A 72,089-nucleotide genomic window follows, 5' to 3' on the forward strand; every position below is an offset into this window, starting at 1 on the left:
CACGTGATCCAACTTCACTTTTCGGGTTCCAAAATGCCTGTGATGCTGGAATCGGCTCCTTCCATCCCTAGGTTGCTTTGCTCACCGGGACCTGATTTACTCATTAACCGGACAAACCCAAACGACACCCGCCCGATTTGAAGACACACACACACACACGCACCCCGACACACAAAGCACACACACACACACACACACACACACACACACACTCTCTCTCTCTCTCTCTCTCTTCTGGAATGGGTGGATTAAAAAAAAAAAAGGTTGGTACTTTGACCGCTTCTGTGCGCGCCCGTCACCGTTCCGGGACCCGCCGCGCTCCAGGAGGGCCGACACCTGGAGGAGGGCGCGCGGGCAGCGGGGCTGGGGGCCTCTCTCCTCTCTCTCTTTTTCTCTCTCTATCTCGCTAAGGCGCGCGCGCGCGTCCTCTCTCAGCCCTCCCGCACCCGCACGTCCACCCGAGCTGCAGCAACAGTTTGGTTGCTGAGCAGCGCGTCTCCCGGGCGTGCCAAGCCGGCCCGCACGGGGATGGGGGGTACGCGTCGCACGCCTTTCCGGGAATGGGGTGGGTGGGATCTCGGCTTCGCGCGGCGGGACGACGCCGTGGCCCGCCGGAGACCCCCCACCCTCGCCCCGCGCACCCCCACCCCTGGGTCGCGGCTCTTCTCCCGCCACCGCCCCTCGAGCCGCGCGCGGCCGCCGCCGCCGCGCCGCGCGTCGCGTCTCCACCGGCGGGGGGCCGCGGGCCGAGCGCATGCGCGCGGCGCTCCCGGGCGTGCCGGCCACACTCCCCCCCACCCACCCCGAGAGCTTGTCACTTCCTGCCCTCGCCCCATCTCCGTCCGGGGTCAGTCCGTCGCTCCCCGTCGCTGCTGCCGGAGAGAGGCGGCTTCCCCGCCACCCCCGGCTTTGCGGCGGTCGCTCGGGCGCGTCGGGGGAAGCGGAGCCCGCCGCGAGACCGACCTAATAAAAGTTTCCCGAAACAGCAACTCCTGCCCCCTCTTCCCCGCCCAAAGCCCGAGGTTGTGGGGGGGAAGAGCCCCCCTCCCTCCCCGCTTCCCCGCCCCTCTCCCACAGCCGGAGGGAACGGTTGCAGGTGGAGCGGCGCCGGGGGCGGGGGAGAGCCGGGCTCCGGCGGCCGCCGTAGCCCCGGCGAGCGGGGCGCTTCGGGTCCTGCTCGCCGCTCCGGTTCCGGCTCCTCGGCTGGCTGCGGCCGCGGCGGCGGCGGCGGCCGCTGCGGGGCGGTTCCTCCTGTCAACTGCCTGCGCCCGCGCGCCGCCCGCCCGCCCGCCCGCCCAGCGCCTCGGCGCGGAGGGACGCCGTGAGCTGCCGCTGCCGCCGCCGCCGCCGTCGCCGCGGGCCGCGGAGGGACGTGGTGAGCTGTGGCGCTTCCGCGTCGGCGCCGCCGGGGGGACTCTTTGGGAGCGCGTCGGGCCCGAAGCCCCGGTTCCCGTTCGCGCGGTCACACAGCCGCGGCTGCGCCAGGTGGGGCCGGAGCCGCCTCCCGCGCCGCGCCGCGCCGCGCTGTGCCCCCGCCGGCCTTCCTTCCTGCCGCCCGCCCGCCCTCGGAGTTAAGTAAGTTGGGCGCACTTGGGGGTGGGGACGGGGGAGGGGGCTCGGCCGGGCGAGACCCCCCCACCCCCCCACGCACGTGTGTGTTTGTGTGTGTGTGTGGCGGGAGGGCGCGCCGCGGGGGTGGGAGAGGCGGCCGGGCGGGCGCCGCGCCGCGCCCCCGACGCGGGCGGGACCCCCGCGGGGGGCCCCCCCGGCCCTGCTTGCCGCGCCCCGCGGCCCCCGGACCCCCGGCCCCGCGCGCGCGCCCGCCCGGGGCCGCCGAGGCCGCCGCCCGCCCGCTCGCTCGCCCGCTCGCCCGCGCCGCCGGCCAGGCCCTGGCCCCGCGCTGCTGCGCGCTCGGCGCGGCGTTTCCGGGTCGGCCGGCGAACCTGTGTGGGAGTCGGGGTCCCCGGGGCCGGCGTGCGGCGCGCCGGCTGGTCCTCAACCGGGGGCTCGAGGAGGTGCTGGAGTACCGCGGGGCGGGGGCGGCGGCCGCGGCGGGCGGGTGGGCGGCCCGGCGGGGTGGGGAGGACCCCCGGGAAGTTCGGGGTGGGTGACGGCTGTGCGCTTTTCTCTCCAGCAGCCCCGGCCGCGATGAAGAGCTGCTTACACTGAAAGGAAAAGTAGGTCGCGCCCACTGAAAATGCCTTTAAGGGACAAATACTGTCAGACTGACCACCATCACCACGGATGCTGTGAACCAGGTAGACCCCCTCCCCCCCATACACACACCTACCCCCCTCTCCCCACGCGCGCGCGCGCGCGCGCAAGTCTCCCCCCGCCCGGCTTCCTTCGCCCTCCAGCGGCGCCGCTCTCCGGCCTCGGGTGCCTTCGCGTTTTCTCGTCCTCTGGCCCGGGCCGTCCTTCCCGAGCTCGGAACCGACCCCGACCTGAAGCCGGCAAGCTTGGAAGGAGCAGGAAGGGGGTCCGCCCCTCCACCCCGCAACCCTTACCCCCTTGCCCCGCTACTCGCGATTCGCGGGAAACAAAGTCCTGCAAAGTGTCCCCTTAAATCATTTCCACGAGATCGATCCCTCAGTTCCCTTCTCCGCTTTCAAGGCAGCCTGCGAGCAAGTGCACCCTTACCCCTCCCCGTCTCCCCAACTCGGTGGATTTGCGTAAAACCGAGAAGGGGAAATTAGGGGGGGGGCGGGAATGCAAGCGAGACTCTCTAAAACTCTCTAGAAGTTTAGGCGTTCGAGCAAGCGTGAGAAAGGTTCTCCTCGTCGTTGTCGTTGTCTTTTTTTTTTTTTTTGGAATCAGAGAGGACGATCCTTGGTGGTAGTTGCCCACCGTCCCCGGCCCCTCTCCAAAAGGAGTGGTTCAGGGTCTTAAGAAAAAAGTGGAGCTCGTGAGAGTTCGGGTTTTGCTAAGGTCAGGCTTGGAAAGGAGGAAATTTCGTGGACAGAGCATATGACTTGCGAAAGAAACTTGTCTTAAGTTTAATTTGGGAAAGGAGATCTTTGGCTTTTTGGAATTTCATCACGGATCTTTGAGAAATTCAGGTTGACAGTGTGATTTGTAGCTACTGATTGGTTTTCCTGCCTCCTGGAACCTAGTCATAAACATTTAGGTACTTGTTAAAAGGGAATCGTTTTAAGGACGTGCCATCACTCAACTGAATTATTCTAAGTTCATTTCAAAGCAGGTCGTTATTTTGGGCCTAAAAGTTACTAGGAATTTGTATGCTTTGGTTTGTTGGAGTATTGTTAACTGTACTAAGGTGCTTAGTTTTATTTCTGTGCAGGTTTAAGTTTTTTTTTTTTAAAAAATTATTAGAAGCAATGACTGTGGGAAAGGGTGAAAGCTGTGGGTTTTTAGAAAGTTGGTTCACCTGAAAATGAAATTGATACTGTTTTACTATCCTTACTGATTGAATGAAAATCAGTAATAACTGACCTTTAATAACAAAATAGCAGTCCTAGAATATGATCGTTTTATTCCACCTCCTCACCTAACTTCCACACCCCCTTTCACAGCATAATTGCTGTGTTTGATGTGAAGGTTTATTTTCTATGATTTACCAAATATTGGCTAGTTTTGAAGTAGAAAACAATTTCTCTTTGCACTTATATTCCTCTTTTTTTTTCTAGTTCTTTTTCCTAAGAACACTTAAATTTAATTGGCAATTAAATCATCTTTAGGAATAAGATTCTTTGTTAATTCATCTCTTTATATCTTTGGCAAATTATTATTGGCCACCTATTACTAAATGCTAGGTACTGTCCTAGGTAATGGGGGACTGTAAGAGAAAAGCCCCCCAAAATTATGCAATTAAAATTTTTTTAGAAAGTTCTTTTTGGGCCACACCAGGCATTGCTCAGGGCTTATGCCTAGCTTTGTGCTCAGGGGTCACTCCTGGTGGGGCTTGGGGCTACCATATGGAGTGCTGGGATCAAATGTGGATTAGCCACCTGCAAGGCAAATACCTGGACTGCCATACTATTTCTTTTGCCCACATGGAACTTTTGACTGAGAAGATAAAAACATGATAATATAAGCAAATTAATTTATAATCATCCTTTCTTTGTCTGGCATCCTATTCAATTTCTATAAATTAATATATTTTAAAATGTTTTCCATAGTTGAACACTTAACGTGTGTGTTTGAACTTTTTTGCTTTTTCTCACCAATTAGCATGAAATCTTACTAGTTGAGTTAGTTTTAAATTTTCATCTTCTGTGAACTTTTTCAGGCCCAAAGTAGTGGTTATTTCCTTTCATAGGTAGAATTAAATACTCTCTGAGGGTTTAATTTAGTGGAAAGCGGAAAGTTATTTTTGAGGATGGTATGTGATAAGTGGGAGGATATTTGCAGTAGTGAGTGGAATATGTTATGGTAGAGTTTTAAAAGAGGATTCCCTTAGTAGGTAGGAAGAGGATGTGTTGGAGAAGTTGCTTTGATGGTCTCACTTCAGAAGTCTGTCCTGGTTTGGGTTATGCATAGTGAGTGATTCTGGATGAGGGCAGCGTATTCCTGAGGCCTTGGTAGAAAGGATCCAGAGACCATAAAACATAATGTTATAAGCTTGTTTGTGTGGATATATATATATAAATATATATATATTTAAGAATGTTTCATTACAGCAATAGAAAATTTTAAACTTTCAAAAGTAGAGGGGCTGGAGATAGTACAGAGACTAGGGTATGTGCCTGATCCGAGTTCAGTCCTCCTCATCACACACTCTCCAGAGCATCCCTAGGTGCAGCCCTGTGGCTCCCCAGCACCACCAGGCTTACCCTGTAATTACTAGCACTTTAGGGCCGAAGCAGCACTGCAACCTCAACATTGCACCTTTGCGTTGAACTGCCTGCCTAGATGGCCAAGAATTGTTGGTGGGGGCCCCTGCCTGTTGAGCACCGCACCACTGCTTGGTGGGCTCCCTTGCCCCCCGCAAAGTATAGTAAAAAGAATGATAGAAGGAATCTAATAACTATCATGCAGCCTCATGAGTTATCAACATGTGGACCTCCCCACAAATCACTTCTGTACCCTTCAAACACTTGCTACTACTCTCTATTATAAGCAGAAGCATCAGAAGTAGAGGAATCTTTTAAGGGATTTGTTTTAAGGTAAAAGAAACTTTTACAAAGATAGGTATTTTATTGTATGAAATGTGTTCTTAGGAGGGTGTGGAAAAATGCTAGTTAACTTTAGGGTTTTGATTGGAGGGAGATGTTGTGTTTTTCCTCCCTAAATATTCTTGTAGCCTGGGTACGTCCCACTTTGAGTGCTATGATAGGATGTATAAAGGGAGATTTCATAAAATAATACATAGTTTTCCTGGATTGAGAGTACGTGTTTAGATTTTCTTGTTTGTTTGTTTTGGCTGTGGGATAGGGACACACACTCAGCAGTGCTCTGTGGTCACTCCTGGTGGTGTTAGAAAGGACTACACTCTGCCAGGGATTGAGCCAGGGTTGACAGCTTTCAAGGCCTTCAACTCTGCGTTATCTCTTTGACACAGAGAGTATGTTTTTTAGTGAAGAATTATTCTTCAATGAGCACAGACATACATGTATAGCAGGCAGATGCATAGCTATTGGATGCATAGCCTTGGAATTATTTTGAATGGTGTCTCAGAACATATACACACACACACACATATATATATGGGTGTTGGTGGTAGCAGCATTTGGAAGTTGTGGGTAACAAAATTTTGCTGTAGTTTAAAAATCAGATAAGGTCATATGGAACTAGAGATTGATGTATTACAGAAAATTTTCTGGAGAATGTTAGTTAATAAGGAAGGGAAGTTCCCTTGTTTTTCCATATCCCATCCTCTCTTGTTACTCTTTTCATTGGGTTTCTTTTCGATTTCTTGCCATTTGTAGAGTCACAACTTGAAAATTTCAGTTCTGTACATCTGTACCATTTCTAACCTCTGTTTTGTGGTTAGCATTTTTTCTGAATAGCTATCAGTCAATAATGTACAAAAAATGTTCTGAAATGAGACTCCAAATAAATAGTATCATTAATGTATTTACAGACCTGCTACAATTTCTCTAAGGAGTTAGATTTTACTTAGATTTTGAAAAAGATTTTTTGATTTTTGGTTTCAGAAGAGCAATTGATTTGTACACAGTGGTGAAGATGCCAATGATAGCAGAACATTGAGCACTTAAATATATCAGAGGCTGTGTTTTAATTAGTTTTCTTATTAATCACCACACAGCTATGATAAATACTTTTATTATCTCCATTTTAGAGATGACAACTCTGAGATCATGAGTTTAATTTGCCCTACTTGTCATTTGTAAATGGCAGGGAAAGCATTTTATATCACCAGTCCTGGTCTAGTTCTTAAACACTGTAGTGACAATGTTATATGTCTCAAAATGAGTGTTACATATGTATGTTCTCAATTTGTTTAAAATACCCTGAAACTATTTGTTGAAATTGGGAAACTTTTGTTTAATGAAATTATTTGGTCTCGAGACAAAATTCAGTCTGGGCCCTGAAGCAGGAGCACATCTCTGTGCTTATCACTCCACACAGGGGTGGAGGCTAATAATTGTAGAACTTTACAGCATCTCAAAAAAGAGGTAGTTCATTCACCAGTTTTTCTTCACTACTATCTCCATTTTGTACTTGATGGGAAAACTGTTTTCTTTTCAGTTACCTGTATCACATTGCTATGATTTAATTCAGTGTTTATACTGCTAATCTTAAAATTTGGGGGGTAAAAAGGGATAACATCTCTATGAAAATTTTTATTTTAAGGTGTGTTCTTTCTAAAATGTATGCTTATAGAAACCCAGGTTTTTAGACATTCAGTATGTATGGGGTGGAAAATGTAAATTATCTTTATAAAACCACCCTGTCATTCATTTTTAGTATCATTGGTATCCTACCAGACTTTTTGGTTGTTTCATTTAGCATCTTTATATGCACACTTAGAAAATTTACTTTTCTATATCTATTGAAATATATTAATTCAAAGTCCTATCTGATATAAATGATAAAGTCTACCAGTAACTCATTTTTTTGCACAAGCTTTACTGGCATCCTTGTCATCAATATGTGAAAATTGAACTTACAGCTTTTGTAATTTATTTAGTCTGGTTCCAATTGAAAGACTTTTTAAGTCGCTTGAAATTTTTCTCAGTTACATGCAGTGCTGAACTGCTTCAGTGAACGTTCTTGTTCCTCTAACAATTATGCACTTACTGCTTATTTCCTTAGGCAGGTTTTGAATTTGATTCTTATAATTGTCTAGTGTACTATAGATTATCTCAAATGCTTTGGAATGGTTTATGAAGTGTGGCTAGGCCACCATTGCTCTAGAGTTTTGGTTAAATATAATGATTGCTCTTCAAGGGGAATAAAAAGGAAAGCATGAAGAATATGTGCTAAATAATATTAAAATAGATGGATTGTTGCATTTATACCTACTAAAATATAAGCCTTAAATAGTCTTTAATTAGCCTTGAATTGAAAATAATTCAGCTTTCCCCTCATTATTTCTTTTTGCCTTACTGAAATGATAGTGAAATACTTACAAACAAGTGTGATTATCATTAACATGATTGTAGCAAACCACTGTTTTACCTTAATAGTAAATGATTTAAATAACCCTTTTTTTTGTGGGGATTGGGGTGGGTGTTTGTCTTCCATCTAGTTTATATCCTGGAACCTGGAGATGCTCCTTTGTTACAGCAACCACTACAGACTTCCAAATCTGGTATTCAGCAAATAATTGAATGCTTTCGATCAGGTATGAATGTTTTAGGATTTTTCAATCTTTGCATAGACGTTATAAAGGACTTAGAAATCCTTAGAATTGAAGAAAACTTAAAATTCATTAAATAGTATTAAATATATACATTGATTTTCTTTATAGAATATTTTGTCATGTTTTAAAAAGTAGATGAATATTGACTCAGTGTTTTAGTACTATATGTTGTATTAACTAATTTTAAAATAGGAGTATTTACTATGGTTAAAGAAATACATTATGTGACATTTGCTGGTAAATTGCCTCTTACTCAAGATTCATTGTCCTATTTTGGAATTTTCTTTATAAGCTCAAACAGCATACTGAATTATATTGGGTCTTTATAAACTGTAGCAGAATAGATTATTTACTCAGAATATTTGAGATGTCACGTTCCAGAGAAATTACTTTGTCATCTAAGTTTATGTGATTCACTTTCTGCCTCACCCTGGAGTTTGTATATCTTTAATAGATCACAGAGCACAAGATAGGGTAAAAGACATCTCAAGGCTGTTTTTCTTTTTTTTGCTCCTTTTTTTTTTAAGGGAATGTGGGGGCTTCCAGGTGGTGATCAGGGGGCCTAGTGCACCACTGATAATTCTTGACCAACTGGAAAGGCAATTCAAGGTTAAGGTCCACAGATGCACTTATGTTTAGGCCCTGTGATGCCCCAGGATAAAATAGTCATTGACTGTGCTCTCAGACCTTTAAGATGATGCTTAAAGGCGTGGACCATGTAGCGCCAGGATTGAATTGTGGTCAGCTACATGCAAGACCTGCGCCTTAACCCCTATTTCTTTGACTCTTTGTCCCAGTTTTAATATTTCCAAATATATTTGTGTAACCTCTATTTTAATTAATAGCTATATGATAAATAAAATGTACAGTTGCAGTCTAGTACTTTAAAATAGAGTTGCCATCCTACATATAAATAATTGAGAACTGTTAGAACTTGTTGCGTTATCAGTAAGGTCTTAGGTTGCGATGATTCTTAGGATTAAACTTTTCTCCTCTTGTAGATTTGGTTCTTCTGACATTGCAGACTGTTCAGTCAAATATGAATAAGCAAACATACATGACTGAAGGACACTTAAAGGAACAGAACATTTTTGTTATTACCTTAATGCTCATGTACTAATAAAATCAAAGATACAAAGGAAGATAATTTATATGCAGCTACTTGGTTTTAGTGAGTTTTATTTTTGAGAAGTCTATTAACCTGTGTGCAAGGGAAGTATCGTCTATTTTATTTTATGACTCTAATAAATAGATTGTTTCTTAATCAAAAATAAAAGATTTTGTTTCCATGACTTTAAGATTTCTTAGTCTTCACCTGTTCTTTGACATATTAAATGCAGTAAGAGTTGAGCATATTATAGTATTGTTTAGCTAAGAAATTAGAATTGGTTCATTTATAAATGATTTTCATCATAAGAATACCCATTAATAAAGTCCTGTACTCAAAATCCATGTATTTTTTAATTAACTTTGGAAGATTCTTTTCCTGGTGCTCAGTGATCATGTCTGTACCCAGTAATGCAAACTAGAAGTGATTTTAGAAATATGCTGAGTGGTATAAGAGAATTAATTTTCGATTGTAAAAGGAATTTGTTTTTGTTGCTTTCTGGGCCATATTCGCTCATGCTCAGGCATTACTACTGTCTCTGTGCTCAGGAATCATTTTTGTCAGGCTCATGAGATCATATGGGTTGATGGGGATTGAACCAGGTTGGCTGTGTGCAAGGCAAGTGCCTTACTTACCCACTATATTACTGCTCTGACTCCCTGCTTGTTTTTTCACCTCCTTGGTGGAATTTAGGCTGGTGGTTCAATGTGAGGGCCCAAGAATGTGCCTTAATCCCTTTGCCACCTTTGCAGCCCATCAGAAGGAATTTTTTTTTTAACGACCACTTGTCTTATGACTAATTGGTTTTTATTTCCTTAAGGTAGTAATTAATCTCTTCCATATCTGGATAATCAAAAGTGTCTCTTAAGACAACTCCTATTATTTTGATTGTGCTAGGGATGAAACCCAGGGCTTCTTCACACATGCAAATACTCTGCTGCTGCCGCTGCTGAGTCACATCTCTAGCCCACAGGCTTACATCTAGGTATTCAAACTGTAGCTGACTGAAACGTTGGGAGAATGGGATGGAAATTTGGACCACATGGTTCAGGGCCTTAAGATCCCTAAGACTTGCAGCTTCCTCTAAGACCCGCTGCGCTCCCATCATGCTTTAATGATTAGTCCCTTTCTTGGTTCTTTCCATTACAACTAGGTTGCATGCATTACATTTAAGGAACTACCCCAGTAGTGGTATATTCTGAAAGGTATTTGTGGATAGGACTCTAATCTGTTCTCTTCCTTTCTCCAAAATAGTTTTTACTGAAAGAAATTCAGAGTGATGTGAGGGAAGAGAGAGAGAGAGAGAGAGAGAGAGAGAGAGATGGAACTACCCCAGTAGTGGTATATTCTGAAAGGTATTTGTGGATAGGACTCTAATCTGTTCTCTTCCTTTCTCCAAAATAGTTTTTACTGAAAGAAATTCAGAGTGATGTGAGGGAAGAGAGAGAGAGAGAGAGAGAGAGAGGTGTTCAAGAGAGCCCACAGGCTTTTCCAGAATGGAAAAAGCAGAGGAGAGAAAGCGAGAAGTATGTATGTGTTCAAGAGAGAGTATGAACTTCTCCAGGGTGGAAAACAGCCCCTTTTTCTTTTTTCTTGTGGTTTTTCAGCCTCACCAGGGGTGCTCAACATGTACTTCTGGTTCTCTGCTCTGGCTGATTACTGGCAACCTTATGGGGCAAGGCAAGTGCCCTATCCACTAGACTATCTCACCAACCCTCCTTTAAAACAATATTTTGGGCCCAAACACGGAACGGTTCGGGGCTCACGGGTGGCTCTGTGCTTAGGAGTCACTCCTGGCAGGGCTCTAGACTATTTTGTGTTATCAGGGATGAAACCCAGATCAGCTGCACATAAAGCACAAGTGCCTTAACCCTTGTACTGCCTCTGGGACCCTCCCTTTGCTTTTCTTAATCTACAGAGGCTCTCAGGTTTAGTAGTAGTAGTAATGTGTTAGGATGATTACCTTTCAGTTAATTATCTTCAGTGACTATATATCTCTGTTTACATGACTCATTTTCTGCCTTAACTGGGCTGACAGTGACCTGGTATAAGTTCTAGCCAAGCTGGAAGTTCATAAAAGACTGAGGAAGTAATTAGCTTACATGTTAGGTCTACCAATCCCATGTGTGTTATATTGACAGCTTGATTCGGTTTTTTTTTTTCCCCTTATGCTTTACTTTTGCTTTGGGCTATTTTCCTGACTTTATTTATTCTTGACTTTACATTATCCCTTTATTTCTGGCAGCTTGGCCTGTAACATAATTTTTTTGTTTGTTTTTATTTTGGATATACACCCTACTGTTCTCAGGACTTATTCCTGGCTCTGTGCGAAGGGATCACCCCTCAGAGGACCATATGTGATGCCAGGGATCAAACCAGGGTCGGCCATGTGCTAGACAAGCACCTTAACTTCTGTCTCTCTGACCCTGTGACATAATTATAATGTGTTTTTTCTTTTTGGATTATGTGAAATTTTTTGGTTTAAAGTAAGTATGGAAGGTATGCTGTGTGTGTATGTGGGATGCAATCTTAGATACTCATAGTCTTATAATAGTACAAGAACTTTAGTGGTGTGTACAGTGAGGTGTAGTCACAAATAGAGGTGTGAAGTATGAATCTGTACTTTCTTACTTTCTGAATTTGTGTAATATTGTAAATGATAAATCAGTTTAACCAAAGGACATGCAAAAGTAAATCTTTAAATTTCCCTCCTTTTTACTAACACTTTTATGTTTTTGATACACCCAGTGGTACTACTCAGGGTTTACTTCTGGCTCAGCGCTCAGACGGGGAGCCAGGGACTGAACGTGAGTTGGCTGTGTGCAAGATATGCCCTACTCACAGTACTATTGATCAGGCCCCTCCACTAACACTTTCAGTTCAGCTTTCTTCCTCCTAATTTCTTGTCCTAAACTGTAGCAAAGTTTTAAGTAACATAAGATCGTTACTAAAATAGAGTTTTTAAAAATGTTCTTAGTTTGATTGTCTCTGGTAGAGGCAAAGGATGTCCAAAAATTCAAAAGGAGCTATGGACTGCTCTAAGATGAGAAACATAAAAGTGGGTGGGGTTGGGCGGGAATAGAATAATCATTTTGACCACTACTAAAAACTGGTCATTCAATATGAATTTGATATCTTTTGAATTTTCAAATGGGTAGCATTTTTGTTTAGTTTGGGGCAGCACCCTGTGGTGCTCAGGGCTCATGCCTCTCTCTCTGTCCCAGGAGCACTCCAGTGGGGCTTGTAGTACCATAGCGGGTGCCGGGTTGGCATTGTGCAAGGCAAGCTTGCTAGTCACTGTACTATGTCTCCAGTCCTGAGGGTTGACTTTTTGAAATACATCAATTAGTGATCTGTTGAAAGCAGTAAAAAACTTTTGAAATGATTTTGAAATCTGAGGAAGCAAGTTTGTGATCTCAGTATCAAGAGGTGTAGAACTTTATGCTCCTGTCTAGATGACATGTCTCAGGTGACAGAGCTTCAGTTGTTGACAGGCATACACAAGTTGATTGTCCATGTTAGTGAGAAAAGCAATCAGAAAATGAAGGTTAATTAGAATAAAGCCATTATGTGTCCATGGCGGGGGGGGGGGGGGGGGGGGGAATCTTAAGTGGTGCCTGCAACTAGTGAGAAAACTTTTGCTATCAGTATTTGTGGAATTGGGGTATCTTGTTTTTCTCATTTGTAAAAAGTATAGGTAGAAATAGAAAAATCTTGAGCTGAAGAGATAGTGGGTAAAGTGCTTGCCTTGCATGCAGCCAATCTATAAAAGTTCAGTCCCTGGCACTAATGTGGTCCCCTGAGCACAGAGCTAGGAGTAAGCCCTAGCAGTGTGCCTTAGAAACAAAAAGAAGATTTTGGTTCCTGATTTTGACTTCCAGTCAACTCTCCATAAAATCTGTTTCATAGATTTTTTTTAACATAGAACACTCCAGTATGTCACTTACCAAATGTAATGGGGAGCACTAACAATATTATCTCTGCTAGAACTTTCAGTTTAATGGGAATGCAGAAATGAAATTCATTACAAGATGGTGGGATAAGCTTGTATAGATACAGAAGGTATGATGGGAGTATAGATATATTCTTTGTAAACAGAAAGTATAAGAGAAGTGCTTCCTGATGGAAGTTAATTGGGATCTGAAGAATTGTTGAGCAGACCAGAGAAGGAGAATATTGTAGGCAGGGTCAAAAAGAACCAAAAACATTGGTGACGCCTGAAAAGTGAGAGGGAATTTGGTAAATCCATTGATATGAAAGAAATTTGGTGTATTGTGTGGATTACGAAGCATTTGTGATAGATAATTATGGTTGGTAGGCCAAGTTTAAAGCCAAACTTTTTGGGGAATAAATAGTGGTGTGAAAATGATTATTGGGAGTAAATATACTCTCTAATTAAATAAAACCCTATAACTTGGATTTAGTAAGAAATTGGTACACATGTATATTTTTTCTTGCTGATTTACAGGATCTGATAGACAAATCAATCTGAATGTAGATGCTCTATTACATTTTTACTAGTAGTTTTTAAGTGTTTAATCTTATTTTGTACTTGCCATTTAAATCTTATTTGAATTTATATGTTAAACTTATTTCAAGTTGTATTTGTGTCTTTTCTCAGATTTTTTTTCTTTTTCCTTTTTTGTTTTTGATTTTTGGGCTTACTCCTGGCTCTGCACTCAGGGATTACTCCTGGCAGGCTTGGAGGCACCATTTGGGGTGTCGGGTCAAATATGAGTCAGCCACGTACAAGGCAAGCACTTTACTCAAAGTGATATCTCTCTCACCACAAACTTTTTTTTTTATATATATTTTTGGTCACACCTGGCTGTACTCAGGGCTGACTCTTGGTTCTGTGTTCAGGGATCACTCCTGGCAGGACTGGGGGACTGTATGAAGTGCTGCAGATTACAACTGGGTCGGCCATGGGAAAGACGAGCAACCTTACTATGTACTATGATTTTTCTTACCCTTATTTAAAGACAGACTTGCATTCTTAGCAGATCTTTTAAATTTAGAATAGAATTGTTTAGGAATTTCTTTTTGTTGCCTCACCTAGTTTCTCAGTATAATATTATAGATTGGTCTACTTCTCTATTTATTTATTTATTTATTTTTGCTTTTTGGGTCATATGCAGCAATGCTCAGGGGTTATTACTAGCTCATGCACTCAGGAATTACTCCTGGCGGTGCTCGGGGACCATATGGGATGCTAGGAATTGAACCCGGGTTGGCTGCATGCAAGGCAGATGACCTACTCGCTTTGCTTTCGCTCAAGCCCTCATTGGTCTACTTACTGTTTGTCAGACACTTATGATGTTAAGAGCTAAATATTATTTCAGTTTGGGGGCTTTGGGTGGTACTCAAGGACTGTTCCTGGCTCAGGGGACCATTTGCAGAGCTGGGGATCTAATCAGAGTCAGCTATGTGAAAGGCAAGTGCCTTTACCCCTCTCACCTGCCAAGATATTTCATAATGTGATATAGACTAGAGAATGAGTGTGTATATGTGTGTGTGTATGTGTGTGTGTGTGTGTGTGAATGTGAGTATACTTTCATGTAAAGAATGGTACTGAAACTATTTAAAATGGTTTTTGACTTTTTGATAATATGGTCTAGTAAAGTTTACTTCAGTTTGGGAAATAGTGGAAATGAATCCATATTATATATGTTTCCCAGTAGAAACTAATTTTTCTGAGACTTTAGTTTTATATATATTTTTAATTTAAAAATTTTTTTAATTGAATCACAGTGAGATACACAGTTACAAAGTTGTTAATGATTGGGTTTCAGTCATAGTTTGTATCTTTAAAAAAAAATTAGCTGAGGTTGTTTGGGTTTTGTTTTTGGGATTTTGGGCCGCACTCAGCAGTGTTCAGGGATCACTCCAGGTGGTGCTCAAGGGACCATATGTTGTGCCGGGAATTGAACTGGGATCAGCGGCATGCAAGGCAAGTGCTGTGTTATAACCACTGTACTATTTCTCTGGTCCCTGAGATAGTTTATTTTGGTTTGTTGATTTTACAAGCTGGATAGATGTGAATGTAGAAATTATACAGCTGTTTAAGGTCACACAAATAGATACCATAATTGCAATCTTGAAAGACTCACTAGTAAATTCTGGTAATGATGTAATCAGTCTTTTTGCATTAAACTTTGGAGAACTGACCTATTTTTCAAAGTGAAATAAAATACAAAATAATACAGAAATGTAAAAAGACTACAAAAAGAGAGATATTTGGTTTAGTAGGTACTCCAATACTAATTATACAGAAGATTATGTTTACTCTTTGGTAGTCTCAGAGCTTGTTTAATAGTGGAATACTTTGACTCTAATTTTTCCTGGAGACTTTTTTTCCTCTCTGATACTCATTTTTTTAAATTTGAGGACACTAAAGATTAACTAGAAAGTAATGTTGATTCGTTTCCATCAGTTTAACAGTGGCAAGCACCTTCAGGAAGGAATGACAACAGATTTGTTTGCATTTCATTTCTATTGTATAGTGTATTTTAAAGATCAGATGTTTGTTGGCATTTATTACTTTCCACTTGCTATTTTTCATCATAATGCTTAGATTCCTTGGATAAATGCTACTTGTTCAAAGAATCTTGATTATTATCAGAATTGAATACTTAGTTGTTGAAAATTAAGCTTGTTCTTGGCTTCTTTGGACTTTATAATCTATGGAGAAGACAGATTTTAAACTGGCAATTATCAATATTTAATTAGCTTCAGTTGGGATACGCTTTTAAGAGAGAAAGGCCTTGAATAAATTTATCATGTAACTAAAAGAGCAAGCAAAATTTAAAATCATAGGCAAGGGTTTTCTATTGGCTCACTAAATGGCCTTCTCATCCCATGTTGGATTATTATAGCCATTTAGTGATCGCTGGAGCAATAGCACAGCGGGTAGGGCGTTCGCCTTACAAGCGGCCAACATGGCCGACCCGAGTTCGATTCCTCCGCCCCTCTCGGAGAGCCCGGCAAGCTACCGAGAGTATTCGATATGCCAGACACAGTAACAACAAAGTCTCCAATGGAGACGTTACTGGGCCCGCTTGAGCAAATCGACGATCAACGGGAGGGCCTTTACCTTTACCTTAGAGATCTAGAGAGAATCCTGTATCAGTGTCTGGAACCTGAGTGATTTGAGGTGAATTACAACAAAAGTTAGAAGCAACCCTCTGACATAGTTTTTCCTTTCTTTAAGGAATTAGGAAGGTATATTATAACATTCAATGTTAATTTCCTAATGCAGAAGCTAAAAGAAACAGCTAAAAAGAGCTAAAAATGGAGGGAGGACATGTAATTATTCTTATGGTAAAACCATTGAATCTATTCCGTTATAGACATCTATATTCCCAGTCTATTGTTATGATCAAAAAGTTATTAGAGTTGTTCAAAAATTGGTTGTTGAACTTAAAATTAATTTTATCTATCCCAGATGGTAGTAGGATTTCCTTTAGAACACCACTTATAATTTAGATTCGAAGATACTTGTAGAAATTGGTGGTGTTTTATTTTTAGAGTCACTGCACTTTTGGAATGTAGGCAGTGTTACCCAGTTAAGATTGCGTATTAAAGTTAGCCTTTGTATTACGTTTTCTTTTCTTCTTCCCTTAGGAACTAAACAGCTTAAGCATATTTTATTAAAAGATGTGGACACTATTTTTGAGTGTAAATTGTGCCGCAGTCTCTTCAGAGGATTACCAAATTTAATTACCCATAAGAAATTCTACTGTCCACCAAGTCTCCAGATGGATGACAGTAAGTTTTATTCATATATCCAGTTATATATTTTATGGTTAGATGTTATGCTGAGCAATAATTTGTGATTAAAAGGAATTGCTATCTACTTACAAATAAATCAATGATGGAGAATAAAATGGAATAGATGTGTCTCTGTTATATTCAGTTTCTTAGGTTCTTGTTTATTTTGGTTTTGGGGCCACACCCTGCTCTGCTCAGGGCTTACCCTGGGCTCTGTGCTCAGGGGTCCCTCCTGGAGGGTTTGGGGGAAACCATTGGACTGACTGTGTGCAAGGCCAAATATCCTACCTGTGGTATTATTGCGCTAGCCCCTTTGTAGTGCTTTTCTCTTGGATATTTTTCAGTCTCTGGGTTTAGATTTGCAATTATGTTTTTACTAAAATATTGGATATGGAAGGAAAAAGACAAGACAAAAAGCAAATCAAGAAAAAAAATTTTAAGCAGAGAAAAAGTGGAAAGATGGATGTAAACTAGAGAAACAGCTCAACAGGTTGAATACATGCTTTGATGTAAGATCCCCGTGTTCTATTTATGGTACTGAAAAATCATTTGGTCACAGAGTTAGAAGTAGCCCCTGAGCAAATCTAGTCGAGAATATGAAGAAATAAAATTTTGGATAGTTAGGTGCATCAGATAGTTTATTTTCAAGGCTTTTAAAGGTTTAAAAACCCTGGATTTGGGGCCCAAATTGACTGTACTAAGGGCTTACTTCTTGCTCTAGTGCTCAGGGATCACTTTTGGCAATGCTCAGAGACCATATATAGTGCTAGGAATTAAATTATAGTTGACCACATTCAAGGCAAGCACCTAGACTCCTATACTCTGTCTCTGGCCCCTCTATGTTAAAATACTAATGCTTGAAGAAATGGAACATTCTTTCTTATTTCTTTAATAACTTGTTACCATATATGATTGGTCATTTACATTCCCCTTAAGTACATGAGAAAGTTGGAAATAGAGGAAAGAAAAGTAAATTAGTTGTATTTTTATTTTTTAAGAACGGTGGCAAACACTAACATATTATTCTTTCTACTCTGTTCTGGGTCTTGAAGATTATTTTTATCCTTAGTGAAATTAATTTTAAAAATCAGTTATTTTATCAGAAACCTGAGACTCAAAATAGTTTTGTGATGTTGTGATGAAGGCGTTTTAGGTTAATAAAGTCTTGGTGAAGTCAATATTTGTTGCATTAAGTACATTGTCTCTTCATGATCAAGTTAGTATAATGTTCTTTCTTTATTTTTTTTTGCTTTTTGGGTCACACCTGGCGATGTACAGAGGTAATTAATTCCTGACTCTGCACTCAGGAATTACTCCTGGTGGTGCTCAGGGGACTATATGGGATGCTGGGAATAGAACCTGGGTTGACCGCACGCAAGGCAAATGTCCTACCTGCTGTGCTATCACTTAAGCCCCAGTATAATGTTCTTTAAAAAAAATTTAAAAACACCATGATTTACAAAGTTGTTCATAATACAGTTGTTTCAGGTATTCATGTGTTCTTTACTTTTAAAAATCTACCAAGTTCCTTTTAAAATTTAAAATATAATAGGTTGTCTTCATTATTTCAGAGATTAAGCTGTTTGTGGACTTAGAAAGTATAGAATTTTATCTGTTTGATAATTAGATTTATGTATTTTATGAGTTTTTCAAACAATTTCTGAGATAGTAATGAAATGTAGACTCCAAATCGGAAAACAAATTGGAAACTTTTCCTGTTTCTGTTAGATCTTACTGGACTTTTAATCATTGTAATGTAATGAAAAGGGTCATCTGTAGAGGTTAGTTTCAAATCTAATCTTTTAGAGTAATAGTAGAGATTAGCTAATTTTATGATAGTCATTGTTATTTTTGTTGTGAACTTGATTTGTGGGGGAATTAGATAAAGGGATATGTTGGATTACTGTGTATTCTTAGCAATACTCATTCTGGAAATAACGTCTTTGAAGGTGTACTCCATATTCCTGTTTATCCGTTTCAAAAGGAAGATGAGTAGATTAGAACTTGAATCATTTCTTAAGTTATGTATAGATAGAAGATTGATGTTGTCTTTGTAGCTAGAGTATATATATACATATATATATAGCACAGTGGTAGGGCGTTTGCCTTACAAGCGGCCAACATGACCGACCCGAGTTCGAGTCCTCTGCCCCTCTCGGAGAGCCCGGCAAGCTACTGAGAGTATCTCCGCCCGCATGGCAGAGCCTGGCAAGCGACCCGTGACGTATTCGATATGCCAAACACGGTAACACAGGTCTCATGATGGAGACGTTACTGGGTCCGCTCGAGCAAATCGATGAACAACGGGAGGACCGTGATATATATTTTATTTTTATTAGTGAAACACCATGAGGTGCAGTTGTAGATTTACAAATTTTTGTGCTTGGGTTTCAGTTATACAATGATTGAATACCCATCCCTCTACCAGTGCCCATTCTCCACCACCACTAATCGCAGTATCTCCTCCCCCCTTCCCCCCCCTCCTGTCTTCCCTATCTCACCCTGCCTCTGTGGCAGGGCACCCCCTTGTTCTCTCTCTCCTTTTGGGTGCTGTGGTTTGCAGAAGAGGCATTGAGTGGCAATCATGTTTGGTCTAGAGTCTACTCTCAGCATGCATCTCCCATCCTGGGAGGATCCTCCCAACACCCTTTATTTGGTCCTCCCTTCTCCGTCTGAGCTGCCTTTTCCCCCAGCGTGTGCGGCTGGCCTCCAAGCCGTGGAGCAAACCTCCTGGTATTTAAAACCTGGTACTCTGCTATTCTTGGCTGCTAGTCTTCTATTTTGTTACTTTATGTTCCCCAGATGAATGCAATCTTTCTATGTCTGTCCCACTCTTTCTGACTCATTTCGCTTAGCATGATAACTTTCCATGTAGTACCACTTGTATATAAATTTCATGACTTCATCTTTTCTAACAGCTACATAGTACTCTATTGTGTAGATGTACCAAAGTTTATTTAACCAGTCATCTGTTCTTGGGCATTCAGTTTTTTTCCAGATTCTTGTAGCTAGAGTATATTAAGACAATTTTTATTTTTCCAGGGAAGGGGTTTGGGCTATAGTTGATCTTGCTCAGGGTATGTTCCTGATACTACTCTGGGGTGAGAGGGATTGGTAACTTCTTTTATGGTGGGAGTACCTTTGGGGGTTGAATTTGGGCTCTGCTCAGGTCTTATTTCTGGCTCTGGGCTCAGGGGTCACTATGCAGTGATTGAGTTAGGAACTGAAGCTGGCCACATGCAAGGCAAGCATCTTAACTCTCCTGTACTATCTCTCTGGCCTTGTAGCTAGATTTTAAGAGTTGTATGTGTACGCATAACCAGTGTTGGTTGTTACAGTGGGAGTGTTTGGTTGTCTATAGAAGTTACAATTTTTGTACAATTAAAATTACATCAGTTTTGAGTAATTTTTATTAACTTGTTTCATTTTAAGTATGTATGTAATAGGACTGACTTTGATAAATATTTCTATGTATTCATGTTTTTTAAATTTCCATAAGATGTGCAGATGTCCTCCTGCAATTAGACTTGATTGTTACGGATTAAGAAGATAGGAATGTTATTTTTTTTTTGCAAAATTTTTTTAATATTAAGTAACACTTCTTTTCATTTTATTTGTTGTTTGTTTGGGGCCATACCAGGCTGTGCTCAGGACTGACTCCTGGATTTGTACTCTGGAATCACTCCTGGCAGGCTTAGGGGACCATATAGGAAACCAACCAGGTTGGCTGTGTGCGAGACAAGCACCTACCCTCTTGTACTATGTACTGTTGCTCCAGCCCTATGATGTTTTTTCTATCTTGGATTTTTTTTTTCTAGCCTAAAATCTTTAGACTGAAAATATTGTTAGGATGCTATTTTCCTATGTATTTTATATTAAGGGTACGTAGAAATGAATGCAGTTATGCTGATTGCATCTGTTCCTTTACATTTGTATACCATGAGCTAAAAGATTTTTTAATTGAAACCAGTTTTGTGTAATGCGAGTTTCTATCTTTATAAAACACAGACCAGTAGATGGTATTCTTATAAAAATAAGTGTAAACCAATAATAAAATAAATCTTTAGAGTTCATAATACATTTTAAAATAACAGAGCTAGAGCAGGCTAATCATGTTTAAATGTTTTTTTTCTCTAACAGACCTTCCTGATGTAAATGATAAACAAAGCCAAGCCATAAGTGATCTCCTGGAAGCCATATATCCGAGTGTGGACAAACGAGAATATATTATTAGGCTAGAACCTATAGAAACTAACCAGAATGCTGTATTTCAATATATTTCAAGGACTGATAATCCTACTGAAGTTACAGAGTCAAGTAATCCTCCTGAACAGGTTGAAGTTCAAATACAGGAAACTACTAGCACTGAACAGTCTAAAACAGCACCAGTCCCAGATACAGAGGTGGAAACTGTAGAGCCCCCTCCTGCTGAGATTGTTGCAAATGAAGTTGCACCTGCACCTGATGAGCAACCTCAGGAATCACAGGCTGACTTGGATACTTCTGACAATTCTGACTTCGGTCACCAGTTGATATGCTGTCTTTGTAGGAAAGAATTTAATTCCAGACGAGGTGTTCGTCGTCACATTCGGAAAGTACACAAGAAAAAGATGGAAGAACTAAAAAAGTACATTGAAACACGAAAAAATCCAAACAAATCTAAGGGACGCAATAAGAATGTTTTAGTTCCATTAAGTCGGAGTTGTCCTGTATGTTGTAAATCATTTGCTACAAAAGCGAATGTAAGGAGGCATTTTGATGAAGTTCATAGAGGACTAAGGAGAGATTCAATTACTCCTGATATAGCAACAAAGCCTGGGCAACCTTTGTTCCTGGATTCTGTTTCTCCTAAAAAATCTTTTAAGACTCGAAAACAAAAGTCGTCTTCAAAGGCTGAATACAATTTAACTGCATGCAAATGCCTCCTTTGCAAGAGGAAATATAGTTCGCAAATAATGCTTAAAAGACATATGCAAATTGTCCACAAGATAACTCTTTCTGGAACAAACTCTAAAAGAGAGAAAGGCCCTAATAATACTGCCAACAGTTCAGAAATAAAAGTTAAAGTTGAACCAGCAGATTCTGTAGAATCTTCACCCCCTTCCATTACCCATTCTCCACAGAATGAATTAAAGGGAACAAATCATTCAAATGAAAAAAAGAACACACCGGCAGCACAGAAAAATAAAGTTAAACAAGATGCTGAAAGCCCTAAATCAACTAGTCCGTCTGCTGCAGGTGGTGGCCAGCAAAAAACCAGGAAACCAAAACTTTCAGCTGGCTTTGACTTTAAGCAACTTTACTGTAAACTTTGTAAACGTCAGTTTACTTCCAAACAGAACTTGACTAAACACATTGAGTTGCACACAGATGGGAATAACATTTATGTTAAATTCTACAAGTGTCCTCTTTGCACTTATGAAACTCGTCGGAAGCGAGATGTGATACGACATATAACTGTGGTTCATAAAAAGTCATCCCGCTATCTTGGGAAAATAACAGCCAGTTTAGAGATCAGAGCTATAAAAAAGCCCATTGATTTTGTTCTAAATAAAGTGGCAAAAAGAGGCCCTTCGAGGGACGAAGCAAAACATAGTGATTCGAAACATGATGGCACTTCTAACTCTCCTAGTAAAAAGTATGAAGTAGCTGACGTTGGTATTGAAGTAAAAGTCACAAAAAACTTTTCTCTTCACAGATGCAATAAATGTGGAAAGGCATTTGCCAAAAAGACTTATCTTGAACACCATAAGAAAACACATAAGGCAAATGCTTCTAATTCACCTGAAGGAAACAAAACCAAAGGCCGAAGTACAAGATCTAAGGCTCTTGTCTGGTGAGGAACAGTTACAGAGTTTTGCTTCCCCCAACCCCTTCCCCCATCAAACTAAAACAGTTTTTGAGCATAATTTATAACCGGTTCCATTTTAACACATATTTGCTTCCACATATGGTAATGGGAACTGCAAGTGTAATGTGCATATTGCACTTACCTCTGCAGTGACCTTTGTTCCAGTGGTTTGGGAACAAAAGTTAAATGTCAGAGCTTTTCTTCCACAGGACAACGTATATAGTTAGAAATAGATGGCACAGGGTCAGTGCTTTCCTTTTAATGTTGTAAAAAATGCATTTATACTGGTTTATGTTTACAATAGAAGTCTTCTGTTTAAGTTTGCACAGGCTTAATTTGATTCAGTGGCTTCGTCTACTAATTAGTGCATTATAGAAAAGTTAAATATGTTAGAATGAATTTGTGAAGGTGATAATTATAAGGAAACGAGTATTTTGAGGTTCTTTAATTATTGTAAAAATTAATTTGTGAGGGCCAAATAAAGTGCTGCACTCAGAAAAAAAAATCCCTAAGTTGAATTTAGCATAAATAGTTATTTATGTTTCACAAAGTACTTCCAGACAAAGTGATAACATAAAGTTTGGATTTTTTTCCTTCTCCTGGAAAATGTCAGGATAGTGTGTTTTAGTTTCAGTGTATGAAAAAATGATGAGCCTAGGTCCCAAGTCATTTTTTACCTTTCAGGTTTAACAAACCTTTTGGTGATCATAGCTTTTATATAGTTATTTTTGTAGGGTTTTTTCTTTTGTTTTTGGTGGTTGTATAGTGCAAGAAAAGGAAAATCCCTATTGGAAAAGAATAAATGTTACTTTTTAGAGGGATTTTGAGAAAATTTAGATTCAACAAAATGCAGTTTAAAATAAGTAAACTAAGATTTTTTTTAAAAGCCTATATATTTTTACATTTTACCTTTTGGTACCCATGTCTCTTTGTAATAAGGCATTTAAGGCAGCTAATTAATTAAATTAAATTTGTATTTAATTTAGGTTCTCAAGCAGTATACTTAGTTTCAGGTGCTGAGTAGGTTAAATTGTTGATTATCACATAGTTTTTATTTGGAAAACTTGAGATGAAGCCATCCTTTTGAAGTCATTCCATCCGTTAGAAGTCATTTGCTATTGTATAATTGAAAAAAACAAGGTTTTATTGGTAAACTCAAAGTGTTCATTTATTCCCATTTCTCCTCAGATAACTTCAAGTGATGTACGAAAAGGTTTGGAGTTCATTTTTGTGGAAAGACTTTAAATTGGTGTTAGAACCACTAAACGTCTTCAAATGGTACTATGAGAAAAAAGAAAACCATTTTCATAAATATTCGACTGTAACTGCTGTTTTCTGACTAAAATAATAACCGCCTAACTACTTGTTTCTAAGGCACTGCCTTTTCAGCACTTTCAAGTAGCTGTGACATTACATATTGTCATCACAGTCCATCAGCTAACCACCCCTGATCTTGTGCGTTTTAGTCTACAGTTTTTATAAAAATGTTCTAAATTTTGTTTTTTAAACAGTTTGTTGATTAAAGTGATCAACAACCTGAAGAAAATATCACCACTGGTGACTTAATTGACAAGTCTTTATGTTTTAGGTTTTAGTTCTACTTTATTTGGTATTTTTTCTCTCAGATTGTACAGATAGATGATTTTTTTAGTCAGTGTATGGTAGGACCAAAAGACAAACTAGTAGACAACATGTCATAAATATTTAGCCTACTGACGATTTGCAATTATTTTTACATGTTTATTTTTATTCTGCAGCACTTAAATGTTTAAAAATTTCATCCAAAAATATATACTACAGGAAGGTTCCAGTTCATTTTCATCCATGGATCATTACATTTTTCATTTGTAAACATCTGAAGTTTTAAACAAAATTAAACATTCCCTTCTTTTTCTTTAAATTTTATACAATGCACTTTAATGATAGACGCAGCTTAATTTTTCAGTTTATCTCTTTTTTTAAAGATCACACATTTACTAATGTTAATATGAAGGTAGTAAATGTTTTACTCATTTTATGGATGTTGACAATCCATGCACAACTACTTCTTAATGATCCAAGTTTATTTCTTGTTTAAAAAAAAGGATTGGGGCATAAACCCTGATTTTTTTTTCTTTTCTCCCAAGAAAAATTTTAAATTACCACTTTAGATAATATTTGATTCTTATTGGAAAATAATGAATTCTTGTTCAATTTTATAATCAAGATTTTAGGAAAAACAGAAGTACACATATCTATGAAATTTTGGGCAAGTTTTTGTGTATCAGTATTTTGTACTTTTTAGAAATTATTTTATTTTGTAGTAATTTTTGTCAAATTATTATTTTAAAGGTACAGCAGAGAATATACCATGTTTTTATATAGGTTCACACTTGTACTTAAGAGGGATCCCATCCATCAATAAACTTTTGTATGAAATTTTTTAAATGTTGAAGATCCACAAGGTCATGATACAATGCTTCTATAGCTAGAAAAACATTTACCCTTCCCAGTGCTTTGCACTAAAATATACTGTGAAAGGAAACTAGAAAGACTGTAACTGTTGCTGGAAATGTTCTATATTGAATGTACATGCTCTTGTTGAAAAAAAAAATGTACTCTATGTGATGGAAATAAACCAGACTCGAAGTTATTTCAGCTAAATGTGCTTCAACAAAGGTGCATTGGTTGAAACTTAAATGTTTTATTACCAGATTCAGTGACTATGAGCAGCTGCACTTGAATTATATCCTGATAGTTGTATTTTTAAGAATTAGAGTGATAATTTCTTTAATTTAAAAGCATATATACTTTTCCACAAATGGAAGCTTGTACTTATAGGTCTAACTTTATTAATAGAATAATATATTTAGGGAACTCAATGTGTAGGTGGTATCTCATTTATAAACCATCTTCATTAGTTGCATATTATTAAACCTATATGTTTCACTTTTGCAAGGTGTTATCTTTTATGCATTCCTACACACGACATCTTGAAGCTGTTTTCCAAACTTAAGTACTTAAAACCAGTAGACTCCTGAAAAACTTGGGTTAATTCTTTGTGCAGCTTTTTATCTATAATGTTAGCCCTTTTCTTTTCTGTGTTACTTGTTGAGTGCTATAGGAAAGAAAGAAAAATAGCCTGGTATTGGTGGAGGGGAAGCCCCAGTTGCTGGAATCCCTTACTTCTCATCTGTTTTCACAGGACCGTTCATTAGTGTGTAGATGTAATAACCAAAGGTCACAGAACAAAAATTTAGAAGGACAAACATAAAGCTTTCAAGAACTGTCAAGATTCTTTTTCTGGTTCATAGGGAAAAGAATGGCACTATGCTAATTACTTGTCTAAATTGAAAGAATTTGAGCAGTTAGAAACAATAGCCAAATTAAACAATCATGATAGACATAGGCGTTATGGACAAAACTAGTACTATTTTAGAAAGGAAGAACAAAAGTAATTAAAAGATTTTCTCCCTTATTCTTTTTTGTACTTCATCCTTTTTTTGACTTTTGAGTTGTCATCTTAGAGACTGATGTGAGGATTCTGAAGAAAAAAGGACCTAATATGTGTCAAAAGTGTTTTCTGCATGTAAGTTACATACATGTAGCAACTTTGTTGGGTATTTCTGTTTGTTATTTGTGTTTTGGCACCTGGAGGGTTTAGGGGTTACTCCTGGCTCTGCACTCGGGGATCACTTCTGGAGGTTCTTGGGGGACCATATGGGATGCACTCGGGGATCACTTCTGGAGGTTCTTGGGGGACCATATGGGATGCCGGAGATTAAACCCGGGTTGGCTGTATGCAAAGCAAGCACCCTACATGCTCTATTATTGCAACATTTCCAATTTATAGCACTTTCTGTCATGTTACAGGGAGAAATAGGCAGATACAAGAAACTAGTTTATATTAAGTTTTATCTTTGATTACAACTTTATATCTACCACACATGCTTTTCTCCGGAGTTTAGTTCAATTTCCTTTCTGAAGGTAACTTCTCCAAAGGTGTGGTGGAAAGAAGAGGAACAATTACATATATGTGGCTTATGCTTCATAAATGTGGGTAGTACTAGTGCAAGCTGGATGAGGTATCATTAACACTCGTTCATTAGCACATGCAGATACATCTTAAATACAGCAAGCTTTAGGGAAGGGTGTTTTGTCTTTCCTCTTTACATCACTGTTCACTCCTTATTTCAAGAAGAAAACCTTAGAAAAATGTTTCTCATGCATAATTTCACTTAGCACTATATGTATAAAATACTTAGTTCATGTGTATGTGATGCATATTAACATGTACATGTGCTGAGTTTTTTGGTTCAGTGTTTTAGGAGTATGTCTGGTTATATTGCTTTATGGTCAATAGACTTGTTCACTTTAAAGGCGCTTATGAATGCAGTAGCAGAGAGGTTAGTGGTTTTGTTAATTACTTGAGGCTGTAGGTGTAGAGAGTGTAGTTTTCCTATCAGTATTAGCGCAAAAAATTGGAGGTGGATACCAGTTCCTGTTGTGAAGTTGCAAAAGATCACTTTAAAAAGCTGACTACTGGAAAAGATGAACTGATTAAAATTTTTTGGAAATAGGCTTCCAGTTTTCAGTTTTCCTGCAGACGTCTCTGGAGTATTCTAGATTCACAGAGGTTTAGAAGTTACTTTTCAAGTGGAATCTATATATGACGAGGATTACGATTTCACCATGGTTGTCAAAGTTGATATGAAGGCTTACTCTTAAGATAAGTGTAACATCTTGTCAACAGTGCTGTTAGACTAAATTATTCTGTATGGTATGATATTCTTTCCCTCTTATTTAAGAACTAAAGGAAACTCTGGGATTGAAAAGGACTAAGGATCAGCAAAATTCATGGAGTGCTTGCTATATGCCAAGTGGGATTACATAAACAGTATTTATGCCCCTTATCTACCAACAATGCTATGAAGTTAAGAACTGTTCTTTCATTATTCAATTTCATAGAGTAGAAAATTGAAGCTTAACATGCCACGATTTACTCATGTTTATAGCTAGGAAATTACTGAATTGAAGACATTAGAATTTACTACAAAGCTCATGCCCTTAATCAGGTGCAAATTTATATTTGCATATTTTGTTTGCAGTGTATATTTATTACATTACTAGCCGTTTAGTGTGATAAATTTGAAACTAGATTAATTTGTAATTTTTGGATCTACAAATTATTTTTGGTATGATTTACTTAAATACATGTGCCTTTAGTTGCCTATAATATGGGAATAATATATCCTACCTCATAACATTGTTCTGAGAATAAAATAAAAATACATGTAAAACACTTAGAACAATGCTGGCATGTTATAGTATTAGATGTGATTAATTTGTGATTTTATTAGCCTATTCAGTTGTGAAATTTTAAAATTACCTCCCCAAATTAAGTATAGATGAAAATTTGTGCATTAGAAATGTATTGCTGCATGTCACTTTTTAACTTCTTTTCAACAAAACGATTAGATACATTATTTGCTACCAGATAATCTCCTAATCAATAACTATTGTTTGCAATTGTCTTGAAAGTGTTAAATAACTTTAACCACACACACTCCTTGTAAGTTAAACTTTATTTTTTATGATTACTTCCCAAAATACTCTCTCAGAAGATTCTGATCCTATCATGCACCCGTTCCATTTTTGATTACTATAAGATACTGGTATTGGATAAATATTAATTGACCAATTAAAATACTTTTATAAAGTTGTAGATCTGCAGTACTATTGAAAGGAAAACTCAGCTGTATGTAAAGAGGAGGTTCTACAGGAGAGTACAATTTGGGGTGAGGCAAGAATTTCTTTGGTGAATGTGTTATGAGAGATAAGAGATGGCACTTGTCAGGTTTGCCAGGGGCAGTCATTAGTGGCAGCACTCCAATTTTGGTGAAGACCTAAGTGCCATTAAATTATCTGCTAAAAGGGTTTTCTCACTCTTTGGACTGCTTGATTTTTTTTTTTTAACAAGATGATGTTTAGAAATGTTAGTGTTTTGGGACTTAGTGTAATGGTTTGGATCAACCCTCATATTGTGAACTTAAGATCAAATGGGCTATGCAGTACTTTTTTTGTGATTCAGATACTGAATTACTTGTATTTGTTATGTGGAGCGTATTTCCAGTTTTAAAAAGTCATAATGTTTAATACTATAATGTGCTTGAAAAAATAGCCAAGCCAAAATAAAAGTAGACACTTGGATTAATATGACCTTCCTTGATCACTTGTGCAATAACAACTTTCAGCCTATGTGGTTGCCTAAGTATTCTGCAGTTTGGTAGAACTTTTAGTACATCTAGAGGTGTATAATAATATTAGATGTAGAGGAGAAATTCTTACCCTTAGGTGACTCCTGAGCACACAAAATACTACTACAAGTCAGATTTTGAATATTGGTTTTAAATCCCTATTGTCACTGGATTCGCCTGAAAGTAAATTGACTTTTAAAAGTAGAACTCTGGCTTTCTAATATAAGCAAAAGTACATTTTGAGAAAGCTGAGACTTTTGGACAGTTTGGTCCTTTGGTAGACCTGAACCATAAAGTAACTACCAGCTGTGAATGGTGGCTTTTATTTTGAATGAGAAGGAAAGGCATATGTTTCTTCTGAGAAAACAAAATTAATCATTAGGAACATAGCGCCACAGATGATTGCGTATATAATGAAAACTTCAATGAAAGACTTTTAATAGTTATTTCCTTCGATTTTTGACCCACATGTTGGCTTACAGCTTGTTAGGAATGGAGGCATTAGGGCATTTCACACAAGCTTCTACATTTTTACGTCTTTTGTTCATTAGATAGTTGTTGAGTTCCTTGGTACTTTGGGTATTTGTAGACTTGCACTGCACTGGGCATTTGTAGATCCTTGAGACTTTCTAAGTTTCATTCACCTTTCCTTTGGACAGTCTCTTACAAGATAGGTTAATCATACTGTCAAGATAGATAATAAAGTTTGTAAATAAGGTTTGGTCCTGTGTAGATCTGATGGCTCAGTGCACAGATCCAGAGGTCATTGGGGCCTAGCCAGATCACACTTGTCAGAACTTGTAGTACTACTGATTGAGCTCAGGGACTTGCACATGTCTGTGCTCTGCAACTTTAGCTGTCTCCCTGACTCTGAATAACTTTCTCAATATTTATATTCACAAGTAAAATTTTCCCAAAAAATCTCCATATATTTTTTTCTTTCTGGTCATTGTGTCAATTATTGTTTCTTGTGATTGGAGAAGAGCAAAAGTACTTAATTGCCAAAAAGTTAGCACACACAGATTTACATATGCACAAGAATAAGAAACTTTGAGTTTGTTTTGTTTCCAGTTAGGTGTGTTGGACCTCTTAGTAATCTCAAATTGCTCAATATATAATAAGATGTAAAATTTTGAGATTTAAGTCAGTTTTTTGAAGACCCTTTCTGAAACAGGGTTTTATAACAGTATAGTTTGTTCAAATGACAGTTAGTACCTGATGGAAGTAAGACACACAATGCTTGGATACCAGCTACCACCCGGCTCACTATGTCATCTTAATTGCATATGTGTTTTAACATGTGCACACATATATGTAAAAACTGTGTGTGAGTGTGAGGCATGCACAGACCTTTATTTAATCTCTAGAAAGGAAAGACTTGTATGTTTGGGCTGTGGAAGCAAATATGAGAGAGAGAGAGAGATACATGATGAGGTCTTACGGAAGTACAGATTACAACAATGTATAGTAAAAATGAACAAATTAAAGTAGCTCCACTCATTGGGTTTTGCTCTCTAAGAAGCATCTTATTGCATCTTATTGCACCAGTATTGCATCTCTCTGCCATTAGTCCTTGTCTGGCTCTGCTTTTACTTTGTTTTAATTTTAGAGTTTTGGGCCCAACCACATGGTACTCAGAGCAGGGCTTACTTCTAGCTCTGTGCTCTTTACCTGTCCTATCTCTCTGGCCCACTTTCAGAAAATTTTAAATTGAATGACTGCCTTGTGACTTCAGCTACCTGCCTTCTCTTTTAGCTACTTCATTTTTCCATGTACCTTGAGTTCACACTACTATAAGTAAAATTGACTGTTGGGGATAATTCTCCTTGGGCAAATCTCCCATTCCGGTCCTCTGGGTAGATTGTTCTTAACAGATTAGCCGGTGCTTGGAGCAGGTCCCTTCCACTGATCACTGATGATCCCAGTTGCAGAGCCAATGGCATAAAGCGTTGCCATGACCTAATAAAAGGAATTTTTTGATGGGCATATTTTAAAGGAGGGTCTGTAGAGTCCTGGAATGTGATTATTTTCTTGTTCCATGATTTTTTTTTTCATTTTGAAAGTGATAGAACTCAGTAACCTGTGGGCTTGATTATTATGTTAATATAAACTATCCATTCCATGCTGAGAAAATGTAGGAAAGAGTTTTCTAGTTAGCATCAGCAAGTTCCCAAATGCCTGTTGTTTTTCCATCTTTGGCTTTGAAGATCCACAGATAACCTGAAGTTTTCACTCTAAAAGAGCCATTACTTTTCCTGTACCAGCATATTAGACCATTGTGTTAGTCACTGTTATTTTCCAGACACCTATGATTATGCTACACTTTGACTTGTTGATTTAAAAGTATTGCATCTTAAACTTTCCTACTTGTGTTTTTCACATTTAGACTTACTCTGCAAAAACTTCCCTTAAACTCTGTCATTCATTCCCGAACGCCAGACATTATTGAATACCCATCATTTCATTGTTTTTGGGAAACAGAATCAGACACGATTAAGGCGTGAAGTTTTAAGAATCATCATCCAGTTCAAGTTCTAACTCCTTTATTTACTGATCATACAGTTTGGATAAGTTACTTAATCTTTCTAAGCTTCAGTTTTCTGGTCTGAAATGAAATATTAGAAACTACCTTATAGGTAGGTTGTAGAATTTATAGACTTTTAATGATACAGTATCTAATATTTAGCATGATGCCTGGCACAGTTAATATGTGTGAGAACTCAAATATGTATTATTGTTGTAATCACTAAAATTACCGTCAATTGCTACTGAAATACTTTCTGGTAGTTTCTGATTATCTTGCTTTATCTTTTGATGTCCGTTGTCGTTGTTGTATTGTTGGCATTATTTCAGCCGTTAAATGAAAAGTCAGATGTAGCATCTGTGATAAAGCCAAGAAGTGCAGAAGTTTATTAAGTTAGAATGTTATTTTATGTCTTTAATCTGCTGCCAGTTTGGCAGGTCTCATTTGCTGATTGTTCAAGAATTTGTTGAACTTTTGATATAATTTTGCTTCTTCATGACTGTCTTATGGAAAAATGTATAGCTTTTGATTTGTTTTGGGTTTGGGGACCACAATTGGCTCTTCTCAGAGGTTTCTCCTGGCTCTGTATTCAGGGATCACTCTTGGCAGTATTAGAGGGATGGTATACAGTGCCAGGAGCAAACAGGAGCTAGCCACATGCAAGTCAAGTGTCTTAGCCTCTGTACTCTTTCTCCACAGCAGTGTAATTAATTTTGACGCTTTAGGCTTTACTCTTCTAATGTAAACTTTAGGTTATGAGTTCATGAACATTCAAGTTTGCAAACTAGCATTATGTTTTTATCAACCTATGGCTTACAATATTGCTCATATATAAGAGAATATATTAAAGGAAGTTTGGAATGGTTATATTAGTCACCTGCTGACTTATCATTTGTCCACAATATGGCTTTGCTTTTACTTCTCTTATTAGTTTGTTTTCTAATCTGTAGTGGTACTCCGTGAGTTCCTCTGCATTTCTGTTACTAATGACTTCTGTTGCCTGCCTTCTTTGTGCGAACCTTCTGGCTTCTTGACATTACTACTAAGTAATATTAACATAATCAAACTCATGGGTGTGCTGTGTACATTCTGAAAAATAACATTTTCAGTGACTTTTGCATAATTCTTTGTAAGATTTGCCTTTGTTTATGCCAATTGAATTTTATGAAATATGGTTCACATTTCATTGCACATTTCACTCCCAGATCTGAACAAAGTGTACAGTTGTTGATTACTTTTCTGTCATGTCTGTAATCATAGGAATTAGAATCAGTTCGTTATTATTTTATTTACCCAATTCTCACATCGCCTATTTTTAAACTGTTATGCTGTCAGCAAGCCTCAAACAAGCCTCAAACATTTTTGTTCCCCTTCATAATAGGAATATCCTTGCCTAAGTCAGGGTCACAGGTAGAGGGCCTTTTTTGAAGGAGCCTTTTTTTGCAGTACTCAGGGCTTATTTGACTGTGTCCCCAGGGATTGATCATTCCTAGCAGGTCAGAGACCATATGGGGTGCCAGAGACTGAACCTGGGTCTACCATGTGCAAGGCGAGTGTCTACCCACTGTACTACTGACGACCTTTTTTTTCAACGTTTTCCTTCCATGTCCTAATTATTTTTTCTTCTGTTACCTTTTTAGTTCTTCAGAGACATGACTGTTCTTTTGCAGATTTTTTATTAAATTTATTATATTTGCAAATTGAATACTTTTGCCTTTTCCATCTCTTTTCTCATCCCTTAGATCTTCCTCTTAACAGTCCTCTTTCCCCACTCCCCATCATATCTCCTCCACAGGACTACCCCTCATCCTTTAAACACTTTAATGCTTAAAGTGTTTCACTTTAGCAAGAAACAAGCTTGCCTCCCCATTTCAGATCTTTTTTTCTAACTCTTCCCCTCAAAGTCTCTACTCAAAGTCCCTTGTCCTCATTTCCCATCATCTGCATCTCATTTTCTTTTAAGCATAACTACTCTTCTCAGTCTCTTTGCTTGTACCTATTATTGTATTTTACATTCCAAAAGCCCACGAACGCTCTCTTGATATTTTATGGTTTGTCCTTTACAATTTTGCATGATTTTACTTAATTTTAAATCCTTATTAAAGACTCCTCTTTTATTTCCTCCAGTATTTCTTGACCTTTTAGTTTGAGTGGTCTCCCCACTGTATATTTCTGAAGTGCATCATATATAATTATACTGAAATGATCTATTTGTATCTGTCCCCGTGGATATAGGTATCTTAACTGGCATGGATTGTATCTTTTTTCTGTACTATCCCTAGCATAGTACCTAGAGCATGGCAATGTTGATAAATATTTATTGAATTGGAGTTCCCGTGAATTCATGCTTCTCGCTGCTGGCTTTTATTTTGTTACTAATCCTTTATATATCAACCAACATTTCCTTACAACTTGAATAAGGATGACCCCAGGTATATTTGCTAGCTTGGCTTTTCTAAGACCATTTATCTTTAAAGTTGTATGCCAGAGATAGCTGTGTGGCTATTTCTCCAGTATCTTTAATGCAACAGCATCTCAGTAAACAAGATATATCTTCTCTTTAAAGTTGTTCCTTCCTGATGTGTTACTTGTTGCAGTTATTTATGCTCCTTCCCTCCTTGGTTCCTAGGCTCATTAAGAATACCTTGACTCTGTCTTACTCCTTTACCTAATCCATGATCAATGCCTGTCTAATACTGTCTCTGAATGTTTTTCACATTTGGTTCCTCTTTGCCTTCACAACATTTAGTAGTTTAGTTTGACTCTTATCACTTATCTACACTACTGCAGTCTCTTAACTGGCCTTCTCTAGTCTGTCTTCCATGCTTCTGTCAGATCTATCTTCTACACACACACACACACACACACACACACACACACACACACACACACTCACACATCTATCGTTGTATGTTTCTTGTTCATTCTCAGGTATCAGCTTAAATTCTGAATTCAGTAATTCTGAATAAAGACAATATCAAGTATGCCTGCATTGTACTTCTGTTTCATGTTCCTTTCCTTAGTGTCATCTAATATACAGCTTATAATCGTGCATAGATTTGATGTCTACCTACTAGAGAGAGCTATGTGTAGACCTGTGCCTAGCATAATATTTGGGACCTAATAATGCTGAAAAATAGATTTTGGTGCATTAATGGATGCTTTGTAGCTTATCAGTGCAGGCAAACAGGAGACAGCAACGTCAGAATAGTTCTCAGACTTGGTCTTCAGTTCTAGGCTTTCTGACATAGCATGGGTTTTTGCCTTTGGCCTTTTGCAAGAGGATGAGAGTCAGCAATTACCTTGCCTATATTCACATTAAGACTGATGTAACTACAGTTAATTTGGGGGCCATCAGGTGTGTAACTAGACTTGTTTTCCTGTTATTGATATATACGTGGTACTTTGGCATGCAGGCAAACAGGTATTTGCTAGGTTGAGTTAACCTAGATTCCTTTTTAGCCTCTTGAGTGATGCAAGCCTTTGCGTTGCACATTAAAGTGTTTATTACTTGTAGGACTAGCTGTCTTAAGTGAGGTATTTGTGTGTTAAAGATTGAGTCTTTCGGGGTTAGGGAGATAGCCCAGCGGGTAGGGTGGTTGCCTTGCACACGGCCGACCCAGGTTCTATCCCCAGCATCTCACATAGTCCCCTGAGCACTGCCAGGAGTAATTCCTGAAAGGCAGAGCCAGGAGTAACCCCTGTGCATCGACGGGTATGACCCAAAAAAGCCAAAATGTAATAATAATAAAATTTTTAAAAAATTTTTTAAGAAGATTGAATCTTTCAGTCTAGCAAAGTTTTATTGAAGGTGAAAGAAATTATTTTAAAACTAGGGACATTCATAACTAAAAAGGTTTACTTCTCTTTGAAGTAACTTAGATATGAAAGTCAAAGGATTTCATGTTTTTTTAAGAAAAAAGAAATTGGCTTAGATGATTCCACTATCTTAAGTTGACTTGTTTCATCCATCCATTAGACACCTTTATCTTCTGCTTTGTGTCTCACCAAAACAACAAGAACTTTTGGAAGAACAACATGGTAATACGGTGGCTGAGAAAGGTTTCTCAGTACTCCTAAATTGATTCTTGATTTTTTGAGTCAGCAAACTTTCCAGGTGTGTGTAGAGACATGGAGACCTATGCAGACTAAGGGAAGGACTGTAAGACAAGGTAATGGTCAAAGCAAGAGAAATCTTTATATCAAGTAAACAGAATTAGGTTTACTTACTGAGAATTTCAAGCAGATAGTCTTGAGAAGAGTGAATCAGAGTATGGATGGAGGGTAAGGTTCCTGGTGGGGAAATCAGAAGTGTCAGCAATCTAGTAAAGAGTAATAAGGGCCTAAATTTAGTTAATGACACTGAGATTTAGAGACAGATACAATAATTGTTTCAGAAGTGGAATTTTCCACACAGTAGCATAAAAGAGACTCTAGAATGATTGTAAGGTGATTCTGGTTAGATGGGTGGTATCTTTCAAGATAAGAAGAGTACATTATTTTTCTTTTTCATCAGCGGGGGAGGGAGAACTTGGTCCATAAAGCTGGCGGGTTAGTGCTAGGACCCCACAATACAGTGCTGCTCAGCTCCTACAGTGCTGGGGCCACTGCGGCCTTCCCAGCAGTCCTTGGGGACCAGGAAGAGGGACATTTTTCAGGGGAAATTTCAATTAAAATTTGGAAGTTTTAAGTTTGACATACTTCCGCTTTTCTGATTGGAGAAGGTAACTGAGTAAGATACACAGAGAAGGTCTAGAAAGTTTGCATAGGGGATTGAGATTTAGGAGCTGGAATCCATGTTGTAAAAGCTAGCAGGTTTGGAAGAGACAGAAAGAATTGAGTTGATATATCTTGTTCCTTTGCACATTATTGGGAGATATATATATATATATATACATATATATATTTTAAGTGGGTGCTGTACTATTTCAGGTTTTCATCTTTTTTTAAATGTTTTTTCTGTTCCAGTCTTTATTTTTATTTTTTATTTTTTAAAATTTTTATTAGTGAAACCATGAGGTACAGTTGTAGACTTACAAATTTTCGTGCTTGGGTTTCAGTTCAGGTTTTCATCTTAGAAATGATATTTGGCTAGCATTGATTCTCTTTTGTCTCTGACCCTTTTCCATTTCCTTGGCTCCATCATGTATAACATGTATTTGATATTACCCTAAGAAGTGCTTGAAAATTAAGTTGTGGTTGTGTTAGGTGATGTGAACAATCTACATGTTGTATTAAGAGTTATTTTGGGATTAAATTCTATTTCAACTGTTCTGAAAGATTTTTTTTCTTTTAAAAGGTAGTATGTTATATTTTTCTAATAATAAAACATGTTGTTCTTGGACTGAATATGATGTGTTTGTTGAGTTTAATAGCTCTGATCTATCTGAGGAGCTGTTTGTGTTTTAGATTTTCTGTCTACAACCAGGACAGACATTTCTAAAAACTAGGAAAAGAGGGGTTGGAGTACAGTGGGTAGGGCATTTGCTTTGGACCTGATTGGCCCAGGTTTGATCCCCAGAGCCCTACTAGGAATGATCCCTGAGTACAGAGCCAGGAGTAAGCCCTGAGCATTGCTAGATGCCCCCTCCCTCCACACCTCACCCCCCCCCAAAAAAAAGAGAAAAAGCAAGGGAAGACATTTGGACCTAATAGAATCAGACATAAACTTAGTTAATTTGATAATAGAATCAGACATAACATAAACTTAGTTAATTTGATATTCATAGCCAGATTCTTGGTGAAAAATGCATTAAATATTTAATAGATGATTGAAATATATTAATTTGAATTTGCCAAACTGCATTTTGGGGGTTGGTGAATATTTAAAATAATAGCTAAGTGAAATAGTATTGTATGTTGTCATATGGCACAGTGAAAGAAATTTTTTTTCTGACTAACAGAGCATTGGACTTACTAGCTTGATAACTAGTAGAGTTCAAGTGAAGATTTGATTTTCACAAAACTGAAATCAAGCCACCCGTTACTTAGAAGCCAGTGTAGAATGAATTTTAAGTAGTCTTTTTGGATTTGAAACCAGTGATTTGATAGCAAAATACTGAAGCATAAGTCTGTGTTCTATATGAGCTACTTTTTGTTAATTTAAATATATGCTTTAGGATTTCCTTGGAGAGCTTTGTGTTGAGTCTCAGAGGAGTAAGTTTCATGGATGAGCTATGACTTAAAAATTGAAGTCAGTGATAGAAATGTTTGACAGGTTTGAAATAGAACAGGATACAATCTATAGCAAATGAAAACAAATAGTATTTTCTGTTTCATTGGAGTGAAAATGGTTTCTTATTTTTTGAACTGTAAATTAATAGGCATTAGTATAAAAATGTAGCAGTCTAGTTAAAATAATGCAAAACACATTTAAGATAGCCTAAAATTCTTTCAAAGCAAAATTTTAGTTAACACCTGTTTTCATCTTTTAAAATAAATTGTGTGGGGCTGTACTGATGATAATGGGGTTAAGGCACATGCCTTACATGTGGCTTGCTCTGGTTCAATCATTGGTACCACACGTGGTATCCTGAGAACTACCAGGAGTAAGACATGAGCACCACTCCATATAACCCCCAAAACAAATATTATATATGCAAACATTGATTTCTCCCCCCCACAAGCTTTTGTATTACCTATTTACATCTCATTAAATCTCTTAAGAGATTATAATGGTAGTATGTATCTTTGGGTATATAAAGGGTGATGATAAAAATGAGCAATGAAATATGATTTAAATATATCTACTTTATGCATTAAATATGTTTAGTTTAATAACATTTGTATTGACAATTTTTATTGCCCTTCACCATTTCACGGATATAATTTGTTGAGAAGTTTCTAAACAAGATTTGTCAGTACATTGCCAATATCAATATCCATTTGTTCCTTTTTACCCATCAGGAATATCTTAAGTTCACATATGTATTTTGATGTTAATAAATTATTATGTATTTATACCTTTAGCTTTACCAAATAGCTGTGAGATTTTTTAAAATACTTTTTCATATAGTAAAAATTTATAGTACTCTGTTATATCAACAAGAACCCAGTACACATGGAAGGATAAAACCAGCTCTTCTTGATTTCCTGATTTTGTGTATTTTGTTTGGAGCTGACTTCTGAGTATGAAGATTGTGGTAGGAAATAATACTTAATACCTACAAGAAAATATGGAAATAGGGTCACTGCACATCCTGTTTAAATATGAGTTTGTGCTGGACCAATAGTACAGTGGGTAGGATGCTTGCTTTGCACACAGCTGACCCAGGTTCCATCTCTGGCATCCCATATGGTTCCCAATGCACTGCCAGGAGTAACTTTTGAGTTCTGAGCTGGGAGTAACTCCTGAGCACTGCCAAGCAAAAAAAAAATGAAAAATTGGTATGAGTTTTTCATACATCAGAGCCCGCCCTATTAAAAATTATTTCTAGGTCCATGTTGATATTGCATTTGAACCTGTTTGGTCATTGTTTTAAAAAAATACTAGCATATCTTGTGTAGTGTTTTACAAAGAAAATTTGTCAACTTAGTATGTAGCAAATACTTTCTAACTGACTATGAGTAAGATGAAATTCATTTTCCTAACAAAACTGACTACTTTGTTGACTGATTTTTGTTCATGAGAGCATCCTTGTTTTGTGTATCACGGATTTCAAAGTCCTGTTTTTTCCTGTGAATCTATACTTGATGTTTTCATTCATGGTGACTTCTTCCTCTATTGTGATGAATTTATATTCACTTACAATGTGTTTTTTACTTTTATACTTTGTGTTGTGACATTTTAAATTTATAGTATCTTCTCGATTAAACTCAAAGTTCTCTGAATCCCAAGACTTAACAGTTTTCCTCTACAGCATCACCAGGCCTGCCCTCATTCTGTTTACCAGGTGTCAATTTACATTCATTCTTTTCATTGGCCTCTTGATGTCCTAGTTATGCTTGTCTGATCCTTCTTTGACTATTCTAGTTCTGTTAGCAAAATTCTGCTTATAAAGATTATGGATGATTTTAGGAGATTCTTGTGCTGATTTTATGGAAGTACAGGGGTATTTAATATATATTTCTATATCTACATATATATATCTGTACGTGTGTGTGTGTGTGTGTGTGTGTGTGTGTGTGTGTTTTCCAGGATCTGGTTTTAAAACCTATCAAGAATGCTACCTCTTTATAATTATGATTTCAGAAATAGTATTGAGAATCTATCTGTGAAGTAGTAATTTGGATGTATGAAAGTGATTTCCACTTTTGAGTTTGAACAAAAAGAAGAGAATGTCTATTTCATAAACTTGAATTTTCTTCCTAGACTCTTGCTCACAATGCTGCTTTTATAGCCTAATAGGAACAGAATAGGACTAACAGTATAAGTAATCATTGTACCATGTTATATAAGTAACTACAGAACAAGGCTTATATTTATTTTATTTTATTTAGCCACCTTATATTTTATTTATACCTTTTCCCCTCCTTTGGTGCTGGGGATTGAACTCAGGTATTCACATAGGCAAGACAAAATTGTTTACTGCTGAGTCACATCCCTGACCTCATTCTGGGGAAGTTACCAGTTCTTTTGGCTTTTAAGAGTGACTTTATCAGTATACAGCAATATACATTCACCTTCACACAAATGGTAGTCTGTTGCACATACTTTTTACACTGAGTTTTCTTTTCTCCACTTTTTAGAACCAATCAAGATATTTTTATTTTTTGGTCCATGAATATTTTATTTTTTTATGTTACCTATTATTCAGACAACTGACTTTTCTTAATGTGAATAACGTATTTTTTGTTTGTTTCCTGCACATAATAGTATAGCATTTCAAATTTCTGAGATACAATCATTGATTTATAATGTTGAAGTTAGAAATGAATGTAATAATTGTCACTGTTATTTGTTTGGGTGACGGATACAGCTCATCTTTTATATTTTGAGTTATTCTTTAATAATTTTAAAGTTTTAAATTTCATCTATCCTTAACATTAAATCCATGAGACAAGACAGAACCCTTTGGCTCTGCCTGATTTTATCATTTTTTTATTTTTTTAGATTTTGATTCTTTTAAAATTACTATTTGTGCTCCAAAATATTCCCCTTCCTCATAGTTAGCCATCTCTTATGTGAATTTATGGAAATAATTATCAAGTTACTGCCTGGCTCTAGACTAGATAGTTGTGCATCTATATCTGTATCTACAGGTGTAATACAGTGTGTATATCTAGACATAATTATTTCACTTTTTATATTTCATTTGAATATATGATTTCAGTTTAGGCTCTCCATTAAATTTTATTTACCTTAATTTCAAGCTCTGATTAAATCCTTAGAAAATACAGAATCTTCATAGGAAATCCTATTTTGAAAATGGTAGCATCTCAGTCCTGAGAATGAAATGAAATTGACATGAAATTGGGAGATGACAACTGAAAAATCCAGGACTGGAGATAGGATGATAGTGAATTTGGCAGTTAGCATTGACATTAATTACAGATCTGGAAAAACTATACAGTTGACAAATCAAAACTTGTGTGAAAATGTCTACAGAGAAGAATATTTGAGGTGAATTAGTTGGACAGTTTAGTTACAGTAATCATTGTGAACCTTCTCTTCTCCATCAACCTTCTCTTCTCCATCAGGTGTTAACTTCTTTTAAAAATGGATTTTGTGGAGAAATTGCCACAGCTCTATCCGGTGTTTGTAAAAGTACAGACTCTGGTGTATTTTTGAGGCTGGTGGTCTCACAATCACAGTTTGAGATCAGCCATAGATAGTAAACCTCATTGGGAGTTTAGAAAATGGAGAGATCATTTCAGATTACAGCAAAGAAAGCGTATCAAAATGACTATTCTGAGGCATGAGGGATGGGCAGAGTTTGAATAGATGAAAGAAGTAGAGAACGGTTTTTGCTGGGCAAAAAGCTACAAAAGCATAGATGTAGGGAATAATGGTATATGTTAAGGGAGTGGAAAGCAAATAGTTTGATGCACAGGTGCTTAAGCGTGCTCTGTTTGAAATCAGATTGAGCTAGAGATTTCTGTTAAAAGGTCATACTCATTCCAGAGTTGGGGAAACAGGCCTTAGGTTTCTTACTCATCAGTCCATCTGATGAGTGCATTAAGCATCGTGTTTTCAAGGGGCTCTTTGACGTCATCAAGGATGCGTTCCATTTTAGAGCACTTTTTGGAAACTGATAAGAATATCATTCAAATAAGCCCAGTCTCTCCCCACCCCTCTGATAAGTGTCCAAATGGAAGGGAAAGGGAATAATCCTCAGAGCAGATAGGCCCCTGTGATTTTAGGCTTGCTTGGTTTTCCTGCTTCGGCCACAAAAGAGTAACTGCATGTCATTGTGCCTTCTTTCTGTATCAGCAGCTGCCACCACCTTTCAGAATATGATGTTTTTATCTAGTAGACAGAAGTTTGCTTCCTTTCCAAAGATCTTCATTGAACTTGAGGCAGAGGAAATAATGTGACTTGATTCTAACTTTAAAGTCTTGAGGGAATTTAGTGTTCCAGGACACTGGCTTCCTTAATCTGACAAAACATTTTATGTACAAAGAAATACTTTGGTTCTTGTACTTGTGAGTCAAGTCATCACTATTAACCATGGCGATTACCCAGTTGATTATCCAAAGATGTATTTTTTGCCACGTCAAAGACCATAATACAGTTTCAATCCAGTAAGCCAGTAAGCTATTTCTCTTTGAGATTCACCACTGAAAAGTTAATTATTTTTAAATTAATAGAGCTGGAGAGATAGTGCAAATTGCCAATCATGGTTTGGTGGTCCCCTGAGCATCAAGCACCAGGAGTGCTCACTGGGCCGGGAGAAAGCCCTCGTACAATTAGGTGTGGCTACAATTTTTTAATTCAGGAAGTTTCCATTTTTCTTTCATAAAAAGTAACAGTGCAAAGTACAGTACAAGGGAGGTATAATCCAAAATACTGTTTAAAATATTGCTTATATTTAGAAAATGATCTCTAGGACAGTGAAATAAATGCATGTACCAAATGGTTTGTATATTCTTAAACATAATTCTGAGGCAAAGTTTATGGCTCTCAGGATTTCAGACTGGTCATTGACCTCCAGAAAGATTGAGGATTAATAATTTAATAAGTGTGGAGACACGTTGGTGCTCTGGATGAATTGACAGCAAAGGAATGACAAATTAGAAGAATATGGGAAGGAAAGCTTTGTCTGTCTTTTAGGGTAAGTTAGGGATTCAAATCTGAGCCCCAGAGTCTTAGTTTGTCTAATAATTTGAAGGCAAGTTTCTAGATTGAGATTAAAGGTTGAAGCCTCATGTAATCTTTAAAAATTTTTTTTTTTAAATTCTTTAGTGTCTGAGCACAGTGCCCGAGACATAGAGCAGCTCAGATGTTGAATTAAAACTGCATGGGTATTGAAACTTGGGTTATGGCACTCAAAATAAGTGCTCTTCTGGTTCACTGGTATTCAGTCCTATTGTGTTAAATAATTCGGTGAAAAGTATGTTTTTTTGACAATGCTTTATAAAAAACTCCTGTAACCTTTTTCAGAAGCAGTTGGTCAGTGCAAACTTTTGACTCTGTAGAAATTGTTCACTGTCAATTTGATTTATATTTTTACACTAAAGGTATGCCTTTAGTTCATGATTGTTTTATCCAGTACCTTTTGAAAGGTAGGAAGCTTGCAAGATTCTATGACTTCTATGGGTCGTCATTTCTTAAGTGACATTTCAGTAATGGTCTAAGCTTAAAGGTACTCATCATTGAAATCAACCTTAGAATTCTGAAGTCACTTTGACATAAAATGCTGTTGGAATTTCTATTATAATGGATCTTTTGTCAATTCAAAGTCCCTGGTCCTAATCCCTATGTTAATATTTTATTGCCCTTTTTATTCATTTTCCCCGTTACAAGGTAACAGCCTTCCAGATATTGATACCTGTTAAAAGTTAATTTGTTATGATTAGAAGACCAAGATATTTAGTTTAGACTCTGGTTCATTGTAACGTTTTGGTTTTGTTCAGATAATGTTCTTTCTAGTTAAAACAGAAAAGCATTGAATCTATTAAGACGTTGTATACTTTAAAATATTTGATCCAAAAGTATAGGTAGTGGGCCAGAGAGCTAGTACAGTGGGTAAGGCACTTGGTTTGCAAACAGTTGGCCTAGATTTGATCCATGGCATTGCATATGGTCTCTGAGCTCTGCTAGGAGTGATTGTTGAGTGTTGAGCCAGGAGTAACTCCTCAACACTGCCAGGTGTGGCCGCCCCCCAAACAAAAAATAGCAAAAAAGTATGGGTGGTGTTTTGTTCCCCTCTCCTGCTCCCTCCCCCTCACCCCCCAGTTTTAGAAAACTCTACATTCCGATTCTATGGAGATTATGAGCCAGATTTGGGCTGGAGAGGCAGTACTGTGGGTGAGGTACTTGCATTGCACTCAGCCAACTCCATTGGATTTCTGGCATCCTAGATGGTCTCCTGAGTATCATCAGGAGCCAAGAGTAAGCCCTGAATGCCACTGGATGTCTCCGCCTCTCCCCAAAAAGAACAAGTTAGATTTGCTAGAAAGTTATTTTCCCAAGTATAAACGATTAATAGAGAAAAAAGAGGTATAACTTCATAAAAGACAGTTGTTTTGATTGTGTATTACTTAAGGGATAGACTGCTTCTGTACTAGTAACCTCAGAAACTGGTGAAGATAAATAACTACCATTTATTAAATCATTATTAAAAGTTTTATATCCACTTTACCACACAATATAATTATTTTCATAAATTTGAATGGGAAGAAAGGGTGCATACAAATGGAGTAAATTTACTTGGAATAAAGTTTTTTTTTATTATAAAATGTGCTTATTGCATAAAGTTCGGGAAGTATTTCGATTACTGCATCACGGCACCCAGAGATAACCACTTACTGTTCTGGTGTGTTTCCACTATTTCATAAAGATGTGGGGTGTGATGTATGCTTATGTGCATACAGCCCCGCCCCACTGCCAGTGGGAATAAAAAGTATTTACTTGCATCAGATACTTTCCCATATATAAGGCATTGTTTCTGGGCATTATGTTAACAGCGGGTTAGTAGTATCCACAGTCTAAGAGAAAAGACTGTAACCGACACCTTATTGTTAGGTATTTCCAGGTATTTTCGTTTTGTGGGTTTTTTTTTTTTTTTGCTTTTGATTTAAAATTTAGTAGTTTTGCTACTGCAGATACTGGACTGAACGCCCTGTGCCTATTATAATTACTCCTTAAGGGGAAGTGTTCAACACCACTTTGGCATCCAAGTGTTCAGCCACGGGCGGGTTTTGCGCGAACTCGGCTGTCGGTCGAGGCGACACTCGCTGCCCTCAACTCCCAGGGTGCGGGTGGGTCCTCGCTCCGCTCCGTGCGGCTCGGCGGCCCCTGGGTCCAGGGGAGACGCCGGCGCCTTCCTCCGCTTTCTAACCGCGTGTCTCTGTCTTTCCTCCCTGGGGACCGCTGCCGCCCTTGCGGGCCGAAGCCTCGGGAAGCCGTCGCCCCGCAGCGCCGCCGCTCTGCGCCCGGCCGGCCCGGGGAGCCGCTGCCCGGCCGCGGGGGCCGTGACCACGCGCCAGGCCGCCGCCAGCTGCCGCGTCAAGCTCCGCGGCGGCGCCGCCCGGGAGCGCCAGCACGCCGCGCGGGGTCTGGGCAAGCCCGCGGCCGCCCCGTGAGCGCCACCTCCGCCCCGGCGACGTCCACTCGGCACCAGCGCCCTCCTCCGGGTCGCCCAGCTCGCGCAGGACCCCCGCCCCGCGCCTCGCCTCGGACCCCGCGCCGCGCAGCCCCGCCCGCAGCAGGACCGCGTGCCTTCGGGCCGGCAGGTGCAGAGGACGGCCGCCCGGCCAGGCCGCGTTCCTTCCTTCCTCCTGGCCGCCCCACCGAACCCGCCCCCGGAGACCCGCGCCGCGCGGCCAGGGCCAGCCCCTACCCCCTCCGTGTAATTGATCGATTTCCGTGTCCGTTTCTGCTCCGAATTCTGCCAAGAATGGCTCCGGGTTTGGTCAAATCCTAGCATCCACAGGCGACCTCTGCTTCCCTATCCCCTACCCCTGCCTCGCGCCCCAATCCCCCCATTTAAGTCTGCTGCCTCCTGCCAGAAGATTGTTTAATCGGAGAGCCTCCCTGGTACTCTGCGGCACAGCCCTGGGAGTTAATAATGCACAATATGATGGAACTTGAACTCCAGCATCCAGGCTCTTCTCGTAACTTTATCTCCAGTACCCGTTATTTCCCTCCCAGAGTCAGTCCTTTATCCCTGGGCCTGGACTGCTGTCCCAGGGAGAATCCACTGTGGGCTTTGTGTGAAAGCCAACCCCTCCCCCACTTTCTAGTACTGAGCACAGTAGGGCTGCTAGTGAAGGCATGTGCCTGCGAGACACTGGATTTCCCTAGATTCCTTTGGCGGGCGCTTGGCAGCCCAGCTGAAAGTCCCTCAGAACCAGTCTCTGGTTCTTCCTCCCCTACCCTCCTCTCCTTTCTCAGGGGTGTGGGGGTTTCAGATTTGCATCGTGGGATGGAGGCCTCCCCCTCTCTGCTCACGATTCCTTCCCGTTATCCTTCGCAGATGTTCTAATAAAACTCCTACAAGTTGAACCCTGTCTTGGTGTCTGCTTCTGGGAGGATCCAGACTAAGTTAACAGACATTCCATTCAGATCATCATCTTCCTGTGCATCTGTATCTAATTCATTAACCTCATTCACCCTTGGTGTTTATTAGCCTCCCTCTCCGACTCCTTTCTTGTCTAATCTAGATGGCATGGCCCAGCAAACCATTCTTGAAATACTGTGCTCCATTTCTTCCTGTTTGCTTTCCTGGCAAAATCACAACTCTGGATGAACCTTACCATCTGCCTTCCATGTGCCTGGCTAGGCAGCTGTTAGAGAAAATGATATAACCCAGCCACTGGCTAAGCTTTCAGTGTTCTATCTCAAACCTCAGAGTGGTGCTTTCCACCCCATAATCCTAGTCTCACACATCTAAAGCTATTTTATATGTGTTCAATTCACTTCAGCATTCACACTGTTCACATTTTGCTAAGAAAATAGAAGATTTTGCACACAAAGGTCTTCATCGTCCATCTATGGCATCTTCCACCTCCCCATACCGGCACAGTGGTACCCTCCTTCCTCTTCGTCAGCTTTTTCTCTTGTGCTCTGGAGTTTGTGTACTCTTGCCTTCCACAGACTTGTGTTCAGGTTTTCATGTTCCCCTTCTCTTCTACATCTCTCGGTCTCTCAGTCCATCTCAAATGAGCCATACTCGTGAGCTACAAACAGTCCCCAGGTCCCTCATCTTAACCAAATCTGCCTTGCTGCAAGTCTCCATCTCTGCCCTTCCACACCAGACTTCTTTATGGAGGCCTTCCTCTGTGTTGTCCCGATTGTCTACTTTAAGTCTTCTTCACCTTTTCCCCACTAGCCACCCCATTTCTTGAGAAAGAAATGCAACATGGATAATGCAACTGCCAGGAAACACCTCAAATTCATGATGTGGTTGATTTGGAGCAAATTTTTTGGTCCTTGTGCATTCAGAAACCTGGTATTGTTGACAGAGTTTTCACCCCATCTCCACATTCAGCTGCATGTCCACAGTTTAAGAAACTTGGGTCAAATCTGTTTTTCAATTCACACTATGAGCCTGTGTGACTTTGTTAAGGCCATCAGGCACCTCCTCTATTATTCCACTGTTCTTAAGACTGCTTTTCACCCTTCACCATGGCTGCTCTCCTTTAAATGTTCTCTCCAAGACTCTTCACTCCTGGTTTCCGTCTCTTGCATTTCTCCATTCTCAGTATTATGCTCCATCTGCTTCTGCCTCACTTTGAATGATTAAGGCTTCTCACCTCTGTTCTGAACCTTTCCCATGTTCTCCATTGCTGTTGAGTCAAGTATCATTTTGCACTACCATTAAGTGAGTTAAGCATCATCTTATGTTAATTTTAAATTTCTAAACTCAACACATCCAATTGCTTGTTGAATATCTTCCTTTAAGATGATTCATCTCTCAAATTTTGTATGTGCAAATTCTGATTTGTCATCCTACCCCCAACCTGTTTCTCCTCTCTTCACTATTACAATAAAGAGTACCACTGCCCAGTTGCCCAAGACAAGAATGTAGGAGTCCTCCTTGGTTCTTGTCCTGAATTCTCACCCAGTGCTTTCTTTACTCTGCTGCTTCATAGGTTCAATGCCATCTCTTAATTCTGAACATTATTTCTCTCACACAACTCTTGTGGCTGCTAGTCCAACCTAGTCTCTCTCCTCTTACTCCTAACTTACTACCCACTGTGATACATTCTTGATAAGAGAGGTAATATTGACTTTATGCATAAGTTGAGTCAAGTAAATTGTGTATACTATAAAGTCTAGTCCAACCTAGTCTCTCTCCTCTTACTCCTAACTTACTACCCACTGTGATACATTCTTGATAAGAGAGGTAATATTGACTTTATGCATAAGTTGAGTCAAGTAAATTGTGTATACTATAAAGTCTAGTCCAACCTAGTCTCTCTCCTCTTACTCCTAACTTACTACCCACTGTGATACATTCTTGATAAGAGAGGTAATATTGACTTTATGCATAAGTTGAGTCAAGTAAATCGTGTATACTATAAAGTCTAAACTCCTTACCTTGGTTCACACTGCCCTGGTCTACCTGACTCTCACCTGTATGTTCCTCTCCATTACCAAGACATCTCATGCCGAGATCATTTATTCTTGCACCTCAGGGGTTTAGTAAATACTACTGTGTATGCCTAAGCTGCTTTCCTTGGCTACCCTTCCCCCACCACAACTGTATGCTTTAAAGAACTCCTAAAATGCAACATCTTCAGAAAGACCCATGCAGAACACCTGCTTGAAAATAGTCCTCAGTGTCCTCCCATTTGCTGTCTCATTTCATTATTTTTTCTTTGATTAATACTTTATTTCAAGTTGTAATTTCCTGTACGTGAGTGTGTGTGTATCTCTTTTCCATATTGAAGTGAGTGAAGGAAAACCCTGTGTCTGGGTGTTCGGATTCTTTAACATTGTATGCCAGCTCCTAGCACAATTCTCGGCAAGTATTAGGTGCACAGTGAACATCTGATGAAGGAATGGATGAAGAAATTTTCTATCTTTTGTGCCAGGAGTTCACTTTTCACTGATTTGTAAGAGTTCCTCCTATATTAAACCCACTAACTATTTGTTTTTTTCTATATGCTGCAAGCCACTTTACCCTTTGTCGTAGATGTGCCAATTTAATTTGTGATGTCTCTAATATGCAGAAAGATTGCATATTTATTTAGATAAGTCTATTTTTCTTTCATGATTTGTGCCCTTGGTGATGTGTTTAAAAATGTTGTCATATCAATGTTTTATAAATAGTTGTCTATGTTTTTATTAATTTTAATTCTTAGCTTAAAATCTTTACCCAGAATTAAATTTATTTTTGATATAGATGTGATTAAAGGTCTAAATATTTATTTAGTTGTGGTATCATCATTTATCGAAAATGCCCTCTCCCACTGTTCTGAGTTCTATATTAACCAAATATTAAATTCTTACATATGCTTGGAATAGTTTCTGGATTTATTGGTTTGGTTTTGGGCGTCCTTTTTCCCTGAATCCATGCTGTTTTAATGATTTTTGTTTTATACTTAATTGTATAATTTTAAAAATGGAGTTAAATTACTATTCTTTCTCAAAATATTTTCAATTATATTAAAACATTTATTCTTACAGATTAACTTTATATTTTCATCTAGTTTCAAAATAAGTTCTGCCAGGGCTGGAGTGATAGTATAGCGGTTAGGGCGCTTGCTTTATTTGCGGATGACATGGATTTTGCCCCCAGCACCACATATGGTCCCCTGAGCCTCTCCAGGAGTGATCACTGAGTGCAGAGCCAGGAATAAGCCCTGAGCACCACTGGGTATGGCCCCCTAGCAAAAAAATACATATAGTTCTATTCGCATTTGCTTATTACCTTAACATAAATTGGGGTGGCATGGGGGTTTGGACCACATGCTACATGTTCTGGTGCTATTCCTGGGTTTGTGTTCAGAAGTGATGCCTAATGATGCTCAGGGAACATATGTGGTACCAGGGATCAGTCTGGGACCTGCCACATGCAAGGCAAGTGTTTTAGTTCCTATACTATCTCTTTGGCCCCTGGATTACTTTGGGAGAACTGCTATCTTTATAATATTGTTTCCTGTTTAGAAATTTGTTGCATAAATGTTGAAGACTTCCTGTATGTTACTTAGTAATTTTGTAGGTTCTACATAATTTTGGGGGGTCATACCCAGTGGTGCTCAGGGGCTTCTCCTGGATCTGTGCTTGGGGATCACTCTCAGTGGTGGTTGGGGAACCATGAGGTTCCAGGGACCAAACCTGGACCTTCTACAGGCAAGACATCCACTCAGTCTTTTGAGCTACCTCTCTAACCCTGCACCTGCATAGCACTGTAGCACTGTCCTCCCGTTGTTCATCGATTTGCTCAAGCGGACCCAGTAACGTCTCCATTGTGACACTTGTTGTTACTGTGTTTGGCATATCGAATACGTCACGGGTAGCTTGCCAGGCTTTTGCATGCGGGCAATATACTCTCGGTAGCTTGCCAGGCTCTCTGAGAGGGGCGAAGGAATCAAACCTGGCTCGGCTGGGCTGGCTGTATGCAAAGCAAATGCCCTACCTGCTGTGCTATCGCTCCAGCCCTGGATAATTTTTATTAATTATATTATTGAATAGTTCTTTGTGGAGTTACTCAATTATTATGTTTTATAACTGATTGCTTCTTGTGGGATCAGAATCTTTTAATTTGGTAATATTTCTGTAATCTTTCATTAGTACTAGTTTATTTTCTTCTAAAAGTAAACAATCTTTTTTTGTAGTTCAAAACAATTTTTTCTCTTCCATTACAATTTTTATACCCCTGATGTTAAATAAGTAATGATGTTAATTTTGTCTTTATTTCTCACATTTTAGAAATGTCATTAATATTTCACCAGATTTTGCCATTATTCATTCAACTGAAATAAATGCTGTCAAGTTAAGGAAACAGTTTTCTGGTTCAATATAGTGAGCATTTTATTTGAAATTATTGTTGAATTATATTAAATATGTTAAACCAAGGAGAGATAATAATAAGGTTTTACTCCCATCTACTATTATTACAATAAATTATGTGAATAGACTTCCCAGTATTGGGTTATTTTTGTATCAAAGGCCTCCTGTTTCATCATGGTGTTTTTTGTCTTTCAGTATAGTAGTGTTAAATTCAGCTCCTTATATTTAAAAAGAAATTGCATTTATAGTCATTTCCATACTTAAGATTTGTTTATAGATTGTTTGTTTTGGTTTTGGCCCACACCCAGCGGTGCTCAGGATTTACTCCTGGCTCTGCACTCAGGAATCACTACCAGCAGTGCTCCGGTGACCATATGGGATACCAAGAATCGAACCCGGCTTGATTGCATGCAAGGCAACTGCCCTACCTGCTGTACTATCACTCTAGCTCCTGGCTTATAGATTTATATTCCTTAATTCTAATTCTGTAATTTTCCCAAAAATCTTCAAAACAAAATTTCACACTATTTTTGTATAGGAATTGCCTACTTTTTATAAGTATAAAGGAACTCTCCTATTGAGGCATCAGTTTTTTTTTTCAGGGTGCATAATGGAAGATAATCTCTGGAAATATAGTTTTCTTTTATCTAAAACATGCTAATAACTATTTCTTGAGTATATATTTTTAAAATAATATTTTGGGGGGTGGAGAAATAGTACAATAGGTAGGGCACTTGCCCTGCATGCAACTGGCCTGGGTTTCCACGCCAGCACCCAATATGTTCCCCTAAGTACTGTCACTGTCACTGTCCTCCTGTTGTTCATCGATTTGCTCGAGGGGGCCCAGTAACGTCTCCATTTTGAGACTTCTCGTTACTGTGTTTGGCATATTGCATACATCACGGGTAGCTTGCCATGTAGGCAAGATACTCTTGGTAGCTTGCCGGGCTCTCTGAGAGGGGCGGAGGAATTGAACCTGGTTCGGCTGGGCTGGCTGTGCACAAGGCAAACACCCTACTGCTGTGCTATCGCTCTAGCCCCTAAGTAGTACCAAGAGAAATTCTTTAGTGCAGAGCAAGAAGTCACTCCTGAGAATCACCAGTTGTGGCCCCAAAATCAAACAAAAATTGTTAAAATAATGCATTTCCATAGCCTTTAAGCAATTTTAGCTGATACATACCTTATAATTTTAAAAAGTTCTTCATATTTGAAGTTTTGTCTCATTTCCTTTTTTTTTTTTTGGTTTGGTTTTGTTTTGATTTTATTTTGTTTTTTAGCCACACTGGCAATGCCTAGGGGTTACTCCTGGCTCTGCACTCAGGAATTACTCCTGATAGTGCTTGAGGGACCATATGGGATGCCACGGATTAAACCCGGGTCTGTCACGTGCAAGGCATGTGTTCTGCTTGCTGTACTATCTCTCCGGTCCCTCATTTTCATAAACTTTTTAGTTTTCTTTTTGAAAAGTTAGACTTGCTAGTCTCAATAGACTAACAGCTATTTTATAAATTCTCTTTTTTTCCTATTTTCTGCCGTTAATGTAATTTTTAGCTTTACTAATTTTTTTATTCTTTCCTTGAGTTTTCTTAGTTTTTTTCTGAATGTTTCCTAGTAATAAATGGAGAGTTAGAACAGTTATTTCGAGTTATTTATTATTCAATAATAGGACATGGTGATATAAATTTATCTCTGAGCACAGCTTAGACTGCTGTACCTCAAATGTTTTGTTCTGTAGTTTTGTGACTATTCCTAAAACAACTCAATTGTGAGTGCAAGTTTTCATTTTATTTTTATCACTTATATTGTTAACTCAGATTTTTAAATAACACATTTATTAATATTTATGTTTCTATTTTAACAAAGAACTAATTTTTTTCTGGATAGTGTGTAAATCTGTGGTCTTATTAGGAGTTATATGTGAGCATATCTTGGAGTTTCTTGTTCAAGATTTTACCAAGCATGTCAACTTGTGGTATCTGTGCTAATAACCAGCAACAGGGATATGCTGTTCTGTTATTAACAAATTACTGCAATTCTGATTTCTGTACAGTGTTCTTGTTGCTTATAAAAAGAAAGTAAATAGTTTTTAAGAGATGTGAATGTGCTCGGACATATGGATTGTAAATGATTATCAGACAATTTGAGAAATCCATTATCAAAGTTTATGAAATCAGTAAGGATTTAAAAATTGTGAATATGAATTTTGTCACAAAAATTTGGCATTTGAACACTTTTTCCTTAGACTTGAAAAAATAGTTTTAAAAATATTTACTTTTATAAAAACAAATGTCATTCATGTTCATAAATAAAATAAATGTTCCCTTGTAACTCTTATTACCCAGAAAAAGAAGCATTGTTAAGATTTTGTTTCTGTACATCTCTTTTTTTTGTGGATAGATTTAAATGCTATTCTTAGGCATTTTGGGTTTGCTTTTTTGCAAACATTTAGGCTATTTTCTGGTTGCCTGGGGCCAGGGATTCTTAAACCATTAGCTTGGCCTTTCTAAGTCCTGATAAAATCTTTGGGTCTATCCTTTTATTGATAGAATATTCCTAGTCCTAAAGGATACTAGAGGTTGCTGTTTGCAGGAATACAGACATAGCCTGGTTCTTCAGGCCTTGCTGTCCACACACGCACATGCCAGGCTCCATATGAGATCGGAGCTATGTTTTAATTTGGAACTCAGAGTAGTCCAAGAACTTTTCATCTGACCGTGGCCTTCTGTGAAATGATGAAGGTATGTTTGTTAGCACAGAAGAGTATAATGCATCTAACATCACTCACTTGGTTTACAACTCACTGGCTGAATTATATGTAAAGCTCCAGTTTTGCTCCTTTGTTGGCCATTGCTAATATTAGAGGTGAGACTGTGCTAGGAGGGCTTGTAATCCTGGGGGTAGTGGCACATTATGAATGCTGGGTCTTCGGGGGAAAGTGACGTGTCATTTGGGTGACAACCATCGGTTCCATAATTTTCAGCCTAATGTATTTATTGCTTGGTACAAAGACCAGAGCCTTTTGTATTTGAATGACCCACAAAGCACATATGAGGAAATCAGACATAATCATGAACCCTAATAGATTAGAAAGCAGAAGCTCAAACTTCAAATCATGGGCTCTAGAGGCTTCCAGAAATTGGTACAATTTTGCCAAAATGTGATTTTGCTTTTTGTTTATTCCCATAGTTATTTTTTTTCCATATTGGATTGTGGAAAGTTTAGAATTCGATTTTTCATTGCATTTGGAAGGTTTAAATGATTTTTTATACCGATGGTATACAGTGGTATGAGAATCACACTACCTTGTAATCTGTGCAAAATGGTGCAAAAAAAGCATAGTCTTGGGAGAGGGGCTAGGGGGTGGTCTCTGGGTTTTCCAATCCTCTGAGAAATTAAGTTTTCTGAAGTAGCATTGAGCTGAGAGGAGGATGACAAACTGAGTTTCCAGGGAGAGTATATGGAAGAGGAAAATAAGAAAGGGCATTTCAAATAGGACAAATGACTTTAGGGGAGGTTAGAAGTTGGAGAGAACATGAGGAATTAGCCAAATGAAAGCCTGTGTGATAGGAAAGTGGTAGGTCAGACCAAGTGACCCAAGAAGCTTGGCGAAAAATGCAGAGACCTGGTCCTGTAAAAGGGTCCTGTAGGAGGGCTCTGTAAAATGCAGTGTGAAGCTTCCTGGAAACAACCTGTCAAAGGCTTTTACCTTCACTGAGCTCAAGGTCTGGTAGAAAAAAAAATCTAGACAATGAAACAGAAGAGGCAAGTATACTAAAGATACGCTCATTTTATCTGTCCTTATGGAAAAAGAACTTGAGTGCTGCTGATTAATCAAGAATTTTCAAGGACTTCAAGGCTTGAGTTGAAACTGAAATTTGAGTGGGAGTTTCCCAATAGACAAAGAGAAAGTGAATGAAAGAGGATGAATGAAAGGGAATGAATGGAAGAGAATGAAAGAGAAAGGAACCAGCAACCAAGACTCTGGGGATAGAATTACTTCAATGTGGATGAAGTTGGGCTAGGGCTTTGTTCAGGAGCTCAGAGGTTTTCCTAGGGGGAATGGATGGAAAGTCTCTTTAAAGACTTAGAAAACTTACAAGTAGGGATGTGGCCTCTAAGAAAGAATTTCAAGGTCAACTGGAGGATGACTTTGAGGGACATGAGAACTGGTGTAGGAGGATCTGGTAATTACTGCATCAAAATAATGCTTTTTAAAATTATTTAAAAGTAAATTTTAGGGGGTGAATTTGTAGTAGGAGTGGGGAGGAGAAAATGGTTTCAAGAGTTGTTTTGGAAATGGAAGGAACTAACTTTGTATAACCAGCATATTAAAAACAGGCCCATCTTATGTAAGAAAAAAAACCTGATGATAGTTTCACTAATCTATTAATGTCTGAAAACAACTCCAGGCCAGCCCTGGTCCCAGGAAACTGAGGAAGCTCAGTGGTGTGTGTATGGGGGGGGGCAGGGCTTTTTACTCAGTAATTCCATTTTGCCTCCCCCAGGTCAGGATGCCCCCCCCCTTCCCACCCGCACTCCCATGCCTGAGAACTCCTCTTCACTTCGTGGCCCTGGATTTATTCTCTCCATACTGCACCATAAACATCAAAGACATCCTAACTGTAGGCACCTAACCACACAAGGACACACAAGAAACAACTCCAGACTGCAAAGATAACAATAGTGAAGCAACGCAGAACCCCACCAGGCTTAGTTGAGTGAAGATGCTAGCCTGGAAGACTCAACCAGTAATAACAAGCTAAATAAATAACCTCACTGATAAGGAATTTAGAGAGAAATTTTGTTGAGGATGTGTAAGGAGCTCAAAGAAACAATGGAACAGACCCCCAATAAAACACAAGCTAAAACGAAGAAACTACAAGCAGAAACGACAGAAGTGAGAACAGTTCCTTTTTCTCGGAGGATTTTTAATTTAAAAGAATATTCCTGGGATGTGTCTATGAAATCATGGAGTTTCAGATGCTTTAGATCTAAGGTATTTATTGGGTGGGGAAGGGAAGGCAGAATGAGGAAACACTGATTAACGTAATTGTATATATTTCACAAGTCCTTTTACATACCTTTGCAAAAGTAGGCAAAAGTAAGCTGTCAAGGCTGGAGAGATAGTACTTTAAGGTACTTGCAGACTTTGGTTCTGTCCCCGGCACCACATGTGGTTGCCAGAGCACCACCAGGGGTCAGTTCTCAGCACAGCCCAGGAATATCTCCTGAGCCATGCAGGAAAATGTGGCTGAAAACCACCTCCCCCTCCTCCCCCAAAATAATTCCAACCACCACAAGGCTGAAATTCCTCCACCACCATCTGTTGACACCCCTTACACACTCATATCCTTTGTGCCCCCAAAACCCCCACCTCTGGCAACTTTACTTCTATGGACTTGAATCCAAAGGTTAGTTTTGCAACGATTTTGTCTTTCCTCCCAATTTGCTTCTTTGTATCTTACATATGAGTAAGATTATCCTGTGTTTTCTTTGTTTTCTCAATTTCTTTTTGTTTAACTCAGTGTTATGTTCCCACCCACCCCAAGGTTAATTTGCTTACGTTAGTTCTCTTGGTTGTTTCCACGATATAGGCATGTATCGCTATAACCTTGCCTTTTAATATTGCCTTTGCCACATCCTATACATTCTGCTGGCCGGCTTTATTTTTGTTTGTTTCCAGATATGTAAAAATTTCTCTTTTGATGATCTCATTAACCTAGTAGTTTCTCATTAGCATGTTTAGTCTCCATAAGTATAAGAATTTTCTTCTTTTTTTTCTATTTCATTTTTATGGAGCTACACCTGAAAGTCTACAGGGGGATCACCCTGGTGGGACTGAACCTAGGCTTCCAGCATGCAAAGTCTGTGCTCCAGTTCAATGAACCATGTCTCCAGTTCTGATTTTCATCTTTCTTTTCTTTTGAGAGATAGTTCAACAGGCTGAGCCAAACTTTGTGTGGCAGAGAACTCGATTCAATACTCAGCACTGCGTGGCTCCCGGGGTGACCCCACACACACACAGAGGAGTAGCTCCCAGACCCCCTGTCCTATGCAAAAATAAAAATAAGAAGAAGGTTTTCTGGGGCTCAACCTCGTCTTCAACTTGGGTGAAAATTTGAGCAGATTTGGAGCCGGAGAGATAGTACAGCGGGTAAGATGATTGCCTTGCACATGGCTGACCCAGGTTCCATCCCCAGCAACCCATATGGTCCCCTGAACACTGCCACGAGTGATCCCTGAGTGCAGAGTCAGGACTAACCCCTGAACCCTGAATATTGCGGGTGTTGCCTAAAACCAAAATAAATATTAAACTAAAAACTAGCATACCTCATGAATTTTCTGGCTATTTTTATATGATAAATGTACATATCCATTTTATTCATTTGTCCACTTTTAGTTTAAAAGGCCACACCTGGTGGTGTTCAGGGATCACTCCTGGCAGTGTAAGTCTGTGCTCAAGGATTAATCCTGGCACTGTTTGGTGGATCATGTGTGGTGCCAGGGATGGAGCCAGGGTCAGCTACACACAAGACAAGTGCCTTAATCCCTGTACTATGTCTTCAGCCCTACACATTCATTTCATTTTATTTTTATAAAGTTGCTCACAATAATTCATTACATTTAATATTCAAACGCCAATCCCACCACCATTGCACCTTTCCACCACCATATTTTGAATCTTTCCACCCCAAATCCCAAACTGTGCCTTCCAATGCCAGACTGAAACAATTTTATATTGTTTGGTATGAATAATCTGCTACAAATGGATCAATAAAGTTTCCTTAGAGGAAATTGTGTGAAGGTTGTTGTATTTCATCCTGGAGCCACCAAGGCACCTTGTATAAGGGATTACTAATGTGTTTGTTAAACCCCATCAAATGTTGTGTGCTGCTCTTGTTACATCAGTGATATAGATATGACATGTTGCACACTCCAGGAATTCTAAAATTTAGAATATGATTTCCACACTCACAGTCGAAGTTGGCCAGCATCTGTGCCACTTGGCTAATGTTTGGCATTATTAGAATGATGTCATCAGTGAAGTAGAGGTGGTGCAGTTGCCGACCGTCTATCTTCACTCCCATTTCTCCCCATTCCATTCGTCGCAAAGGTCGGACTACAGCTGAATCTCACAAAGACAATGTTTATGAGAAACGGTCTCATTCATGACTTTCCATTCGCTCTCAATAGAACGAACATCTCCGAATGCAACAGTTATGTGTACCTATATCGAGAAGTCAACATGACAAATGACCTGGCACCTGAATTGCGCAGGAGGAAGAGAGCAGCTTGGAACGCCTTCAAGAGCGTTGAAGAAATAGCTAAGAGGACGAAGAACCTCCAGCTCTGGGCACATCTCTTCGATTCCACTGTTCTTCCTGCATTAACATACGCCTCAGAGACCTAGGCCCTACGAAAACAGGATAAGAATGTTATTCGGGTCTCCTAAAGAGGAATCAAAAGAGCTATACTTGGAGTATCACACTTCACTCAAATGAGAGAAAGAATCCGGAGTTCTGACCTCCATCAACGGTCAAGGATCAGGGATGCTGATTGAAAAGCCAAGCCGTCGAAAATCAGATGGGCTGGAAATGACAGGTGTTATAAATCTCACCAAATTTGGCAATATTTAAAGATCATTCTAGGTTCTTGTATAATTCTAGGGGAACTTCGGCCTCATATTTCCTTCTGTGAGAGATGCCTTTTCTGACCACAGGGCTTCTTGAAAAACCATATGTGGTAAAGAACAAGGTTTGTTTGTTAAGAAGGAATCATAGAGGAGCTGGAGAGATAATAGAGACGTTAAGGCACTTGCCTTGCATGCAGCTCTCATTGATTCAAATCCTGTTCACCACCTATGAGTTCTGCCAGGGGTCAGTCCTGAGCATAGAGCCCCAAATAGCCCCTGACCACAGCCACATGTAACTCCCCAAACTAAAAGTATATAAATTTTTAAAAAAGAAAAAAGGGAACTATAATTTTCAATTATTTCCATTTTGAAAATGATACAGAACACATGAATTGCTGGGAAAATAAATTTAAAATAAATCAGATGCAGTCCTACACATGAAGTGATAACATGCTACAGACATAAGAATTGCTCTGTTAAACTGCTATAAAATTATTGAACAGCTTACTTCACATTTCCATACTTTTTCCAACCTTGTAGACAGGTAACAAATTATTCAGGGACTACCGTCTGCTCTCAGGCTGAAGCTCATTGATCACAGATGTAGTTCGTTGTTTGCTGACCACCCCCCACCCACTCCTACCCCAGCAATCTAGTACCTAGCAGGATGGCAGCATTTGACTTTCTCTCAGATTACCCAATGGGGCTGCCTCTGCAGCCTTATAGTCCAGATATCTCCAGGAGATAACCCTCAGGTTGGGTTGAAATAATAACAAACCCTTCCTATAAAGAGGTCCCTCCTCATTTTGGGGATCTAGAAATATACTATATTTTATGATGTAAAGATTATCTAAAACTGATCAAGTCAAGTATTTTAAAATGACAAGATTATGTTGGATTTTCCAGGTGGGTACCAGGTAATCAGAAGGATCTTTACAAGAGCACTGAGGCTGCAACAGAACTAGAGAAGACCGGATGAAAGGAGGAGAGGTTGGGATGATGCCCACAGGGATAAGAGTACCCTCTAGAAACTGCACAAGGCAAGAAAATAAAATTCTCCTCTAGAAGTCACAGAAGAAATACAGCCCTTGTCACTTCTTGATTTTAGCCTTCTGGGACTTTGGACCTCCAGAACAGTAAGATAATCAATTTGTGCTGTTTAAGACATACTGTTTGTTATAGCTGTTATAGTAATAGTAAGAAACTAATACAAGCTAGAGTCAGACTCCAACTCTCTGGAACTCAACATTTGAAGGGACACAGAATAACAGGGGGATCTGTGTAAAGTTCTTCTGTTTTGACTTCAGTCAGATTTTACTTTCATTTTTAAACAGCATGAATGTTTGGCAAAGTTCTCTTTTAAGCAGCTTTATTGTTTGCAAGAAAAAAGAAAAGATCAAAGCCTCAACTTCACTGGCAGTGCTAATGATCAATTTTGAGAAAAATAAAAGACATTCCCCAAACTACAAACCTTAAATTTGCAATTTTACTTCTCTGTCATTCTTTACCGGCATTAATTGTTTATAATTAGAAGGGATCTGCAATTAGCAATTTAATTTATTTGATTGCTTCAATAATTTTCTCTGACACTTTTCTTTCATCCAAATACTGTAAAGTGCTTTGCAGAAATTAGATTTCATACAAATTGTGTAATTAATCCTTCTTTGTAGATTTTTGCTTAATAGTGTTAGCAGAAATCTGAAAATGATATATGCAAACCTAAGTTTCTTAGGATAAAATAGCACTTAAAAGCAATTTGCTTTTGTTTTACTTACCTGACTTTCACTGTTCAGCGATACATGACTATTATCATTGTTCATAATAAATCAAACATGATGGCCTAATGCCAATTTCTGAAAGCGCTTCAGCTATTAGAGGGTCTACTTTTAAGTCAGTAGAAGCTCTGTGTTTAATATAAATGAACTGAGGTTCAGAGAGAAGGACTAGACTTAAAGTTCACAGCCCTCAGCAATGTTCCTATTCTTATTTCACATTGTGTATATTTGGCTGACTATTTAAAATGTTAAGACAATGCGTTAAATTCCACAGAATGTCAGAATTTATTTCTCTTGATTAATTGCCCAGGAAATATTTCTAAGAAACTGTGTGATCACCCTCTTCAATATAACTATTTCTAGTCGTTGCCCTCTTCATCACTATTTCATATACATAAGATCAAAGAAATCTAATAAGGAACCAGAGATAGGAACTTGAGCAGATCCTTAATGAAAGGTCTGATTTCCTAACCAAGGCAAATGCTTTCCTTAGAATAATTAAATTTTAGGTAAAAACCATCACACTTTCTTTAAATAATTTTTTTTTATTCCTCTGGGTTCTCATGTATGCTGAAAAGATGATAAAGGAACTGAAAGAAGAGATATGCTTTGGTTTTCACTTACCACTGTTCTGCGGCTCCTATCAAAGAAACTCAGTTCATTTTGATTGAATAAGTTGATAGAAATGAACAAAGAGAATAGACTGAAGTACAAATGGGAAAGTTTGGTTTAATAGGATGAACAAAAGACTGGGACATGAAGCTGACATTTAACAGTCTTTGGTCTCAGATACTAATTTTGACTTGTGATGATGATTTCTTGGTGAGGAATAAAATAAATTCCTTGGAACTCCCTTAACTTCGTGTTCTTGAGAAACATGCATTTAAAAAGTGAAACAGTCTTATAAGGAGACACAGAAAGTTCAATTAAATTTATACTTATCTTAAAGGCAGAAAGAAGGCCAATGTAGACAATTGGGAAAAACAAGTGAAAACTTGAATTCATGTTATTACACTGCTTATACTTGACATTCAAAACTAACCTTTTTGCTTTTGTTTTGAAAGATTAAAAAACCTTCTTTTTAAAAAATTGAATCACTGTGAGATAGTTCATTACAAAGTTGTTCATGATAGGGTTTCATAATACAGCATTCCAACACCTATCCCTCCACCAGTATACATTCCCCAGCACCAATGTCCCCAGTTCTCCTCCTACCGCTCCCAAAAGTGTCCCCCTCCCCAACCTGCCTTTATGGCAAGCACCTTTCTTCTCTCACTGTGTCTCTCTGTCTCTATCTCTCTCTGTTTCTCCCTGCATCTCACTCCTTTTGGGCATTTGGTTTGCAATACAGATACTGAAAGGTTATCATGTATATACCATTACCTATTTTCAATACTCAGTTCTTATCCAGTGTGATAATTTCCAACTACTATTGTCAAACTGAGAGTTCCCTTCTCTGTCTTAACTACTCTCCACCTCACACCTACGTGTGGTAGATTCCATCCATTGACCAGTTCTCCTGGCCCCTGTTTTCCTTGGCCTTGGATATTAGTCTCATGCCATTTTTTTCTATATACAACAAATAAATGCAGCCAATGAAAAGATTCCCCCACCTTTAACTGATCTGGAAACTTGGAGTGATTAATAATATGTCCAAATACCTGTTAGTAGATTTGAATTTCACATATGCTTGTTGAAGAAGTGCTAGTCCTCAATACTTTTCTAGGCTGCCACCAGAAACTCCTTTTTTTTTTTGTTTGCAGTCACACCTGGAGATGTTCAGATCACTTCTGGCAGACTCAGGGAACCATTACCACCACTCAGGGTGTTGGGAATAAATGACGGTTGGTCACATGCAAGGCAAATGCTCTACCCACTTTACTATTACTCCAGCCTCAGAAATGACATTTTAAGCAATTTACTAATTTAAATAAAAATTCTGCCTCAATAGAAGAATTCACAGAACTCTAATTAAGGTCACTGTTATTTTAGCAATACACATTGGGCTTTAAATGTCAACTTTTGTAAAATCCCCCCCCCCCCTTTTTTTCAGGATAATCAGAAAGAATCTTTTTTTTTTACATATATTTTTATTAGTGAAACACCATGAGGTACAGTTGTAGACTTACAAATTTTTGTGCTTGGGTTTTGATTATACAATGATCAAATACCCATCCCTCCACCAGTGCCCATTTTCCACCACCATGATTCCCAGTATCCCTCCCACCCCCATCCCCCCCATCCCACCCTGCCTCTGTGGCAGGGCATTCCCTTTTGTTTTTTCTCTCCTTTTGGGTGTTGTGGTCTGTAAAAGAGGCATTGAGTGGCAATCATGTTCAGTCCATAGTCTACTTTCAACATGCATCTCCCCTCCTGGGAGGATCCTCCAAACACACTTTATTTGGTGCTCCCTTCTCTATCTGAGCTGCCCTTTCCCCTAGAATGCCCAGCTGGCCTCTAAGCCATGGAGTAATCCTCCTGGTACTGATCTCGGCTATTCTTGGGTATTAATCTCCTATTTTGTTACTTTATGTCCCCCAGATGAATGCAATCTTTTTATGTCTATCCCTCTCTTTATGATTCATTTCGCTTAGCATGATACTTTCCATGTAGTACCACTTGTATGTAAATTTCATGACTTCATCTTTTCTAACAGCTACATAGTACTCCATTGTGTAGATGTACCAAAGTTTCTTTAACCAGTCATCTGTTCTTGGGCATTCAGGTTTTTTCCAGATTCTGGCTATTGTAAAGAGTGCTGCAATGAACAAACAAGTGCAGATGTCACTTCGACTACACATTTTTGCCTCTCTGGGATATATTCCCAGGAGTGGTATTGCTGGGTCAAATGGGAGCTTAATTTCTATTTTTTTGAGAATCATCCATACTGTTTTCCAAAAGGGCTGAACCATTCGGCATTCCCACCAACAGTGAAGGAGAGTCCCTAGAAAGAATATTTTTAAATAGATTAGTTTGTTTGTTTTTGTGCCACACGTGGGGGTAATAAGGGTTCTGCATGCAGGGATCACTCCTGGTTGTGCCAGAGGAGCATATGGGGTGCCCAGGATCAAACCTAGGTTAGCTGCATGAAGGACAAGCACCCTACCCATGGTCTGCCCATCTCTCTAGCTCCTAGACTTTTAACTTACATGTAGAAATGATCCATGGACTGACATCAGACTTCTCTTTTCATAGTATGTAGACTCAGAGGCAATATGATACTTTCCTAAGCCTGAGCCTCCCTCTGTTTACAAAACAGCCTGAGATTGAGGGCATTCGAGACATTGTATGGTTGGCACTTTAGCACAAATACCATCACTGCTTCTCATCCAATCCTCTCATCAGCAAACAAGAGAGACTTAGGCAGAAGGAAACAAGGAGCAGTAATTCCAAATGGGAACTCATTCCTTCCTTATTTTCCTTTGAGTTGTGTTACAGCAGAGGCAGAGAGACCCTGGACTTACCAGGCAGATAGGTCTAGGTGGTGCCCTTCATTGATGTGTTATTGTCTAAGTCCCTGTAACTTCATCTAAAATTAGGAAAATTCAACACAACAAGATTGTGTGTTAACTATAGTCTCTGGTAACTAGAAGGTACCCAATGAATGACATTGTTACCATTGAGGTGAAGAGTAAAGGAGAAATTATTGCTCCTCTCTTATGTGGAAGGGAGGAAAATGGATGCATATTTATATAAAAATTATGGCCACCAGTAGAACTAAAACTATTAAAGATGGTTCCACCTTCACAGCCCACTGAGGTCACTGAGGGTTGGCAGTATGGGGAAATTCCCAGGCCTCTGGAGTTGGTTTGAAGAGTGCTGCGGATATTAGTCTGAAAGGAAGCTGATCTAACTTTTTTTTTCTTTTTTTAAAAAATTTTTTTTTTTTATTTTTAGTGAAACACCATGAGGTACAGTTGTAGATTTACAATTTTTTGTGCTTGGGTTTTGATTATACAATGATCAAATACCCATCCCTCCACCAGTGCCCATTTTCCACCACCATGGATAATATCCCTCCCACCCCCATCCCTCCCATCTCACCTTGCCTCTGTGGCAGGGCAATCCCTTGTGTTCTCTCTCTCCTTTTGAGTGTTGTGGTCTGCAAAAGAGGCTTTGAGTGGCAAACATGTTCAGTCCATAGTCTACTTTCAACATGCATCTCCCCTCCTGGGAGGATCCTCCAAACACACTTTATTTGGTGCTCCCTTCTCTACCTGAGCTGCCCTTTCCCCTAGAATACCTGACTGGCCTCTGAGCTATGGAGTAATCCTCCTGGTGTTGATCTCAGCTATTCTTGGGTATTAATCTCATATTTTGTTTCTTTATATTCCCCAGATGAATGAAATCTTTCTATGTCTATCCCTCTCTTTCTGACTCATTTCGCTTAGCATGATACTTTCCATGTTGTACCACTTGTATGTAAATTTCATGACTTCATCTTTTCTAACAGCTACATAGTACTCCATTGTGTAGATGTACCAAAGTCTCTTTAACCAGTCATCTGTTCTTGGGCATTCAGGTTTCTTCCAGGTTCTGGCTATTGTAAAGAGTGCTGCAATGAACAACCAAGTGCAGATGTTACTTCGACTATACATTTTTGCCTCTCTGGGACATATTCCCAGGAGTGGTATTGCTGGGTCAAATGGGAGCTCAATTTCTAATTTTTTGAGAATTGTCCAAACTGTTTTCCAGAAAGGCTGAACCAGTCGACATTCGCACCAACAGTGAAACAGTGTCCTTTTCTCGCCACATCCGTGCCAGCATCGGTTGCTTTTGTTCTTTTGGATGTGGGCCAGTCTCTGAGGTGTGAGATGGTATCTCATTGTGGTTTTGATCTGCATCTCCCTGATAATTAATGATGTAGAACATTTTTTCATGTGCTTTTTTGCCATTTGGATTTCTTCTTTGAGAAAGTTTCTGTTCATTTCATTGCCCCATTTTTTGATGGGGTTGGATGTTTTCTTCTTGTGGAGTTCAACCAGTATTTTGTATATCCTGGATATCAACCCCTTGTCAGATGTGTGTTTGGCGAATATCCTTTCCCATTCTGTAGACTGTCTTTGTATTTTGGTCACTGTTTCTCTTGAGGTGCAGAAGCTTCGTAGTTTTAAGATAGTCCCATTTATCTATCTGTCTTCACTTGCTCGGCCAGTGGCGTGGCATCTTTGAAGATACCATTAGCTTCAATGTCATGGAGGGTTTTGCCAACTTTGTCTTCAATGTACCTTATGGTTTCTGGTCTGATGTTGAGGTCTTTAATCCATTTTGATCTTACTTTTGTACATGGTGTTAGGCAGAGTTCTGAGCCCACTTTTTTGCATGTAGCCATCCAGTGATGCCAGCACAATTTGTTAAAGAGACTTTCCTTACTCCACTTCACATTACTTGCACCTTTATCAAAGATTAGATGATCATATGATTGAGGGGAGATGTCAGTGTATTCAACCCTGTTCCATTGGTCTGCAGTTCTGCCTTTGTTCCAGTACCATGCTGTTTTAATTATTACTGCTTTGTAGTAGAGTTTGAAGTGCGGGAGGTTGATTCCTCCCATTTTCTTTTTCCCAAGAATTGCTTTAGCTATTCGTGGGGGCTTATTGTTCCATATAAATTTCAGGAGTGTTTGCTCCATTTCTTTGAAGAACGTCATGGGTATCCTTATAGGGATTGCATTGAATTTATACAATGCTTTCGGTAGTGTTGCCATTTTGACAATGCTAAGTCTCCCGACCCATGAGCAGGGGATATCTTTCCATTTCCTCATGTCCTCTTTTATTTCCTGAAGTAGCGTTTTGTAGTTTTCTTTGTACAGGTCCTTTACTTCCTTAGTTAAGCTGATTCCTAGGTACTTGATTTTCTGGGGAACAATTGTGAACGGGATCATTTTATTCATGTAGCTTTCTTCTCTCTCACTGTTTGCGTATAGGAAAGCCATGGACTTTTGGGTATTGATTTTATAGCCTGCAACTTTACTATATAAGTCTATTGTTTCTAGGAGTTTTTTGGTGGAGGTTATTGGGTTCTCTAAGTATAGTATCATATCATCTGCGAATAGTGAGAGCTTGATTTCTTCCTTTCCTACCTGAATGCCCTTAATATCTTTCTTGCCTAATCGCTATTGCAAGTACTTCCAGTACTATATTGAACAGCAGTGGAGATAGTGGACATCCTTGTCTCGTTCCTGATCTTAGAGGGAAGGCTCTCAGTTTTTTCCCCATTGAGGATGATGCTTGCTGTAGGCTTGTGGTAGATGGCTTTAACTATGTTGAGGAAAGTCCCCTCTATACCCATTTTGGCTAGGGTTTTCATCATAAAGGGGTGCTGGATCTTATCAAATGCTTTCTCTGCATCTATTGATATGATCATATGCTTTTTACCTTTTCTTTTGTTGATATGATGGATTATGTTGATTGATTTCCGAATGTTAAACCATCCTTGCATCCCTTGGATGAATCCTACTTGGTCATGGTGTATGATCTTTTTGATGAGTAGTTGGATTCTATTTGCTAGTAGTTTGTTGAGGATCTTTGCATCTGTGTTCATCAGGGATATCGCCTGTAATTCTCTTTCTTTGTGGTATCTCTGTCTGCTTTTGGTATCAGTGTGATATTTGCTTCGTAGAAACTGTTCGGAAGTGTTTTTGATATTTTAATTTCGTGGAAAAGTTTAAAAAGGATTGGGAGTAAGTCCTCTTTAAAGATTTGGAAGAATTCACTAGTGAATCCATCTGGGCCAGGACTTTTGTGCTTGGGGAGACTTTTTATTACCATTTCAATTTCCTTGATGGTGATAGGTCTGTTCAGGTTTTCCAGGTCTTCTTGGTTCAGCCTTGGGAATCTGTAGGAGTCTAGGCATTTATACATTTCCTTGAGATTTTGATGTTCTGTGGCATAAAGCTTCTCAAAGTACTCCCTGAAGGTCCTTTGAATTTCTGTAGTTTCTGTTGTAATGACCCCCTTTTCATTTCTCATTCGGTTTATTAGGGTTTTCTCTCTCCCTTTCTTTGTGAGTTTTGCTAAAGGCTTATCAATCTTGTTAATTTTCTTGAAGAACCAGCTCTTGGTTTCATCGATCTTTCGGATTGTTTTTTGGGTTTCCATCTTGTTAATCTCTGCTCCGAGTTTTATTATTTCCTTTCTCCTGTTCGGGTTGTGCTCCTTTTTTTGGTCCTTCTCCAAGCTCTTAAGCTGTGAGGTTAGGTTACTTATGTGTGCTCACTCCTCCTTCCTGAGGAATGCTTGTAGAGCTATAAACTTTCCTCTTAACACAGCTTTTGCTGTGTCCCATAAGTTTTGGTAACTCCTGTTCTCGTTTTCATTCGTTTCTAGGAATCTTTTGATTTCCTCTTTGATTTCTTTTCTAAGCCACTCGTTGTTCAATAGAGCACTGTTTAATTTCCAAGTGTTTGATTTAGTTTTTTGTTTTTGTGTGTGATTTACTTCTAATTTCAGCGCATTATGGTCTGAGAAAATTGTTGATACAGTCTCTATCTTCTTAATTTTATGGAGGCATGTTTTGTGGCTCAGCATGTCGTCTATCTTGGAGAATGTTCCATGTATGCTTAAAAAGAATGTGTATTCAGCTTTTTGAGGATGAAGTGTCCTATATATATCTACTAAGTCCCTTTCTTCCATTGTTTCCCTCAGATGAAGTATGTCCTTGCTAAACTTGAGTCTGGGTGATCTATCAAGAGGTGACAAAGCGGTGTTGAAGTCTCCCATTAGTATTGTGTTGCTATTGATGTCTTTTTCCAAATCTATGAGTAGTTGTTTTAAGTACTTTGCTGGTCTCTCATTAGGTGCATGTACATTTATTATTGTAAGTTCTTCCTGTTGTACAGATCCTTTCATCAATAAGAAATGGCCTTCACTGTCTCTTATGACATTCTTCACTTTGAAATTGATGTGGTCTGATATTAGGATGGCTACCCCAGCTTTTTTATGGGAGCTGTTTGCCTGTAGGATTGTTTTCCAGCCTTTGACTCTGAGTCTGTGTTTGCTTTGACTATTGAGATGTGTTTCTTGCAGGCAGCAGAATGTTGGGTTCAATTTTCTAATCCATCCTGCCACTCTATGTCTTTTAATTGGTGCGTTTAGCCCATTGACATTGAGAGAGATTATTTTTATGGGATTTTGCCCCATTGTTCTGTTGAAATTTGGTGTATTTGAGGGGCCTGTCTTGCCTTAAAGTAGCCCATTTAGTTGTTCTTGTAACCATGGTTTTGAGTCTATGAAGTTCCTGAGCTGTTGTTTGTCTGTGAAACTGTGTGTTGTTCCTTCAATTATGAATGAGAGTCTCGCTGGGTAAAGTATTTTTGGAGAGGCATTTATTTCACTGAGTTTTTTCACTATGTCCCACCACTGTTTTCGGGCCATGAGGGTTTCATCAGAAAAATCAGCTGTGAATTTTAAGGATGCTCCTTTGTAAGAGATTTCTTTCTTCAATCTTGATGCTTTCAGAATTTTGTCTCTGTCTAAGGTTTTGGTCATTTTGATCAGAATGTGTCTTGGGGTATTTTTATTCGGATTTCTTCTAGCTGGTACCCTTCGGGCCTCCTGAATGTGGTCACAAGTTTTCTTCAGTTCTGGAAACGTCGTAGCAATGATGTCTTTGACAGTTTCTTCTTCATCAAGGTTTTCTTCCTTTCCCTCTGGGACTCCAATAATTCTTATGTTACCCCTCTTGGCTTCGTCACGATCTTCTCTTGCCATCTGTTCCCGAATTGTGAGTCTCTTTTCCATTTTCTGCTCTTTCCTGGAGAGTCTCTGAACTTGATCTTCGAGCTCACTGATCCTGTTCTCAGCAGCTGTTACTCTGCTGCTGAGGCCTTCCACTGAGTTTTTCAATTCGCCTACCAGATTTTTCAGGTCTGACATTTCTGATTGCGTTTTCCTCATTTCTGCCTTCAAATCCTCTTATCTTTTATTGGCATTGCTTTCCATTGTTTATTTTAGTTCCCGAAGCATCCTAAGTAGCTCCCTTCTGAATTCCTTGTCAGAGAGGTTGTCTAATACTACAGTACTGTTGATGTCTTCTGGGTTAGCCTCTTAAATAATAAAGTTTGGTGGGCTTTTGCGTTGTTTTACCATTGTGACAAGTGTGGTTTAGTCCTTCACGTTTACTGTTACTATTCTGCTTGATATGTAGTGTGAGTTGAGATAGGCTTATGAGTTATTGGCTACTATGTTTCCAGTGACTGAGCTAAAATAGAGAAGATTCCATCTAAGAAGGTAACTTATGGTTCCTAGGGAATATGTAGTGAGAGAATATTTTGCGGCCGTGTTAGTGGCCGCGGCTCGGGAAAGTGTCCCTGCGCTGGTACCTGATTGGAAGGAGGGGAGGGGTCCCCTTCAGCTTTGTTGCCGAGCCGTGGGGCTCAGTTCCCGTCCCGCGCAGATCAGGGGAAAAAACCGGCTGTGCTATGAGATTGGGCTAGCTGCGTGTGCCCAGAGAGTCCCAGGCCCTGGAGGCGAGCTGTACCTGATTGGAAGGAGGAGAGGGGTCTCCTCCAGCTTTGTTGCCAAGCCGTGGGGCTCAGTTCCCGTCCCGAGCAGATCAGGGGAAAAAAACCGGCTGTGCTCTGATCTAACTTTTAATCTTGCTCTTCCACTGACTTGGGCTGAACCATTTGACTGAATTATTTGTATTCTTGACCTTAGTCCCTTCGTCTATAAAATGGGGGACTTGTTTGGACTGCTAAGCTCCAAAATTTGAGTTTGGGTGTTTCAGGGAAATGCCTGGGTGTCAACCCTGCCCTACCACTATTAGTTATAATCCCACAGCCCAGTGAGTTCATTCTGGAGAAGTTTTCCTTTTCTTACCTGAAAAATTTGAAGAAAAATACCAATAGTCATTATTCATCTTTTAATCCTTTTGCTTAAGAATTAAATTAAAGCCTGTCAAGACCTCATCAGTCTTAGCATGCAGTAAGTACTTGAGGTCGAGCTGCCATCAATAGCACAATTATCAATATTTCTCCTCCTGTTGGGCCTGCCTCCAGCACTAGCGTAAACTGAAAAGTTATCCAGATTAGAATCAGTTACTAAAGTCCTTCAGTTTCTTCATACCTTCTCCGGCATGTTGTTTCTCCCCTACCTTCAATTTAAATAAAGTTAACTTAAGTATTTTCTCTCTGATTTAGAAATGCTAAGCATATTTGCAGTAACTTTAAGGCATGTGATTAAAAAAATTTTAGCTGCATTGATTTTTCAGGAAAAAATGTCATATTAAAAATAAGGATTCCTTTTAATTCCATATTCTCTTCATAAGTTTTCATCTTCTAAAGGCACAATCTTCATAGCTTTTCTTCTGCGACTCATAAAGACTAAACTGAAAAATCAATTCTTCCTAAGAAAGGAGAAAGAGAGCTATTATTAAGAAGTAAAGAATAGTCTGAGGAGGGCATGAGCAGAAGATCAATGGAACCATCAGAGATATGTTTAGTTCATACTAAAAACGAAATCATCACCTCAGGCTGTAGGTGATGAAAATCTCATCCTATTGGAATCAATCTGCAGGAATATAGGAAAGAACCTCCTTTGGCTCTCAGGTCTCTCTGTCTTTTATTTTACACCCTTTAAGGAAAATCTGAGACTATTAATCTATTTAGATAAATGCAGCATTGAAAAAAATCAATCTAGCATAAGACACGAGATACTTAGACTTATTCAACATGTAATGCTAATTAGAAGCATTTTAAAAACATCTTGGAAATCAGAGAGCACAGCTTTGCATATAAACTTAATTTTCATACATTCTTACATATCTAGATATTTATGAATTATATTTATAAGAAACTAACAGATTATCCAGAATGCTGGAGATCTAGAATCTAAAATAAAAGAAACTAAGATAGTATTATTTTAGTCAGAAGTTCCTGATACATTATGACTGAGTGTAATTATATTTTTCTAAAATATTTTACCGTGAGATCCTCTATGAGAACAGTTGAGGTTAAAAAAATGGGGAAAGTCCGTCGTTAACAAAGCAAAAAGTCTGAAGTTTTACAAGGTTAAATGTCCCTCTTGGGGCCTCCTGTGAAATTCGAATTGCTAGCCTGCAGCTGAAAAAAGTGTGAGGCAGCAGAAGCAAATCTGAGAAATACCTAATGAGCGTTTTGTTTGTGGCAGGCATGAGATTCACAGAGTTCCAATATTGAAGTCCTCAAAAAACATCTATAGAGAGGTCGTTCAAACAAAACCCACAGGGGAGAGGTTCTTGCCAATGAACTCAATCACTGTCAAAGAGACCTTCCACTCTCCTCCTGGTCTCCCTCTGTGTGACCCCCAAGAAACTTAGTCATCACCACCGGCCTCCAGGGAGCACAGCGGGTGGTCTTGTTCCTTTATGAGCATCTACATTTTTGTGACTAATCACCTGTTCCATTAGGCACAGACCACAGCCAAGATGTGTTCCCTCGAAACAGAGCTAGTCTTCCTCTCCCAATCTCATCGCAGGCACAGCATTTGTTGGGACATCCTGAATCACAAAACCTATTTTTATTGGTTCACCTGCAGTCTTAATGAGGAGAGCCTGAGCCTGGCTCTGTAGTTACCCATTGCAGTTTTGCTGGGTTGGGTTTTATTTTATTTTATTTTGCTTTTGGAGTCACACCCGGCGATGTACAGGGGATACTTCTGGCTCTGCACTCAGGAATTATTCCTGGCGGTGCTTGGGGGACATATGGAATGCTGAGAATCCAACCCGGGTCGGCCGTGTGCAAGGCAAACACCCTACCCACTGTGCTATCATTTCAGCCCCTGGGTTGGGTTTTAAACCTCAGCTGCCTTCAAGATCTTTCTAGTTTTTGAAGTTCCAAGAACAGAGTGGGGTCACTGTGTTCACCACATGCTCATGTCTGCTGAGAGGGCCAGCTGCCAGCTTCTCGTTGGCTATAGTTCTCTGCTGGTGCAGAGGGCACAGCGATCCTGGCTCCTTCCGGAGAGCTCAGATGTACAGCTATGTCCTCTTCTCTCTCTCTCTCTCTCTCTCTCTCTCTCTCTCTCTCTCTCTCTCTCTCTCCTCTGCTCTCTTTTGGGCTAATGGGAAACTCCTCTACCAGATGTTTCTCAGGGGGAAGGATGATGATGGAAACACCACAATGTCAGACTTCAGAATAAGCTCCCTGATTCCAGTGGTAAGGGGCCTGTGCCTATTTACACTTTCTTCATCTTTATTTTTTTTCTGCACCAACACATATACTTGAGCTGCAGTCCGACACCTACCAGCCCTGGAGTCATTTGTGGGGAGTGGGAGTAAAAGTTGAGAGTTTTGCTGTTGCCTATAATAGCAGAGAACTATTAAAAACCTGTTTGCTGCGTGATCATGATTGTCTTTTTTG

At 39.2% G+C, this 72,089-nt stretch overlaps 1 protein-coding gene across 5 annotated transcripts; it reads left to right on the top strand.

Moving 5' to 3' along the window:
• Positions 1-957: 957 nt before the first annotated feature.
• On the top strand, positions 958-60,714 carry ZNF800 (zinc finger protein 800). 5 transcript variants are annotated; one of them, XR_008793037.1, is made up of 7 exons: positions 958-1,575; positions 2,138-2,258; positions 7,676-7,771; positions 16,521-16,664; positions 20,808-22,503; positions 23,707-23,796; positions 44,775-44,822. XR_008793037.1 is itself a non-coding variant. In XM_056118083.1 (6 exons), the coding sequence occupies exons 2-6, from the start codon at positions 2,198-2,200 to the stop codon at positions 58,951-58,953; spliced, it is 2,070 nt and encodes a 689-aa protein (XP_055974058.1). In that variant the 5' UTR covers positions 958-1,575; positions 2,138-2,197; the 3' UTR covers positions 58,954-60,714. The 5 variants fall into 5 exon arrangements, 4 of the variants coding, with proteins under 4 accessions (XP_055974058.1, XP_055974057.1, XP_055974056.1 ...); XM_056118083.1 differs by lacking the exons at positions 23,707-23,796; positions 44,775-44,822 and adding an exon at positions 58,881-60,714; XM_056118082.1 differs by lacking the exon at positions 23,707-23,796 and having other exon boundaries at positions 2,135-2,258; positions 44,775-46,164.
• The last annotated feature ends 11,375 nt before the right edge of the window (positions 60,715-72,089 follow it).

This window comes from Sorex fumeus, unplaced genomic scaffold (assembly GCF_029834395.1).
Source record: "Sorex fumeus unplaced genomic scaffold, SorFum_2.1 ptg000037l, whole genome shotgun sequence".
Taxonomy (NCBI): domain Eukaryota; kingdom Metazoa; phylum Chordata; class Mammalia; order Eulipotyphla; family Soricidae; genus Sorex; species Sorex fumeus.

Bases quoted from the DNA above. Each gene is read 5' to 3' on its own strand.
- ZNF800 (XM_056118082.1), top strand. From the start codon at position 2,198: ATGCCTTTAAGGGACAAATACTGTCAGACTGACCACCATCACCACGGA. The intron at 7,772-16,520 runs GTATGAATGTTT...TTCTTCCCTTAG, and splicing joins AATTGAATGCTTTCGATCAG to GAACTAAACAGCTTAAGCAT. The intron at 16,665-20,807 runs GTAAGTTTTATT...TTTCTCTAACAG, and splicing joins AAGTCTCCAGATGGATGACA to ACCTTCCTGATGTAAATGAT.